This window comes from Siphateles boraxobius, unplaced genomic scaffold, assembly GCF_051911475.1.
Source record: "Siphateles boraxobius isolate OS27281-9 unplaced genomic scaffold, OSU_SipBor_1 70, whole genome shotgun sequence".
NCBI lineage: Eukaryota > Metazoa > Chordata > Actinopteri > Cypriniformes > Leuciscidae > Siphateles > Siphateles boraxobius.
Genome location: NW_027509198.1, coordinates 282534 through 354622, shown reverse-complemented (window position 1 = coordinate 354622; position 72089 = coordinate 282534). Strand labels below are relative to the sequence as shown.

At 42.2% G+C, this 72089-nt stretch overlaps 1 pseudogene across 1 annotated transcript; it reads right to left on the bottom strand.

Moving 5' to 3' along the window:
* Positions 1-26936: 26936 nt before the first annotated feature.
* Positions 26937-66064, bottom strand: LOC143724246 (NACHT, LRR and PYD domains-containing protein 3-like; annotated as a pseudogene). Its single transcript, XR_013197293.1, has 12 exons — positions 65842-66064; positions 64822-64960; positions 47346-47450; positions 46556-46640; positions 46184-46379; positions 45412-46089; positions 44573-45338; positions 39753-39872; positions 33244-33417; positions 29627-29800; positions 29287-29448; positions 26937-27081 (listed from the first exon to the last, which is right to left on the bottom strand). The product of XR_013197293.1 is annotated as an NACHT, LRR and PYD domains-containing protein 3-like (transcript).
* Between the last annotated feature and the right edge of the window lie 6025 nt (positions 66065-72089).

Genomic DNA, 72089 nt, shown 5'->3' with positions numbered 1-72089 from the left:
CAATTGAAATTCATAACTTGGAATATTCGTGGTGTTGGTTCACAAACAAAAAAAAATAAAGTTTTAAATTACCTAAAAAATACACAAGCGGATATATGTCTAATACAGGAAACACACCTCTCTCAATATACACAGAACAGCTTAAAAACTACACATTTTAACCACTGTTTTTCCTCCCACTATAATTCAAAACAAAGAGGAGTATGCATCTTAATAAACAAAAAAATACAGTTTAACCACCATACAACCATTTCAGATCATGAAGGCCGTTTTATCATTATTAACATTTCAATCAATAATAATCCAATTACAATTGGCAACATTTATGGGCCAAACTCTGATGATTCCTCCTTCTTTGTAAATTTCTTCTCTTCTCTTTCAAACATTTCTAACGGTCCAATAATTATAGGGGGAGACTATAACACTGTAATCAATCCATCACTTGACAGGTCAAAACACACAGGAAAATCTGGGCAATCTTCCAAAACAATAAAACAGTTCATGAGTGATTTTGGTCTTTGCGATGGTTGGAGGCTACAACACCCACTTGCCAGAGAATACACCTTTTATTCTAATGTCCACCAAACCTACTCCCGCATTGATTTCTTTCTAACCAGTAATTCAATCATACCAAATATTTTAGAAACCAAAATACATCCGATCATTATTAGCGACCACTCTGCGGTAACTCTAACATGGAACCTATCTGCAATACAAAAGCACCCCACCAGATGGCGTTTTAATACATCACTCTTGAAAGATCCAGAATTTGACAGCTACTTCAAGAGAGAGTGGACATCCTTCCTTGAAATAAATGACTCTCCAAAGTCATCAGCATCGCTACTCTGGGAAACATGGAAAGTAGTTTTACGGGGGAAAATTATTTCATATTCAGTACATAAAAAAAAAAAGGACAGAGAAAGAGAAACCCAACTGGAAGAAAGAATAAAAGAATTAGAAATTTTACATGCAAATAATCAATCAGAAAGCATCTATAAAGAAATTAGAGAAAAAAAAATATTGCTCAATGAAATAATAAACAAAAGAAACCAGTTTCTGATTCACAGGCTCCGTCAAGAAACTTTTCACCATAGCAATAAATCCGGAAAATATTTAGCCAGTCAAATTAAAAGAAATAAAGAAAGAACAGCCATAACCTCCATCAGAAACTCGGCAGGGAAGCTAACCAACTCACCAGTTGAAATAAACAAGATATTTCAAGATTACTATACAAAATTATACTCATCTGATCTTGATCCAAACCAAGAAGACATAACCCAATTCCTCGATAACACCATTCTACCAAAACTCAACATGGAACAAATAAACACACTAGAATCACCAATCACTGAAAAAGAACTTCATTCCGCATTGAAAAGCATGCAAAATAATAAAGCACCAGGTCCGGATGGCTTCCCTGCTGAGTTCTATGAACATTTTTGGTCAACTTTATACCCACTATTTAGCAGAACAATAACAGACATAAAACATAACGCAAAATTCCCTTCCCACATGAATACAGCACTTATATCACTCATCCCTAAACCTAACAAAGACCACACCTTCACATCCAACTATCGTCCTATCTCACTTATGAATGTCGACATAAAAATTATTAGCAAAGCACTAGCCCATAGAATTGAACAAATTATACCGTATATAATCCATCCTGATCAGACCGGCTTCATAAAAGGTAGACATGCATCTAATAATACCCGCAGATTATACAACTTAATGCACTACTCATCAGTACAACAGAAAGATACTCTCATTACCACATTAGACGCCGAAAAAGCTTTCGATAGGGTCAACTGGAAATTTTTATTCACCACGTTACAAAAATTCGGCTTTGGAGAGTCGTTTATTAACTGGATCAAGATTTTATACACATCACCATCGGCCACAGTAACAACGAACGGACTAACATCACAAAGCTTCACACTGCACAGGGGAACGAGGCAGGGATGTCCACTCTCTCCATCCCTATTCACCATTTTTATTGAACCTTTAGCAGCAGCTATCCGTCAAAACCCAGCAATCAAAGGTATTGAAACACCACAACAAACACATAAAATCTCACTCTATGCAGATGATATCCTACTATATATACAAGAACCCCTAACATCTACTCAAGAAATAATTAAAACAATTCAGTCCTTCTCAAAAATATCCGATTATGCAATAAACTGGAATAAATCTTCCACCCTCCCTTTACATAAAACCAAATGGGATGTGGCTCCCCAGCAATCACCAATACCTATTTGTCAAGATCACATCACTTACTTAGGCATTAAGATTTCCTCCAGACTGTCAGAGTTGGTAACACTCAAATTCACACCATTGCTAAAAAAAATTGAAGACGACTTGCTCAGATGGCTCAATCTCCCAATCTCCATAATCGGCAGGATAGCAGCAATAAAAATGACGATTTTACCGAAAATTAATTACCTATTCTCAATGATTCCAACCCACCCCACACTCACCTGGTTTAAATCACTAGACTCCATTATAACTCGCTTCTACTGGAAAAATAAAACGCCAAGGATAAAACTCACTACACTTCAAAAAAGTAAGGTTCAAGGAGGACTAGAAGCACCAAATTTCCAATATTACTCAATGGCTAACCAACTGCAATACATATACAAATGGATTCGCCCCACCCAATCTGATATTGTATGGCTAGATATAGAACAATCATTATGCAAAGAATTAAATATAGCTGACATACCATTCCTCACCAAATCAATTAAACAACACACATGTTTTAAGGCAGTAACTATAGCCACCACTCTGACAGCCTGGTGGAAATTTCACCAAATCACTAATTCTACATTAGCTCCATCTAACCTCACCCCACTGTGGAACAACCGTGACTTTATAAGCAATAAAAAAACATTGAACTTTCACACATGGGCGGAAAAGGGTATCACCCACATTAAGCATATTTTCAAATCTAACACATTTAGACCATTTCCGGAACTGGCCCAGGAGTATGGCATCGGGAACAACGAATTTTTAAAATACCTACAACTCAAATCTTCTGTTCTGACAAAAATAAACATCAGAGACACAAATTTAGAACTTCCACCGGCAATATCAGACTTGGTCAACATTTCCTCTCCAAAGAAACTTCTCTCTAAAATATACAAAATGATCTCAAATCAACTTCAGACCATATACTTACCAAGAATAAAATGGGAAAACGATCTATCAATAGCCCCTGATGCCAACTTCTGGACCCAAATCTGTAAAAACATCTATCACATGTCCAAAAATTCGAATCTTCAGTTAATACAATACAAAATACTTCACAGAACGCATTACACGGGCAATAGATTAGCTAAAATGGGATTCACATCAGAAATTTGCACACATTGCAATCAAAATTCTACAGATACATACATTCATGCAACCTGGCACTGCACTCCAATCAAACACTTTTGGGAAGAGGTCACACAGGCACTATCAACTATAGTTGGCTGCCACATCCCAATGTCGCCTTCCCTTTGCTTGCTGGGGGACCTCACAATAATAACTGATAAAACCATAAACTCTAAAATACTCCTCACAGCTCTAGCCATCGCCAAGAAAACTATCCTCATGAACTGGAAAACCAGAAATAAATTACACATTAACATCTGGAAAAATCTTATAACAGACTTCATGGCAATGGAACTCGCATCTCCCCTTCATAATAACACATCTGAAACTGATCCCTGCCGTCCAACACTTTCTGACCTCTTACAGCTATGAATCCTTTCTCTGTTTTCAACTCTGACTTCTCTCACCTTCTTACTCAACCCACGAATATTCATATTAGTTGTTTAAACTTGTTTCTGTCATCATTGTTATTGCTATCTTTACTGTTACTGTTATGATTACTAATTTCACTTTTTTTTTTTTTTTTTTTTTTTTTTTCATTGTTGTAACTACTGTTGTTGCTGTCTTTTGCTCTTACCGTTATGATCACCACTGCCATCATCATTGTCATTTATTATTATTATTAATATTATTATTATTATTATCATCATCAATATTGCCATTGTCAATGCTGTTTTAGAATTAGATATCATTGTCATCACTAGTGCAATAACTTCCCCCTTATCTCTTCATGGGTTTTTAATGCACCACAACATAGAATAAAAAAAAAAAAAAAAAAAAAAAAAAAAAAGAAGGATTAAGGATATATGGAAAAACCTCACAAACACCAAGGCAGGCTAGACAGGCGAGAAGTGGTTTCAACGGGACAGCATCTCTGTCCCAATTTGAGACACTCTCGCACTGTACTCCCTATTTTAATGCACCTTAGACATTGCACATAACACACATAACACAAAAAAAAAAAAAAAAATTAAAAAAAAAATAGGAAAAGATATGGACTGATGAGATGAGGGGGAAGGTTATATTATATTATCTTATATTATATTATCTTATTATGTCGTATTTTATGCAGGATTGACAATGGCAATTATTACATAGGAGGAAGGATGGAAGTAAAAAATCTACCAACACAATATTGGCAATATGGTGGTAGTGGGAAGTGGGATGGTGATGGTAATAACAATGGTAATACATAATAAACGGTTACTTTGTTTACGCATACACACACATACACATAACCACACTCACACCCGCACACATACACACTTAAACACTTAAATCACTCTTGTCACTGCTGGAAGTATGGATTTACAAGATTGCTCACTACTGCACTATGTTGGTTTGTTTGTATGTATGCCTGATTGTTAAATAAAAAAAAATAAAAAAAAAAAAAAGAAAAAAATAAAAAGAAATGGAACTTAAATACAAAATAAGTACTCTGGTTGAATTTACCACGTAGCTTACACCATTTATAGAGGCAGACAAGATAATTTTTTACAGGAGTATATATTTTCACTGTTAAATGAAAAATGCTGCCCGATTCACAGGCTCATAATTCCCGTACAACTGTTCCTTTAAGGAATACAGCCAAAAGCACCAAGGGGGAGGGGTTACCAACCATCCAAAATTTTAAGGTGGAAGGAATAGTTAGACGAATAAGGAGCTGGCGAAAAAGGAGCTGGAGTCAGCCTCGTTGGATACAGTGATTCCAATTCATATAGTTGGATATACTGTTTGTTTTGGGGAAAAAGTGAATTGTTGAAAGATTCTGAATATTAATCTGTGTTTAATCAAATTGAATATATATATATATATATATATATATATATATATATATATAGGTCCTTCTCAAAAAATTAGCATATTGTGATAAAGTTCATTATTTTCCATAATGTAATGATAAAAATTAAACTTTCATATATTTTATATTCATTGCAAACCAACTGAAATATTTCAGGTCTTTTATTGTTTTAATATTGATGATTTTGGCATACAGCTCATGAAAACCCAAAATTCCTATCTCAAAAAATTAAAAAATTAGCCACTTTTGAACCAGAAACAGCGGCAGAAGCGCCTGACCTGGGCTACAGAGAAGCAGCACTGGACTTCAGGCATTTTGGCATTTCCTTCTCCCCAGTCTTCCTCCAGACTCTGGCACCTTGATTTCCGAATGACATGCAAAATTTGCTTTCATCCGAAAAAAGTACTTTGGACCACTGAGCAACAGTCCAGTGCTGCTTCTCTGTAGGCCAGGTCAGGCGCTTCTGCCGCTGTTTCTGGTTCAAAAGTGGCTTGACCTGGGGAATGTGGCACCTGTAGCCCATTTCCTGCACACGCCTGTGCACGGTGGCTCTGGATGTTTCTACTCCAGACTCAGTCCACTGCTTCCGCAGGTCCCCCAAGGTCTGGAATCGGTCCTTCTCCACAATCTTCCTCAGGGTCCGGTCACCTCTTCTCGTTGTGCAGCGTTTTTTGCCACACTTTTTCCTTCCCACAGACTTCCCACTGAGGTGCCTTGATACAGCACTCTGGGAACAGCCTACTTTATCACAATATGCTAATTTTTTGAGAAGGACCTGTATATATATATATATATATATATATATATATATATATATTTGCATTTAATTGCTATACATTTGTTTTTTTTTTATGTTTTGTTATTGTAATTTGTTTAAGTCAAAGAGAAACAGACACAGTATTGGGTTTTGAATTTACTTCACACTAGGGATGCTCATATTTACCGTTTAACCGTTAACCAAAAGTAAAATTTTTAACCGATTAATACTACCAGTTAAACGGTTTAAAAGTTAAAAGTGTTTTTTTGTTTTTGTTTGTTTTCTGCCGCGGCTTTAACTGCGCTCCAGACTAACCCCACATCATGTACACATGTTACTAAAAAAACAAAAAAACAAAAACAAAAAAAAACTAGACACGGTGTGGATTGAGGTAGGCCTGCTATTTTTATTTGACAAAAGAACTTAGTCTGAAGGAAAACAAACTGATAGTTTTTCAAAGCTTCAAACGGATTCAGTATTTTCTTTAAGTCATCTTAATTTGTGAATTATTTAAGTTAAAAATATATATATTTAGTGTAGGCCTATTTTGTTTTTCTCTGTTGTCACTGTCAGAAATGCTGCAGGTGAGTATCCTGGGAAAATCCAGACGAACTTCCGGCAAATTTAGATTTGCTCTGCAAGTTAGTCTGGCGAAGAGCCCATTCAAGCTCATTTTCAATCTTCCCAAATCGAGGCACCAATCACAAACGTTGAGGAGGGCTTTACAAGATGACGATCGATCTGATTGGTTTTAAGCAGACATGCACCGATTGATCGGCTGGTGACCGGAATTGGCCGATTTTCACGTGATCGTCCATGACTGGCGACCGGCCAGTCAGTCTGACATATTCCGATTTTTTTGCCGGTGAAATGCACTCGGGCGCCGCATGATTAACATCGCGCAACATCAGCATCACACGTGCACACGGAACGCACATGTAGGAAACCTCGTGAATTACGGCCGTTTCACACCGCAACCGTGAGCAGCGCGGGTTTTTTTTTCCCGCCGTGCATGTTAATCAATGAGTGCATTCTCATCTTGAGCAGGAGCAGCACGTGAGCGTCGAGCAGGAGGGTCGCATGAGCAGCAGTGAAGCGGGGGTTTCTGCGCAGCCGCAGAGTCTATTTTTGCTGTGCTGCTCGCGCTCAATTAAAGTGATTGTTTAGCCTGGCTGGACATGTGGCAGACGAGAGAAGAACTGTTTGCTAAATAAAACTTGCCATTGATGTACAAGTGATTGCAATAGGCCTGTGTGTGTGTGTGTGTGTGTGTGTGTGTGTGTGTGTGTGTGTGTGTGTGTGTGTGTGTGTGTGTGTGTGTGTGTGTGTGTGTGTGTGTGTGTGTGTGTGTGTGTGTGTGTGTGTGTGTGTGTGTGTGTTTTGAGAAATATCTTCATACTGCAAGGCTATATTTATTTTATTTTTATTTGCTATTTATATATTATTTTATTGCCATTACCTGTTTTCATACATAAGTTTAGTTTCCTAAATAAGTAAATATATCTTTTTTTTTAGTTGAATATATGAAAATGGTTCTTCCATACCATAATACTGCACTTAGATATGTGTGAATTTCCCACACCAGGAGTAATAATTTATATAGTTCTATTTTATTTTATTTGTTCAAAAAATGTTCTATGTTCTATGTAAAATGTTCTAGTAAAGAAAAGATATAAAATAAATTTGTGTTTGCTGTAAAGTGGTTAGAAAAAATGAAATCGGAATCGGCTAAAATCGGTATCGGCAGGCCAAACTCATGAAAAATCGGAAATCGGAATCGGCCAAGAAAATTTTAATCGGTGCATCTCTAGTTTTAAGGTCTATCCAGTTGCGCCCAGAGGCATTTGAGCGACGTGCGTTGGTGACGCCCCTTTGGAAATGAGCTGTCAATGAACCTTCCCCAGACTCTAACTCAGTTACGACTGAGAAGGCTCTGGTTTTAACCAGGCTAGCAGGCGAGTGAAAATGTGATGTGAATCCAGGTTCTGTTGTTGATCTGTTCTGTATGCTGCTGTTTGCACGTTAATATAAACCCGTGGTTTTTTTTTTTTTGGGGGGGGGGGGGGGGGTGGGGGGTATTTTTAACGGGTCAGAGACACTCGTCAATTTTATTTTTATTTAAAGGGGCTACTTTTACTTAAAAAAAATCTTTAAGATAGAGTTTTCATTTGTACATTTATGAGCCAACCATAATGTAATAGAAAGAATGACACCTTAATGTCCACCACGGCCTCTATCAGTCTGTAGGCTCAATTGTGTAGGGAGGATTCGGGTCCGAATTTGCGCAAAAATTCACAAAATTTGACGTCATGCGCGTTCTCGTCTACTTGGTCTTATATCCGGCAAATCGCTAGCAGTAACGTTAAATGGACTCTGCGGACGGAAAGAAGCGACTAGCCTCCAGCACAATCTAGACACCCACGGAAACTCCTTGTAAGTAAAAAAAAAAAAAAAAAAAGCCTTATCTAGTACGGCCAAAATAGAGAGTGACCGGCGTCGGGCAAAGACAAGACAAGAGTCAACATCGGAGCGCCATTTGATTCTTGGAGGGGGCACCGGTCAGCGCTGGGTATAAAAACAGACCCCGAGCTGGCTTTCTTTTTACGGCAAAGGTAAGACATAGTTACAACTCTCTAGTTGCTGTGGTCATGCTCATACGAGTGTGCGCACCGAGAACGAGCATGAGACTGGCTGCAGTTTCTCTAACACTGGTGTCAGTAACGGTTAGAAATTTCAGAATCTACGCAATGCTCCTTTAAATGCCAATTCAATATTCATACCTGCAAACTCAGAAGGTCTGAAAAAGGTGACAAATTTTATATCTACCCCCCCCCCCCCCTTCTTTTTCATGTATCCCGGATAAAACATCTGTTAACCTGTTAATATAATTTTAGAGTTTGAACATGCAATACAGACACAGATATAACTACAGTGACTTAAAAAATATCTAAAAATTAAATAAAACCACTTTTCATAAAGTAGAACAGTCTTCTTTTCAATGAATGATATATACATTCTTTATAACTACTTGCATACAACATTCTTTATTCTTTTAAGCAGACATATTTATTTGAATTAAATATAATTAATGCTTATTAAGGCTATTAACGAGCAGTTAATGCCTTTCTCTTTTCCTTTTGTTGCTTGATCAATAGGACACTGTCACTTTAAGACATAGGATCATTTCCAATGACATGCGGATCCAGAATTGCACTGAATCTAATGCACATCCGATAACTGTTTAAGACAAAGCCGACATATTTTACGTGAATACTCTCCAAAACAGACATTTAAAGTTAGACATAATGTTGTGTGTGCATTTGTCGGAAACGAAACAGAGCTCTATTCAGTCCTTGCGCGCTGTATAAGTGTCTATGGCTGCACGCTTCGGGTCGGGTGTGTGCGCGCAGGAAGATGAGACCAACTCGTGTCCTGTTGGGTAGATCAGCATGTTACAGTACAAATGCAGGGCTGCCAACTCTCACGCATTGGCCGTGAGACACACGCATTTGATTGGTTTCACACGCTCACACGCCACACTCCCGATTTCTCACGCTGAAGTGTCAACCCTGTCGGTCAAATGCCTGAAAGATGAGTTTATCTATAGATCTACCTGTTGAGCCACTCGTGATCGACTAATTATACCGCAAAATAGTTAAAATCTCCCGTAATCTAGAGCGAGCGCGCACGCGAGACAGAGATTGTGCTTCAAACCGGGTAGCGCGCGCGCAACCTTGCGTGTGCAGAGACGCCCCCTGTTGGACAATGCCATCTCCATTCCTCCATCCCCCCCCCCCCCCCCCCGTTGGAGAAGTCTCACGCCAAGCTAAACTCAAAAGTTGGCAGCTCTGCAAATGTGCGCATCTACCACAAACGCAGGACATCAGTTCTGACAGGATCGCTACCAAAATCGTCACTATCTAACATTTTCGTCTAGTTTTTATTCGTTGACGAATGTCAATAGATTTTCGTCATAGTTTTTGTCATTCAAAACTAGTTTTTATAATTTAGTTATCGTCTCGTTTTCGTCTGTGCAAAATGTCTGATGAAAATAATGCAGTGGAGGAGATAGCCTTGCCAAAAAAAAATCCTTTACATTGAACTAACATTGTAACGTTAGGCTAACAACACAATTTGCTGATACCTTAGCTGACTACAAGCTTACTTTCCATTGTAACGTTAATGTTAAACATGTTAACTAACAACAAAGTTAGAGAAAACAATTATATTGTTGGCAGATAACAACACTTAACTCAAAACTAATGTCTGTCCAAAGTAGCACAAGTTAATTTCTCAATCCATGGGAAAGCTGCAGCCAGGGGCTTTTAAAAGACGACGCTCTGTTGCAGTTGGTTTTTGAAACTCACTTTTATGGGAAATTAATAAACGTGATTCCGCCACGCGAACCACGTAATTTTTCAGTAAACACATTTACTGCGTGTGTCCACATGGTAAATAGTTTAGGTGATCTATATGCATCGCACACGCCCCTGATCAATGCCATGAAACACGAAGTTTCTTCATCAGATTCACTGATAGTTCATGGCGTTTTGAGGATGGCGCGCTACTCCGGTAAAGAGGCCCTTCAGATGATTCTGGACAGCGAGGAAGAATTCACCTTTTCCTCAGAGGAACATTGCAACTCGGACAACGAACGGCTGCATTTTGAAGAGAGAATTGATCCCGCCAAGGATACAAGTTCGGAGTAAGTTGTTTAGTGTTATATAATTCAGTAAAACTTTTTCTGATAATACTGTATAGAACTCGTATGATTTTTCAGACTATATTTTGCTTAGTTTTGGCTAGTTTTTGACATCTTACAGGAAAGATTGCCTTATATCCCTAACATTTGTGTATGCTCAAGTGTAAACTTTTTCTATGTGATATTACTATCTAAACATATTTGTATTAAATATATTTCACTCAGTTTTGATTGGCTTATGACACTGATTATCATGCTAAAATACTGCCTTATGCATCTTGTTTGCAAATATCTACTTAGGTTATATAATGTGATTTAGTGCAAATATATTTCAGCCTCCAGTAAAATATGTGATACTGTCTTAATACAATATTTTTTATATATATAAATGTTCAGTTTTGGTTAGCCTATGACACAATTTATCGCGTAAATCCTGTCTTATGCGTAATGTATCTTGTTTACGAATATCTGCTTAGGTTATATAATGTGATTTAGTGCAAATATATTTCAGCCTCCGGTAAAATATGTGATGCTGTCTAATTACAATATATTTTTATATATAAATGTTCAGTTTTGCTTAGTCTATGACACCATTTATCATGCTTACTGCCTTATGCACAGATGTTTGTGTATACAGGTGTAAATGTTTGAAATGTAGTGATTTGTCGTTCGTGAACGCCCCATCAACAGATATATACATACATTGTGCATCCATACCCATTAATTGTCCATCAGTTTATTTGGATAATGTATGCTAACAGTTCTTCTTGTTTGTTTAGGAATGTGGCTGCATCGCGCTCTCCTTCTCCAGCACCTCGCAGAGGGACACGCAGGTGTCGTTCAGTTCTCAGTGCGATCGAGAATCATACTGAGTAAGTGCATTGTGTTTACATCGTCATAATATACAAGTACCCATTCTTGTGTAAAATTACAAAAACTGTTGTCTTTTTTTAATCCATGGCCATTAGTGATTGATAATGATAATAATACAGTTTCTTTGATTGTGTTATCAGCATGCTCACGCTTTTTCTTTTTTATAACAGATGTGACAATGAACATGTCCAAGCACTTGTTCTGCAAAGAGCCAAGGCAAACAAGCAGGCGATCAACAGGCAGTCACTCTGTCATGGAAAACAGAGACCGATGTTGACATGTTTCCACAGACACTGCGATTCCTGCCCGCACGGGAAGCTGGACCGCAACTGAGCTCTGTAGACTCGCATTCGCCCATGAGTCTATTCAAAGTATTTTTTTCAGAAAGTGGCGTGTCAACTCTGCCACAACACCAATGCTCAGAGTGCCAAGGCAACTGCAAAGGGCTGCAAATATAAATGGACAGATGTCAGCATCAGTGAGATGTACCGCTACATTGGGCTGCTGTTTTACATGGCCATGGTGAAGGTGAGCTCCATCAGGGACTACTGGCGGCAAAGCAGTGTTTTCTCCGTACCCTCTCCAGCTACAGTTACGTCTAGGGACAGATACCGCACCGTTTCATGGAATGAGCACATGAGTCGCCCAGATGCAGATCAGGAGAATGACAAAGAGGGGCACAGCTGAACATGACCGTCTTTTCAGGGTCAAACCTCTCATGGACACTTCGTCATGCTTGTAAAGCCATCTATCATCCTAAAATAAACAAAGCACACACAGGTATGACACAGTACATGAAGGCCAAGCCAACCAGTTTTGTTTGTTCTTGCAGACTCATCGAATGGATACACTGTGGACTTTTCTGTGTACACTACAGCATGAAGTTTAACAATAAAACAGATTAAAACCTTTGAATCTCCTGTCATTCTTTGTTCAGGCTGCCTCACAGCACCTTGATTGGGCATTAGACATTGGGGGAGTGTCTTTTGTCTCCCTTGGTGTGAATCACATTAATATTCATGGCCATCAACACTCCCACGCATACAGCAGTGCTGACACAAAAACTGACTTACAAAATTTAAATCGTTATATTGTTGTTTGTGAAAGAGTGGTCAGAATAATTTTCACATAATTTTGTAGTAAAAATGTTAGCCTACAAGAATGGTAACTCAAAAGTCTTGTGGACAATAATTCAGTAAGTGTTATATGGCCTTATTGCGGTGACAATTTTTCCCCCAAAACTTACTGGCCACACATATTTTTTTTTCTATAAAATGCAAACATGTACATCCATTTTGCTCTCATATTATTATAGCAGAGTTTGTGCTGAATACAGCAAAATTACATGTTGGCTAATGGTATGTTGCAAGTTGCTGAAATAAGCACAAATGTCAGTGCATGTCATCTCAAGGGCCCCAAAAACTCCTCAAATGATACCTATTGTGTTGTTCCATTCAGTGGTTGCTTAGTAATTTGATTATGATTTTTTTCCGCGGGGGGTGTACACTTCGGGGTTAAAGGGGTTAAATAAATATAGGCTATGCGCTGTGGGTCGAGTCCAACGCTTTAATCATTTACACGCGTGCAGGACACAGCGTCTCCGAGTGGCTCCATCCACATCAAATGAAGCTCTACACGAACTCAGTCTTTGCGCTGTTTGGGTTTCCAATAACGCGCATTTGGGAAAGCATTTAAAGTCTGACGGCTTTTTGTTGCGCTGTTATTTACACGTGTGAAACTTCATCTCTGAATGTCCAAATGTTCTTGTTCAAGAATTACAGTGGCTGTAGCATTTCTGTCGTAAAAGTGGCCTAATATTAAAGATTAAGTGGACATTAATTGTTTGGCCAACAAGGATTTGATCGTGCTGTAAGAGTGACTATAGTCAATATTAATGAAAACTGTTTTAAAATGTTTAACAACAATAATGTATACCAGAAAACCCTTTAAATTCCAACATAATGACATTAAACACTAACCAATCTATCCATATATTAATCCTCTTGATCGAAAACACAAATTATACTATTTTAACATTAACTCTCCTTTAACAGTAAGAAGAAAAGGATGATAGGAACTAGAAATCTGCTGTAAAATATATTGAAGGGGGTGGATTGGAATCCACTGCTGCTTCAATGTAAATGTATTGATTGATTATAATTAAGGTATTAATCAATATTTTTCCTTCTAAATATCAAATGAATTGAATGACTTCTCTGGAGATTTTACTTTATTTATATAATGTAACGGGGGGTAATCTTATTTTGGCGAGCGATCTACTTTTTGCGCGTGCTGTGAATGCAGCGGAGAGAGACGAAGAAGCGCGTGTGTGATGAGTGTCTGACTGACGCAGAAGAGAGTGCAGTGTCGCGATTGAGAAGCTCGTTCGATAAGTCGTTTCAATTGAAGATTATCGAGGCTTAAGTAGAGTAAAGAGCAACCGCAGACAGCACTAAGTGAAAGTGTGAGCAGTGACCTACGTTTGATTTTGTAGAAGACAGTTTTGTTCCAGTGTTATGCGTTTACTGTGAGAATGACGCGGTGACACATTGTGAAGACCACGGAAGCTGTGAGTACATTTTAAGTGCAAACTCTGTTTGATTTTTGTAATTCAGAGACTTGTTACACGTTTTTTTGCAGTTTTATGCACTTCTCGTGTTTTGATAGATAAGTATCGTCGAGTTAGTGGTTAAACGAGACGGTTCACGTGTAATTGAGTTTACCGCACGAGTCTGAGCACGTGAGAGTGAGCTCGCTGAAGCAGTTAGTACGCAGTACGCACTTAATGAAGAGATACAATTTTTTTCCGCTGATTCCAGAGTGAAGATTGTTGTTACCCTGCCATTCAAGTGACATCTCAGTCTAATTCACCTTCAAGTTGATTTTATTTTTGAGACAGTTCATTTGTGAAACGGTTTATACCAAGTTGATTGCATACTTGCACTTGCACACTTCAATACGGGATCTTCAGTTGTTGCAACGCACCCCACGTCCAGACAACGCACTCGAATTCATCGTTCCGTGAACTGGTATTTTCCTGATTTTCCAGTGACTGAACTGATAAACGGTGAACTGTGAGTGAACATTTAAATGTGCTTATTCAAGGGTGAGATTTGATGGTATGTTTATGTTTGTTGGTTTGAAATGTGATTGTTTGAAGGTGATCTTTTGAGAAAGGTGATAATTTGTTGGTATACAAATTGACACATTGAAAATTATTTCATTTTGAAGTTCCATAAGGGATTTGTTATATCACAAGAGAAGAGTTTTACAACTTCAGTGTTGAAAAGTTGGTGTGAATTCAGAAAGAAAGACAACTCAAAGACTGTGAATTTATTTTGTTTTATTTTGTTCATTCTTTAGACAAAAAGACATAACCAATCACAAGAAAAATAAATTGTTTTAATTGTTGGTGTGCTTATGTACATTTTCATTGAGAGCTGCTAGGGAGTGGGGGTAGTCTCACTTACTTTATCAGATCTGGGGAGGGAGGAGCATAACACACTGTGTTTTAATATATGCAATTTTTCTTCAGGAAGCCGCCGGGTGACATTATTATACCTGAAGCCTACCCTTGTCGGTCTTTAGATTTTCCAAACAATAAAGTAAGAAACCACATACACACATTAGCGTGTAACGAGGCTAAAAACGTTTGGGGAGCGGGGACCAAGATCCTTTCGTTGTCCAAACTTCCAGAGCAGTCATAATCCATATTCCCCTACATGACGGGCTAAAGGCCCCGTTACAAAAGTGGCGTCACGAACAGGATAGGATTAGGCACATTTAAGTAGTCACACGTCTCCAGGCCCATAAGTAGTCTTGTCAAGCAAGAAGATGTCTGAGCTGGAGGAACTAAAAAGAGAGATGGCGGAGATGCAGAGGAGGTTTGCTGAGCAGGCAGGGGCACTTGATCAAGCCAGGGCAGAGCAGCGAGAAGCCCTATCCTTAGCTAAGGTGGTAATTGAGAGCCAAACCTCTGCACAAACGACCCCAGCTGCCATTTATATCCCTCGAGACCGGAAGCTCCCTGATTTCACTGGTTGCATGGCAAAACCTGGAGAGCTGAGTGTTGAAGAATGGGTAGCATCGATGAAGTCTGCATTTCAAGTCATGAGAGTGCCCACTGAGGATCGGGTAGAGCTGGTGAAACAACACCTAAAAGATGAGGCCAAAGCCACAGTGAAGTTCATGATGGATGGGAAAGAGGAGTCTGTTGATAACATCTTCACTATTCTCCTTGACACTTATGGGGATAAAGTGCCCATTGGTACCAGGCTGAAAGACTTCTATGACCGTGCTCAGCATGAAGGAGAAACAATACGCTCCTATGCATATGACCTTCGGGAAAGACTGAGTCGTGTTCAGCGCCGAGAGCCAGCTAGAGTAGCAGATGCTGAAAGTGTCCTGAAGGAGCAACTGGTGTTAGGCCTAAAAGATGACTTCTTGCGTCGAGAGATGAAGCGCAGAATCAAGGCGGAGCAAGAATTGAGTTTCGTGGAGGTGATGCAAGCGGCAATTACCTGGTCAGAAGAGGAGGAAGCACAGCCTTCTAGTAATCCCAGGCCCAGTACTCGTGCCAGAGGAGTAGTGAATGCTGCTGCAGCACAGGATGTTCCCTCCACTCTGTCTTTAGAGAAATTGCATGAGGCGATTCAGAAAATCGCTGCTCGTCAAGAGGAACTATATCAAGCCGTCTACAGGACAGAGAGAAATAAACCACAGCAAAGTCGTCCAAAGAGTCAACCCTTAAGAGACAGTGAAGGACGTTATATTTGTTATTCATGTGGTGAACCCGGGCATACCAGTCGTTATTGTCCGCAAGGTGGCAAGTTAAGAAGCGGACCAGTTCCATCACAGCATACAGTGGAGTCAGTTGAGGCTCCTGAGACAGCCACTGGAGATGCAGTGCAGAGAAGCCCAGGACCATCATTGATTAGATGCCACACAGCGGAATGGTTGGCCGACGAGACTGCTGAAAAACTGAAAGACAGTGCTTTTGGGGATTGCTTGGCTATCGAGGTGAAGATAGCAGGTGTAAAAACCAAGTGCCTCTTGGATACAGGGTCAGAGGTATCCACTATATCCGAGTCACACTTTCGACAGCACTTTGGGGAGCAGAAGTTGAAGTTATCCTCTGCGTGCTGGGTTAAGCTTACAGCGGCCAATGGATTGGACATTCCTGTCTTGGGATGCTTGCAGGCGGATGTAGAATGCCTGGGGAAAGTATTTCCTGGAAGGTGCATATTCGTTCTGACTGACACAAGCCCTGATGTGAAAGAAATGAAAGGGGTGTCTGGAATCATCGGGATGAATGTACTCAGTGAAGTTCAGTCTTTGTTTATCTCAGCTGAGGGGATGGAGAAGATGGATAAGTATAACAAGCGAGATGAGGCTCAGGTCCGGAGAGTGCTTGCTAAAGTAGAGAAAGAAGCTGGACATTTAGGACCTGATGGAAGGATTGGATATGTCAAGATTGCTGGAAAACAGGCTGTCACTATTCCTCCCCGCTGTGAGAAGGTGCTGGAGGGCCGCTGTGGAGTGTCGCCTAGGGTGAACAGTCAGGTGCTGGTTGCGCCAGTCGCTGGAGTAAATTTGCCAAACGGACTTTTAGTGGCTCATGTTCTTGCTAAAACAGAGGATGGAAAGGTTCCTGTGCGTGTAGTGAACTTGAGTGGAAAAGCCGTTAGACTTGTTCCCAGATTCAGAGTTGCTTCTGTCTATAAGCCAAAGGAAGTAATCACAAAGGACGTGCTTGAATTTGAGGAAGATGATGGAGTGCTCCATGTCAAAGAGTTGGTGCAAGACAAAGTTCAAGTGGATACAAACTCACTCACGCCGCTACCAGTTCCTGTTGAAGTGAATTATGAAGGACTCACACCAGGACAATGTGAAAGGCTCATCGAGTTGCTATCAAAGCACAGAGATGTTTTCTCTAAGGATGACCAAGACTATGGCTACACCACGGCTGTGGTGCACAATATTCCGACAGGTGAAGCGCCACCAATAAAGCAGCGCCATCGTAGAGTACCGCCACAGATATTTCAAGAGGTCAAAAGGCATGTCCAGGGTCTGGTGTCCCAGGGAGTCCTTAAAGAAAGCAGTAGCCCCTGGGCATCACCCGCAGTTATTGTCATGAAGAAGGATGGCAGTGTGCGCTTCTGCTGTGATTATCGAAAACTCAACGAAGTAACGTATAAGGATGCATACCCGCTCCCACGAGTGGACGAGTCCTTGGATGCGTTGGGCAACGCCAAGCTGTTCTCTACACTGGATTTGACTGCTGGGTATTTCCAGGTGGCTGTGAGTAAAACGGATCAGGAGAAGACAGCCGTTACCACTCCCTTTGGGCTGTTTGAGTGGACCAGGATGCCGTTCGGGCTGTGCAATGCTCCGGCCACCTTTCAGCGCCTTATGGGTGTGGTGCTTGGTGACTTGGCCTTTGACGTTCTTCTTGTCTATCTAGACGATGTCATTATCTTCTCCAGAGATTTTGAAAGTCACTGTGAGAAGTTAGAACTTGTCTTCAACCGGCTAAAACAATATGGTCTGAAGTTAAAGCCAAGCAAGTGCTTTCTTCTGAAGCCCGAAGTAAAGTTTTTAGGACACCAGATCTCCGCAGAGGGCATAAAAGTGAATGATGAGAAAGTTAAAGCCCTGGATATGTGGCCAGTTCCTAAAAATGTGAGAGAAGTCAGGCAAGTGCTTGGGTTTATGAGCTATTACCGAAGATTTGTCCCAAGGTTTGCTCAAATTGCCAAACCACTGCATGCACTGGTAACTGGAGGAAAGACAAGCAAGAATCCAGTAACGTTTACTTGGAGCCGAGAATGTCAGTCCGCATTGGATGAGTTGAAAGGATGTTTGACGTCACCACCCGTTCTGGCTTATCCCGACTTCAGTGAACCCTTTATACTTACCACAGATGGAAGTCTTCATGGACTGGGAGCAGTCCTCAGCCAGAAACGGGAAGGGATTGAGCGTGTTGTGGCATACGCCAGCAGAGGATTGAGAGGTTCGGAGAAAAATGACAAAAACTATAGTGCATTCAAGTTGGAACTGCTCGCATTAAAGTGGGCGATCACTGAAAAGTTTAAGGAGTACCTTATGTATTCAAAGTTTACGGTGATTACTGACCACAACCCACTGAGGTACCTCTGTTCAGCTAATCTTGGCGCAGTAGAGCAGCGCTGGGTAGCGCAATTGGCCGAGTACGACTTTGAAGTGTGCTACAAACCTGGTCGACACAACACGAATGCCGATGCCCTGTCAAGGATTCCCTCTCAGGAGGAACCAGAGAAGGATGATGATGGGAAGGACTTTATTCGGCTAGGAGCTGATGAAGTGAGAGCATGCTTATGGCCAGGAAAAAGAATCGACCAAGAGCAATCGGATGGTAAAGCTGTGGTGCAGGCATCAATAAGAGGAGAAATCAATGGGTATAGTTGGAGTGAGATAAGAAAGCAACAGAGGAATGATCCTGTGATCAGCCCCGTTTATAAAGCCGTATCTGGGAACAAGAGACCAAGTAGAATGGATCACAGTGATATGGAGCCGAAATTGAAGAAGCTTGCCAAAGAATTTGACCGTCTGAAGCTGCGTCAAGGAGTACTGTTCAGACGCATCTTGGATCCGAGGGATGGAGAGGAAATATGGCAGATGGTTGTTCCTGAGCCTCTACAGCGTGAAGTGTATGAGGGACAACATGAACACGGAGGTCATTTTGGAGAGAGAAGTACAGTAACTCGAATGAGGAGAAATTATTACTGGCCTACAATGTCGGCAGATGTTTCATGCTGGATCAAGCAGTGCAAGAGATGTACACTAGCCAAAGATGTTTTTCCCCGACTTCGAGCTCCTATGACCTGCAGTAATGTTTCAGCTCCATTAGAGGTCCTAGCCATGGATTATACGCAGCTTGAACAATCTTCTGGAGGGTACGAAAACGTGCTTGTGCTCACGGATATGTTCACCAGATTCACAGTTGCTGTTCCTACGAAGAATCAGACCGCAAACACAACAGCGAAAGCGTTGCTTAAGCACTGGTTTGGTTATTACGGCTGTCCAGCTCGTCTGCACTCGGACCAGGGGAGGTGTTTTGAAGCTAACGTGATCAAGGAGCTTTGCAAAGTCTATGGCATAGGAAAAAGCCGTACCACCCCATACCATCCGCAGGGGAACTCTCAATGTGAGAGATTCAACCGTACTATGCATGACTTGTTAAGAACCTTGCCACCAGAGAAAAAGAGAGATTGGAAGACTCACCTTCCAGAGCTGGTAATGGCTTACAACAGCAATGTGCATTCATCCACTGGTTATTCCCCATTCTACCTAATGTTCGGAAGAGATGCACGTTTACCAATGGATGTCCTTGGAGAAAAGGATCTAGAAGAAGATGAGGTTGATAACCTGGATGATTGGGTGAAAGGTCATCATGCGAGGCTGAAAACAGCAGTGGAGATTGCAAACGCAGCATCTCAAGAGGCTTCCAGAAAGAGAAAGAGGATCTATGACCGCAAGTCATTTGGAGCTCTTGTGAGGCCTGGAGATCGGGTGCTTCTGCGTAATCACAGACACAGGGGCAGAAACAAAATTCAGGATAAATGGGAAGACACACCATACATAGTGTTGAAACAAAACTATGCAGACATACCTGTGTTTTCAATCAAGCCAGAAAAGGGGGGTCCTACAAAGGTTGTACATCGAGATCAGCTTAGGCACTGCTCGTTCCCCTCGTCCACAACACCGCGTACACGCCAACGTAGTGTGAGAGACAAAACAGAGACAGATACAGACATGTCAGATCTTGTATGCTTTCCTGAAATTCAACAACACTCTACTTACCATGCACACACAAGAGTGGGTCAAGGGGAGTCACAGGAAATAGAGCAGAATGACAGTGATGAGAATCAGAATGTGATAGCTGAATCAGGGTTGAGGGTACAAGATGACTCAGATGATGCTGATATCTCAGAAGCTGAAAGAGAAAGTATTCCTGAGCTTAGACGTTCTCAGAGGCAGAACAAGGGTGTTTTACCTGTGAAGTATAGAAGTGACTATATTGTAACATAAGCGTTCAGAGTCTTCTATAACTTTGAGAAGCCTATGAAGGTATATGTCATGTTTTCTAACATGTTGTTTTGTGTTTCAGAGATGAATCTGCCAGAGATGTCAATGAAGTGGCAGGGTTTAGAAGGGGGGAATGTAACGGGGGGTACTCTTATTTTGGCGAGCGATCTACTTTTTGCGCGTGCTGTGAATGCAGCGGAGAGAGACGAAGAAGCGCGTGTGTGATGAGTGTCTGACTGACGCAGAAGAGAGTGCAGTGTCGCGATTGAGAAGCTCGTTCGATAAGTCGTTTCAATTGAAGATTATCGAGGCTTAAGTAGAGTAAAGAGCAACCGCAGACAGCACTAAGTGAAAGTGTGAGCAGTGACCTACGTTTGATTTTGTAGAAGACAGTTTTGTTCCAGTGTTATGCGTTTACTGTGAGAATGACGCGGTGACACATTGTGAAGACCACGGAAGCTGTGAGTACATTTTAAGTGCAAACTCTGTTTGATTTTTGTAATTCAGAGACTTGTTACACGTTTTTTTGCAGTTTTATGCACTTCTCGTGTTTTGATAGATAAGTATCGTCGAGTTAGTGGTTAAACGAGACGGTTCACGTGTAATTGAGTTTCCCGCACGAGTCAGAGCACGTGAGAGTGAGCTCGCTGAAGCAGTTAGTACGCAGTACGCACTTAATGAAGAGATACAATTTTTTTCCGCTGATTCCAGAGTGAAGATTGTTGTTACCCTGCCATTCAAGTGACATCTCAGTCTAATTCACCTTCAAGTTGATTTTATTTTTGAGACAGTTCATTTGTGAAACGGTTTATACCAAGTTGATTGCATACTTGCACTTGCACACTTCAATACGGGATCTTCAGTTGTTGCAACGCACCCCACGTCCAGACAACGCACTCGAATTCATCGTTCGTGAACTGGTATTTTCCTGATTTTCCAGTGACTGAACTGATAAACGGTGAACTGTGAGTGAACATTTAAATGTGCTTATTCAAGGGTGAGATTTGATGGTATGTTTATGTTTGTTGGTTAGAAATGTGATTGTTTGAAGGTGATCTTTTGAGAAAGGTGATAATTTGTTGGTATACAAATTGACACATTGAAAATTATTTCATTTTGAAGTTCCATAAGGGATTTGTTATATCACAAGAGAAGAGTTTTACAACTTCAGTGTTGAAAAGTTGGTGTGAATTCAGAAAGAAAGACAACTCAAAGACTGTGAATTTATTTTGTTTTATTTTGTTCATTCTTTAGACAAAAAGACATAACCAATCACAAGAAAAATAAATTGTTTTAATTGTTGTTGTGCTTATGTACATTTTCATTGAGAGCTGCTAGGGAGTGGGGGTAGTCTCACTTACTTTATCAGATCTGGGGAGGGAGGAGCATAACACACTGTGTTTTAATATATGCAATTTTTCTTCAGGAAGCCGCCGGGTGACATTATTATACCTGAAGCCTACCCTTGTCGGTCTTTAGATTTTCCAAACAATAAAGTAAGAAACCACATACACACATTAGCGTGTAACGAGGCTAAAAACGTTTGGGGAGCGGGGACCAAGATCCTTTCGTTGTCCAAACTTCCAGAGCAGTCATAATCCATATTCCCCTACATGACGGGCTAAAGGCCCCGTTACAATAAGTTACCAGTGTGATTACTGAAATGTTCTTTTCATGTATTCTTTAATGTCTGTATTTGATATCTGAATGCAGTGCTTGCTTATTTAACCCAGCTTCCAGAAATGAAATAGGGACTTGTTTTGTGTTTGAGAAAGGTCTTCAATGTGTTAAAACATATAGGGGTCATTGAAGCCAATAGTTTAAGGGGCCATTTCTTTGTTAAAGCCTTTCTTTCCAGTTAGACTAAAGTTTAGCTATCCTTGAGAGAAAGAACGCATTATCTTGATGTTTTGAGAGGACTCTCCTGTTTATAGTGAGAGCCTGGCCAAATCCAACCTTGGAAAAGCTGTGTGTCGGTGTGTGTGTTAGTCTTCTTGGTTACAGGTTAAGGAACCACTGGCATTATTGGAGATTGACTGAGTTGTTGTTCTGGACATGCTGGCGCCCAGCAACCCAAATCTGCGACCTGGAAGGTCATGACGTGCCTAACTTCAGCTGCATAATCGATGGAGATATGCTTCAGTCTATCTGTATATGTGTGGAAAATTACTGTTTTTATCTATTTCATAGCCAATGAGAATCATTCATCCGGTAAGCAATGACGTAGCTTAGACCTTGGAAATCGTATAACTGCTGTGATCTTTGTAACTGTAAGCGGGGCGGCCTACGAACTCCTGTGCGAGTATTGAAGCTGACTTCTGCTGATGAAACTGCAAACTATCTTCAGTAAATATTTTCTTTAATTTTTTATAATTCTGACTCTGGGTCTTTAACTGTATACCCCTTACAATATGATCTAAATTCTGCAAAATAATCAGTTATATTTAGTTAATATTACCTTTCCTATTTAAGTAATGTTTGAGTCAAGTGAACTCGTTTCGTTGACTGTTAGGTGTTACAGTGTAGCAGTATGAATTAAATTATTGTAAAAACAATATCAATTAGTAATTGTAGTCATATAGATTCAAATACTTGTATGTATTTTTATTCATATGTTTTATGTACTGTTGGTTACCATTTATTAAGTATAGATGTCTATGTTAACATCACTTAAACCTGCGTATGCTGGCGGGTGACGCTAGGGGGCAGTGGTGAGCAGCAGGGCGTTTCACTCTTTGACATGAAGAAGTCACACTGCCAGCTATTTCAACACTGTGAAACAAAAACTCATTTACTGTTGTCTTTGTTGAATTTGCAGGTAAGAATAGTGATGTGACATCACAACTGGTGTATGTGTAAATTCAATGTGTTAGTTTTAAGTTTTTGTTTTATGTAATCTTTAAAAATGACCACATCGACGCACCCGCGTCTTGACAATGTTTAAAAGAGATTCATTCAGTGTCAGTGCACTCAATGTTTTTCTAAAGAGAGTTTACAGTTATAGTAAGTTAAATAGTAAGTTATAAGTTAAATAGCTACTTAACCCTACTTAAAACACTTTTGATGCTATTAAAGTTCTTGTATAGAGTTGATGAATGTTAATTGAGCTTTATAATATTATTACTGAAATGTTAATGTCAGTAATGTTTTATTTGGTGGAATACACTGTTTTCGTTTTCTGTGACCATACTGTATCAGATAAATGTGTAATGTGAGTTTATTGAAAGTAGTGGTGGGCAGATCGAGGCTTCGTGAAACACTGAAACTGTTGAAGCAAATGTGCCGTATTGTGTCGAGGCTTCGAACAACCCGACACAGTCTTCACGGTGACCCCTAGTGGCCAGAACAGTGTAAATGCAACATACACCCGGCCCAAATATGCATAAAACAACTTTTACAAATCTATTGCTAATTCTTTTTAAGTAAAATCTTTTAAATGTAATGATATAATCCTCAAATAAGATTATCAAGTGTCTGTATGTTATTTTCTCAATTGTCAGGGTATGTTTTGTTTGTTCTATGAATGGCTAAACAGGTCAATAAAAGACTATTAACTACCATTATTAATTTTAATTATTCTAATGTCTAATTAAAACGTCTACAAATGTATAAAAATGATCAGAGATCAGGTAAAACCCTGAGACACTTGTTCATTGGTTCTCAGTGACTCCTCATGATCATGGGTTGACAGAGATCATCGCCCCCGGCGGTGAACCATTGAAATTTCGAAGTGTTTCGAAACAGTTATGACGTAATGAAGCTTCGTTTACAGAAATCACGTGACTCTGGCAGTTTGATACACGGTCCGAACCATTGATCCGGAACAAAAGATTCGTAAAGGTTTCATAGCGTCATGAAGAGTGTTTTGAAATGGCCATCACTAATTGAAAGGGCGTTTCACTTTTTGACATGAAGTCACACTGACAGCTACTTCAACACTTTGAAACAAAAACTAATTTATTGTTGTCTTTGTTGAATTTGCAGATTACAGCATGTGACAAAAATAAAACGTATATGTGCCACCAGAAAACGCAGCCTCTTCTGTGTGTGCAACATAACGACACACACTACAATTGACCCCTCGCTAAGCCCTGCCCTCCCTAGTTACTGTTGCTACGCAAAATAATATAATAATTATAAATCAAACAGCTTATCCATAAATCCGGGAGCTTATCCGGGAGAGCTGCGATCGGATTGGGTTGAAGTTACACAGTCAGGGGTAACCTTAGTAGGCAGTCGATTAACAAAATGCAAACAAAATTAACAAAATATATTTTAAAGTATGTCAGTGAGCCTCCATCTTGTCTTTAATCGTCTTATTTTACGTTAAAATATATGCATTATGAACAAAGGACCGTCATTATTTCCAAGGAATAGGTGTTTATGTTAATCCTGTCGACATTTAGTTGTGAATGGGGTCTCCACACTGCTGGAGCCACGCACATCATTTCTCCCCTTGGCTTTTAGATTTTCGTGAAGGAAAAAAATTCCACTCCCCGTCCAAACTTTTAGGATACCGGGTATCAGATTTACACAATCCATACGCACAACGCTTCGGCATGTTTCCCTCGCTCGAAAGCTTGCCAGACCTCCCGCGCCTAGTTACGGTTGCTAAGACACGATTGGCCAGTAGCGGATTTGGGGCGTGGCTTAGCGAAGGGTCAATTGATCAAGGTATTGCTTAATGCAGTCTTACCATTCAGTGTGCGAGTCAGACGATAATATGATAGCCTATTGGTGGATTAAGTTCATTGGGATTCTTTGTACTGATTTGAACCGATGTTTGGAGCCCGCGCGGACGCTTCAGTAGAAGTACCTCGCTGAAATTCGCTGAACGATTGGACTCATGTACAGTGTATACGACAATGACAAGGTGACTTCTCAGGCGCAAGTACGGGCAGTGCGGCTCCGCTGAAGTGTTGCAGAAACCCTGATGATGTAATCAGCGTCCCCTGCGTGGAAGCAGAGATGCAGAGGTGAAGCTCGTGGCGTTCGGCCCGTGAGAGAGCCTTGATGAGGAGAAGTAGAGCGTGTCGATGACGACTGCAGATTTTTCTTTTAGGATTGAATTCTTCCCATTTAAAGATTTTATCAACATGAATTTGTTCAGTTTCTACATGGCAGAATTAATATCTTCTGGCGGTAAGTTTGAGATCTGGATATAGCTAAATGAGAGCTGTAGCGCAATTATATCTCTGTAAAAAGCCATGAGGAAAAGGGGGAATCGGCCCCCATTACAGTGAATTTAAAAATAGTGTTTTGCTGCTGGGTTTCTGTAGACGTGTGGAGGAGAACGGTGGAACCAGCACGTCGAGCTGAAGATGCTGTGGGTGAAGTGTGGCGGCGCAGTGCCAGAACAGCTGATGCCAGAGCAAGCTGAGCGCTGCTTATATGCTCCCGCTGCTCATTTAAACATTAGATGGGCTCACTCCTCCCCAAATTACACTGTGAACTTCACTTAATAATACTTACAACAGGCAAGTGAACTTTTCAAACAAAAACAATTGCTCTCAACTATATATTATTTTATTTACATGCAAATATAAATGCGGTGAAAGAGAAGATTATAATTTTTAAATAAAATGCATTGAGACAACTGAAATGTAATAAATAATGCTGCTAACAAGTAAAAAAATTTAGTTGGTCTGTAGAGAACAGACAGTAAATTAATATAAAATAAAACACTAACAAACCAACAAATATATTATATGCATAAAATGAAAGAGAAAATTTATATATAAATGTCCTTAACTTTGCAAATTTCACATTGTAGTCTTTATAACATATGATACATTTATGTGCTATACTTGACAATCTTATTTATGATAAGAAACATTTTAATCATTATGTATAAATTCAATCCAGACATGATTATATTTGTAGGCCTTAAACTGAAGATTTCTGCAGACAGACTCATCTGAGCCGCTTCCTCTGTTCCTCCTTTAAATAAAACTAAACCATCATTTGGCTGAATACTAAACCAACATTAATCATTCAATATCACATGTTTCTAATACGCATGCTAACACAAATGCTGCATTATTTAATTGAGTCTCTTCCACCTGTATGAAACACATTTACACACTAATCACACATTTATTTCTCCTCATAGACAGTAATGAGGCTCTTCTGTGGATCTCCTGATGGTTCCTGATCCTCTCATCTCCGTTTCACAGATTTAAACTGATGTAATGATTTATTAGGGACGTTTGGTGAATCGATCTTAATATACTCTCTAAGGAGAAACCAGAAGAGAGAACAATCAGTGTTCAGTGGAACAAAGTGAACATCACTTATATTTTAATTACAGGGGTTTTTTTTGTAAAAAAAAAAAAAAGAATTTACATTACATTTTTGTAATCAGTTCACATTATCTTGCAGAGATATTTCTCAAACAATATTTGAGTTAAGTATAATAGATGTAAAGCATGAATGAGGTTGATATGTTTGTGTGTTTGTGTTGGTGGGAGTGCAGAAGGACCTGCGACTCCTATTGAGTCTCTGTAAAGGAGAAACACACACTGATGAGTGTACGGCGTGTGGAAGAAACCACAGGGAGAAAATACAAATGTTATTTTCAGTTAAAACCTTTCAGTTAAATGTCCACACGTTAAATCCTTTAGTTTAAACATGTTTGTAGGCTCTTACAGGGATGCAAACAGCGCGCTTTTCGGCGCCTCCCGCTTTTTTCACGTCAGTTTTGGTGACTTGTGTGAATCGTGCAGATCCGAAGAGATTTTTTTAAGGGGGGGGGGGGGGGGGGGGGGTCTGATTATAATTTCACCAACAATAATTCTGGATTGCCTCCATCAAACAAGTAAATAGGAAATAAGCAAATCAGAACACTGCGCGCCAAAACAGCAGTATGCGCGCAAGCGTGAACCACTAGTGTTTCTTCCACTAGCTCTGGGCCTGAGGTAGCTCGTCAAGGGGCCGCACAAGGATGGCATTCTGCGCGCGTATACTGTTTTTTGCCCTCGTATTCTGTTCGCGAGTTTTGAGACTAAATAAACACCATAGGGCTGTTCACATATCGTGTCTTTTGCGCTCTCAAGTTCGTTATTTCAAATGGTGGCGCGCGCTCATAATTGAAACGATCTTTCCAGACACAGCGAGATGAAAACTTTTCAGAATGCCGCAAGCTCACCGCAGGTCATGTGACAAGAACCAACCAATCAGCTTCACCTTTTCCGTAAGAACATTGAAAGCTCAGTCAACATGAAGGATGGGGTTGTTTTTCTCTTCTCCGTAAATAAATCTTTTAGCAGAGCTACAGCAAGCATTTTTCGGTGGTGAAAATCTATTAGCTACTAAAACTTCTTTGTCGTTGTGGAGAGCGCAGTGCATGGTTGCATAGCAACGACAGACGCCATGGGAAAATCTGACCGAATTTTACTATTAATAATACAAGATAAGCTAATGTGCATTAATGTATATGTCAAGGAATTTTTTTTTTTACTCATTCTTTTTATAAAAATGATTTAAAGGCTGAAATATGTGAGGTTTATCTTTTTATACAACCTTTTTTGTCAAAACTTTATTTGAATTTCATTTTACTACATGTGCCTATAGGGGTGGGCCGGGGATGGCAGGGGTTGGTGGCAATGTAAGTATCTGGATATTTACCGCGGGGCGAGGGCTTCGATTACCTCTCTCTTTTTTGACCAAACATGTGTTTGCATCCCTGCTCTTAGTAAATAACTGAGAGTAAAGTAAGTGTAGAGTAGTGTGACGTGTTGCTTGTCACAGTACAAACTAGAGACAGAGACAGTTCTCATGTGCGCTGGACGCTGTGAGCTGAAACTGGAACTGCACTGATTTTAGCAGGAGTGCAGCGTTTTCCTACAATCTGACCAAGTCTGTTTTCACACTGAAATATTCACTATTACTGACACAGTGAGTAAAGCAGGTGTTGTATAAAATTGTGACAGTGTGCTTTTGTTCTCTTTCCTCATTTTAACATTTTTATCAACTTTACATTTTGTTCTCACACAATCCCTGTGTTGCAATAAAGCTTAATGATAATGTCCTTTAACGAATGTTTAAATGGTAACCAAACCTTGAAACAGTTTATTAGGTAATGGTCTGTAAGACTGGGGCTTTATTAATGCTGTTTATTGATTTCAGTAAATGTTTTGACGTTTGGGTATAAAGTGTTTTAATTCTAAAATATATGGTGTAAAGACATCTGAGTGCTGCCCTCTTCAGTTTGAACAGTGGCTACTGCAATTAAATTTCCTATTTACTGTGGTACTGCGTGACGTAAGCTGGCACCAGCTCACCATGCCCTTTCCGACAGACAGACGGGTCTCAGGTGCAGGACAGGATAGCGCTACAACCAACCAGAGCAACGAAGAAGGTGACGTAGTCAGAGTGATGGACTTCAGTGTTGTTCTTTGTTCTTTTCTCGAAGAAAAGCTTAACCTCAAATCTTCCAGAGTCACGGCCAAAGCTGATTTGAAAGACCGCTTTTCGCCAGCAGCAGCAGCCGTCGACTTTTCACGCGGAACCGTCGCAACTCTGTTAAGCCAGCCTACCGACTCTATACACGATATGAATGGCATGACAAGAGTTTGGTTTTGCCAGCTCGCAAGCCAACGGAGAGTTGCTAGACGACACTGGCTGCAAAATAAAATTTGCTGCCGCTTGGGTGAGTCTAGATTTCTAGACTAGATCTCTTTAATATCATAAAGTGATTTTCCTCACCTCAGGTCACAGTTTGAGTCTCGTATCACGTCTCTGAGCCGCTGCTTTGAGTCTCCTATCTTATTGTGTCTCAGATCAAGCTCTTTTAAAAACTGCAGTGCTTTTGAGTTAGTCAAAGACTGAGTTAAAGAAGAAACATCTGTAATGCCACAGTTCTGTAGACTAGAAATACAAACAGAGGAAGAGAGATTATTTTACAAACAAATCATTAATGGGAAGAATTTTACACAAATATAATGTGAACACAGACTCTTCATGAGATATTGAGTATAAAAAGTGTTTTGGTTTAAACTTGAAGTGATTTTAAGCATTTTGATTCTTGTATGTGATTGTGACTGACCTCAATCTCTCCAGTTCACAGTGCGAATCCTTCAGTACATCACATAAGTGCTTCACTCCTGTGTTTTCTAGTTTATTCCCGCTCAGGTTCAGCTCTCTCAGGTGTGATGGGTTTGATTTCAGAGCTGAAGTCAGGATGAGACACTGATTCTCTGTAATACTGGATCCACTCAGACTGAAGACAGAAAGGGAAAATGACTCAAATCCATGTTCAGTTCATGTGGGAGTTAAAAGCATCATTAATAATATTAATAAAAGTGCCATACAGTCACTAATACACCAGCAAAATCATGTAAACTTAATGGTATGAACAAACCAAGACAGGAGCAATTGAGTAAACTAGTCCATCCTCACTCCACAAATAAGTGAATTTATCACTGTAGATTAATATATAGGATAGATATAGAAACAACAGAAAAGTTGACATTTAAATGGACTGATTTCATATTTTCAACATAAAATAAACTGTGATTCATGCACAAGATTTTTTAAAGTAATTTTAAAATGTAGTTTACAACCTCTAAATTACATTAGAGTAAAATTAAAGAAACGCTTAAAGAAGATTAAAGAAAATAGTCCAACACCGTGGTACAACGAGCACACCCGGGCCCTTAAGAGCAGCCAGAAAAATGGAGCGCAACTGGAAGAAAACAAAACTAGAGGTATTTCGGATTTCATGGAAGGAGAGCTCGATTTCTTACAGAGAGGCTTTAAAAGCTGCTAGATCTGCTTATTTTTCAACCCTATTAAAAGAAAATAAACATAATCCAAGGTATTTATTTGAAAAAGTGGCTACACTAACGAAAAAAGAAAGCTTCAAGCCCAGAAGTTTTCAAGAAACACAGCAGTAATGACTTTATGAACTTCTTCACTTATAAGATTGATAATATTAGGGACAAAATTATAACTATGCAACTGTCTACTACAGCATCACATCAGGGAGTGCATTATAGTCTCCCTGAGGTAAAATTTGATTCATTTGTTGCCATAGGAGAGGAAGAATTTTTGCAAACTCGTTAATTCATCTAAATCGACAACATGTATGTTAGACCCTATACCGACTAAACTACTGAAAGAGATGCTTCCAGAAGTCATAGATCCTCTTCTTAACATCATTAATTCATCTCTGTCTCTAGGATACGTACCAAAAACCTTTAAGCTGGCTATGATTAAACCGCTTGTTAAAAAAACACAACTTGATCCTACAGAATTAGTCAATTACAGGCCGATCTCAAATCTACCTTTTCTGTCAAAGATACTAGAAAAGGCAGTATCCTCACAACTGTGTTCCTTTCTTAAAAGAAATGGTATCTGCAAGGATTTCCAGTCAGGATTTAGACCGCACCATAGCACTGAGACAGCTCTCATTAGAGTCACAAATGATTTGCTCTTATCATCCAATGGTGGTTGTATCTCTCTATTAGTGTTACTTGATCTTAGTGCTGCATTTGACACCATTGACCACAACATTCTCTTAAATAGACTAGAAAACTATGTTGGCATTAGTGGAATTGCATTAGCATGGTTTAAATCATATTTATCTGACCGCTATCAGTTTGTAGCAGTAAATGAAGAGATGTCTTATCGATCACAAGTTCAGTATGGCGTACCACAAGGCTCAGTACTAGGACCGCTGCTGTTCACTCTGTACATGCTACCTTTAGGAGATATCATTAGGAAACATGGAATTAGCTTTCACTGTTATGCTGATGATACTCAGCTCTATATTTCTTCCAAACCTAACGAAACTCACCAATTCACAAAATTATCGGAATGCATAGTTGATATCAAAAATTGGATGACTAGTAATTTCCTACTACTAAATTCTGAAAAAACAGAGATTCTAATTATTGGACAAAAAACTTCCACACGTAATAACTTAGAATAGTTTAACACTTGATGGCTGCTCTGTTAAGTCTTCGTCGTCAGTTAGGAACCTGGGTGTGCTCTTTGATACCAATCTTTCATTTGAAAGTCACGTGTCTAGTGTCTGTAAAACCGCATTTTTCCATCTTAAAAATATATCTAAATTACGTCATATGCTCTCATTGACAAATGTGGAACAACTAGTTCATGCGTTCATGACATCAAGGCTAGATTATTGTAATGCTCTACTGGGTGGTTGCCCTGCACGCTTAATAAACAAACTACAGCTAGTTCAAAACGCAGCCGCTAGAGTTCTTACCAGAACCAGGAAGTATGACCATGTTAGCCCGGTTCTGTCAACACTGCATTGGCTCCCTATTAAAGATCGTATACATTTTAAAATATTGCTGATTACTTACAAAGCACTAAATGGTTTAGCTCCCCAGTACTTGAGCGAGCTCTTAACGCATTATAGTCCTTCACGTCTATTGCGATCTCAAAACTCCGGCCAGTTGATAATACCTCGAATATATAAATCGACTGCTGGCGGTAGATCCTTTTCCTATTTAGCTCAAAACTTTGGAACAATCTTCCTAACATTGTCCGGGAAGCAGACACAGTCTGTCAGTTCAAAGCTAGACTAAAAACACATCTCTTTGACCTAGCATTCACATAACACTCTATAGCCTTCTATAATTCAATATTAGGCTGCTTAGATTAGGTCAGCCGGAACTGGGAACACTTCCCTCATATCCTGATGTACTCGTTACATCATAAGAAGAATGGCATCTACGCTAATTTTAGCGTTTCCAGATCTGACGAAGGACTTTCGCCTGGACCTGATGACAATGCAGTGCTGAAGTGCCAACTAGCCTCTCCCTATGGAGGATCCCTATACCACTCTACAGATAAAGCGTTGTGGAATTTTTCGGTTCGCGTACCTTCCCAAAGTGATAAGATAAAATAAAAATTCTGCATCAAAATTTATAGACAAGTAGTTTGTTTAGGCATGGTTTGTAAGGAATTACAAACCTGCACACATATATTCAAACGCACATAACTATAGAATCAATTCTTAATGCGCATGTGAACGCCATCAGCGTCTATCACAGGTCCACGTTTAAAGTCTGTTTAGAGAGAACGGTGTCGTCTTAGCGGCCCCTAATTTAATAACAAATGATCATTTAGACGGAAGTGAATCAATCAAAACTAACTTTAGCTGGAAAAAACATTTTTCAAGAGCCACTATACAACCAAACCAATCTCTGTTACCTTAAATTATATGTTTATCTCTGTAAAGCTGCTTTGAAACAATCTACATCGTTAAAAGCGCTATATAAATGAGGATGACTTGACTTGACTCTAAATACACATTTTGCTTAATAAATTAAGATTTAGTGAAAAGTACCATTAGTCCAGTATAACTGTAACTCTGTCAGAATAATTTACTGTAATTTGTTGTTTTAGTCTGTTCTCCCTTCTGTATTGTTTCAAAGCAAATATTTGTCAGATTTCAGCATATAAAACAATTTTAAAGCCACAAAGTTTCAAATGCTTCAAAGTTTAATACTCTTTATACTGAAAAACATAGAAATCTCTTAACTACTAGTATTTCTGAATATGTCTTCAGATCGAGAAACAGCAGAAAGTGCAGTGCTAAAAATAATGAGACTTGAGTCCAGTTGCCTTAAAATAAAATAAACAGCTAACTTTAATCACAATGTAACTGCTGTACAGTATAATGATACTAACTCTAGTTTCTCCAGCTTGAATTGTGGGTTCATCAGTAGATCACTGAGGTTTTTCACTCCAGAGTCTCCTAGTTTATTCCAGCTCAGATTCAGCTCTCTCAGGTGTGATGGGTTTGATTTCAGAGCTGAAGTCAGAGCAGAACAACCTTCATCTGTCATATCACAGCAGCTTAACCTACAGCAGAGAGAGAGAGATAGAGAGAGACATTTAACACACCTTAATTTATAATTACACTGTATAGACATACCAATATTTAACCGTATCACATCATTTATATTTACAGAAAAAGAAAAACCCAAACCTTTTTACAATTTCATTATTCAGATTTTTTTTTAAAAATTGAAAAAATAATAATGAATAAATAAAAAATCTCATACACATCTATTTTCTCAAATGTACATACATACACATATCACACGTACATACCACACAAAAACATTCATAAATTCACAGAAATTTAGCAAATTATTAAATAATATTTTACAATTCTCATTTAAACTTTTTTTAACTGTCACAAAAACTCATCATAAACTTTTTAATAAACTCATCATTTTCATAATCCACTGTGCACAAAACATCATTCAAAACCCAAATTTAAATGAATCTGTTCATATTATTCAACTACTAATTAATTTTTGAAACAGTCTCACAACTTTCCAGCACAAGAGTACTGTGCCGGTTGCATAAAGCACCTTTAGTTTTTCCCTTAAGTAAGAGACTAAAGTGGTGATTTCCCCTTACTAAGGGAATGACTGGTGTTTCATATAATCCCATAAACTGTTCTCTTAGGTAAGGGAAACGTCAAGTGTTTCATGACAGCGATCCAGGTTTTGCCGTTATAAAATTATATTGTTGCCATGGACACGCTACTATATATATTAACCCAGTAGCAGATTTACAGAAAACATGGATAAAATGGATAAAGAAATGGATAAGGAAAACAAACAAAAAAGACCAGAATCTAGGTGTACAGAGGTAATTCAAAAATACAAAAACGTATCTGTGGTGGCAAAAAAGAAATAAGCCTTCATAAGAGGGAGTCCAGCAAAACTGGTGAGAAAATGCACTTTTTTCCATAGTTTTCACCGCACCGAGTGTGTTTTGTTGGCGTATCACTGAGAGCTAACGATAACAACACTGCAGGAGGAGGACCACCGCGACTGAATTGTCAGACTCTACTGAATTGTGGCGGACTCTCCTGTTCTGGTTGGCATCCCTGCGGTTTACAGAGTGAAGCTGAACCAGAGGAACAGTATAACACCGAGTGAGAGGATATTGTCTTAATGAGCATAAACGATTATCGAGATCATGACAGGCGGAATATATGACAACAATATAATATGATGATTGGTATTTGTTTCACGCGTTAGACCTTTCCAGCAGTCAAAGCAGCTTCAACACGACAAAGCGCCAGCAGAACGCCAAACCAGAAGCAACCAAGTGAGCTTTTATTGTTTCTTAGTTAACTAGTATTTTAGTCTATTGTTAATTTGACTTCGAACTGCCTCAATATTATTTTCAGACAATTTCATAATTTCTCAAAAACACTTATGAATCGCAGAAAAACGCAAATACTCTCTCCAGTCGCTACAAGAAGTGCTGGATCTGCAGAGAGAGTTTCTACAGCTACAAAGAACAAAACTGTACCTTTACAACTTTCTTAACAACAAACTTCTGTAGCTACAAAGTGAAGGGAAAATAACAGTCACGTCAATTGACGAATACATTTTATGACAGATCTGAAAAGTTTTGTATTTATTTGTGCTAATAATAAGAACAAATATATTAACAAAATAATAATAACAACAAATAATATATAGTTAATAAATTCATATATAATATTAACAATAATAAATAGCACTACTAATAAATAACATGACTTTAAATTGCAACTGCTATTCTAAATTTTATCATTAATATTACTACTGCTACTAATACATTTTATTTTTAATATTACAACTGCTAAAACTATTGGCTAATACTAATTAAAGAATGGATTCACGATGGCATCTCTCACAGCAATTCCAGCCTGTTGGAAATTTTGTTGCAGAAGATTTGCTTCATGACCCTCTTCTTCGAGCTCATCCTCCTCTTCGAAGACAGAATACATGTGGGATATGTTAAAAAGAACAACAGAATTTTGCAAGCCCTTTGAGGCTTAACACGCAGTTCATTGTTGAGAGTGTGTGTCAATGCATTGTTGTATATTTCCTACAAGAGTAAAAAAATGATCATAATACATTTTAATACACTGAAAAAATATGATCAATAAGTTACATAAGGTACAACATAGCTATGTTTTTTTACTTTAAAATTAGTCAAGTTAGTCAAGATTCAAATATTTTTAATTTTTAATGTCATAATAAGTTATACATCTAAGTTGACTGGAGGGCGTCATGAGCCATGGCTTGCAGGAGTAACCAAGGTCTCGTAGCAGTAGGCCATCATATATATTACAGCATCAAAATCTCTCCCGATCTTGCTCTCTGCCAAAGTCGGGTGTACTCCCTGGCACGATGCAACAACATTTCTTAATCTGCACAGATGGTCACACTTACAGCACATTAACAGAATGAAAGGTTTTTCTGTTCACGTACTGATCTTCGTGCGTGTGGGGCGCCTGGATTCTGACATGTGTGCTGTCAATTACATCACTTATTCGATGTCATAAGTTTGAATGACATCCAGTTCAACATGAGATTCAACACGAATGACATCCAGTTCAACACGAGTAGCAATCCGGATTCCGGTGTGTGAACTCGCAAGTACGATGTCAGGCACTGTAATTTGCTCTGGCCCCCTTCCTGTTCGAAGGAGTGATGAGATAGTTAGTAGACTGTCCTCACTCAATGGCTGGCTGTCTAAGTGGTACCCGCAAAATAATATAGAATTCATAGACAATTGGAAAAGTTTTTGGGGCAGATCTATGAAGGTATTTTTGGTGCAAAACAACTGAACGCCTGTGACAGTGAAATTTGTAGTTGTAGAGAATAGCCACACAGTAAATTTGAAGTTACAGAGAGAAATTAGGTTGCTGCAGTGAATATGGTGCAAAACGCATTTAAACACCCGCATCAAAAAATGTGAAGTCACGGACAAATTTTGCTCATCCGCAAATCAGTATGTGAATTCATCCAATGAGAGTTGCACACTTGTAGAATATTTAATGAGCAGTTCCACGCGCATGCCCGGGAAACTCATGAATATTTATGTAGGCTCCGCCCACTGCCTCTACAGATGCACAAGTCACTTTTGCTCCACATTTAACAAAATATATGGTGCAAAAGGGAGAGTGTGCAAAACTTGTCACTTGAAAGCGAAAAACAGTGTTTCAGATTCGTCGCAGCAGTTTCAAGCAGCTGTAGTTATGTACTTGTTTTTGTGCTAGTAAAATATACAAGATATTTGTGAGAAAATATTCTTCAGAGACATGGTCGACCGGTTTGTATTTGTATATCTCGTCGACATCCTGAACTTCTCCCAGAACGAGCGAGACCATGTCCAGCACGTCAGGCGAGTGTTACAGCGGCTGCTCGAGAATCGAGTTTCACGCATGGTCGGTTCCGTTCCTGGGTCTCGCTAGGCATTATTTTTCGGCTGATTTGATTTTAACATCTCATATCGCCCCAGTAGTAAGAATGGTAAGCCCGATGCGCTCTCATGGGTTTTTGAAGTAGAAGCTGATTCCACCTCTTCAGTAACCATCGTGCCTCCCAACCGGGTGGTCGGGGCGGTTACTTGGGAGGTGGAGTCCAGGGTCCGTGAGGCATTACGCGATGTCACGATTCCCACGGGCTGTCCAGCGAGTCTGTTGTTTGTGCCGGAGCCGGTCCGAACTAGCGTTCTTCAGTGGAGTCACTCATCCAGTCTGGCTTTCCACCCGGGAGCTACTCGAACATGTTCGTTAATCAAGCAACGTTTCTGGTGTCGGGCTCGAATCGACCCTCAGCAGTGCTATTCCAGCCACTGTCTATCCCTTCGAGACCCTGGTCACACATAGTCATGGACTTTGTCACAGGTCTAGCCATATCTAGTGGCAATACCGTGGTCCTTACTGTGGTTGACAGGTTCTCGAAGGCGGTTCATTTCATTCCCCTCCCCAAATTACCTTCAGCGAGGGAGACAGCGGCCATTGTCTTAGACCCCGTTTTCTGCATCCATGGCCTCCCGGTGGACGTCGTCTCTAGAGTTCTAGAATAACTCACTCCGGGTCGCGTCTACGGGATTGTCACCCTTCCAGTGCTGTTTAGGCTACCAGCCCCCGTTATTTCAATCACAAGAAACTGACGCCATTGTTCCATCCGCGCAGACATTCATTCAGAGATGCCTTCATACGTGGAGGCTCGCCAGAGAAGCCCTTTCCTGGACTGGCGAAAGGAACAGGGCGTCGGCGGAACGTCACCGGTCTAGGCCCCCACTTTACATGTGTGGTCAAAAAGTTAGGTTGTCTACCAAGGACATTCCCCTCAGACTTCCCGCACATAAACTGGGACCGAAATTTATTGGACCGTACATTATAACCAAGGTGCTTAACCCGGTGACAGTTCGGCTCAAATTACCCCCCAATTTAAGAGAATTCACCCGGTGTTTCACGTTTCCAAGGTCAAGCCCGTTATTCGCTCCCCACTTCATTTAAAAGTAGACACTTAAATGATCATAAAGATATATTGCTCTTACCTGTGTGACTAATATTTGCTAAGTTTTGTTTAAGTTTAGAAACGTGCTCCAGAAAAAAATTCACTGAGACGGAGAGGCAGAAAGCATACCCTGTTTATTTTCTTTATTTTCCAAAACCACAATGTTTTGTTGCGATTGTAAGTGGACACATAAAAAAGTAGACATTTAACAGTTTATTTTTTTTCATATTTCTTATGACCATAAATGACGGAGTATTTTAAGTCTATTTTGCTGCTATGTGAAAAAAATCCAGCGCGTTTGTCGACCCGAGAGGTTTAAAAAAAACTATTCTGAGTTGTCATAATCGAAATATATTTAAAAGTAAAGAATATCTAAAAATATCTTCTGTTGTAACTAGGGATGGGTATCGTTAAGGTTTTAACGGTATTACTACTCTTACCGATACTCCTTATGAATCCGGTACTTTAACGGTATTATCGGTTCTTTTTGGTGTTTTTTTTTTTTTTTTTTTTTTTTACATTCGGGTAATAATTAACATTTGCTTTATATTTTGAAATGTAAAATATCTATAGCAAAAGAAAAAGCAATGCTTTAACAAAAACAATAAAATATCTATTTGTTATGCAGCAGTGTGTAGGCTTTTTGTTTTATATACTTGAGATAGGACACGATAATCAAAAACAAGTACAAACACATGGTCAAAAAAGAATACAATTAAACAAAGATACAAATTATATACACAGTGTATATTCAATATATATATCTTCAATTCAGGAAGGTCTACTAACATTACGTTTCAGGTAAGTGTTCCTGTCTGAAAAGAAATCTAATTTAGTAATCAAATGTAAAATAACACTGCATAGTTTATCATAGATAGATTAATGCTTATTAAAGTTTAAGTTTTTCATTCTAGAGCTGTGAGTGATTTTCTCTGCCTTTTGTTGTTTGATTTGCATTAATGGCTCAATCATCACAGGTTTACTAGACGCTGCCCCTTTAAGACCGAGTGCAGATCTAATAGATGACTGATGCACCATAATTTTCTCCCAACTAGTTACGTCCATTTAAGACATAAACTGTGTTTAAGTGAATAAACTGTGTTTCAGTGAATCTCAGAGCAGGTCATTTTTATATTTGATGTATATTTGATAGTTTAGATGCGCACATGAAGCCCAAAGTTAAGTATACTTTTCTTGTCTCGTTGCAGTCCATTTCGGAGCGCGTCGCCTTGTGAACAGCGTCTCTTGCGCAGATTTTTGTGCTTTTAATAGCTCTTTTTATGATTAAACGAGTCCGCAATTTAGCAACAGTAGAGACTGCATTTTACAACAATCACCGATCGTGCTGATTCTGACGGTACGTTTGGGTAGAAATGACAGCGCACCGCTGTGAGGGAAGGAAGTTGCGCAAGACAGAATGCGTCTAGTTTGTAATGGTTTCATCTCAAATATTTTCTTTTTATAATCTTTGAAATCCGAAATCTAAAATAAAAGTAGAATAATATCCCAGATCTAAAGGATAACCATGTTTGAATGTTTAGTTGTCCTCATTGTCACTCATTATGCAGGGCTGTCGTGTTGTGCACGGTTTGGCTCCGCTCTCTCTCTCTTCTGGACTGCGAATCGCAAAATTGCATCACAGACAAATGGTTTAATATTAATATATATAGAAATGACCGGCAAAATAAACATGTTCAAGATTACGTCTTTATAGCAATAATAAACAGTACGTGTATTTTCTTAATTTCTCCAGTACCGACAGCAGAACCGATAACGTCCAACCTTATCGATACAGCAGTCTTTCAAAATTCAGCCCCGGGGCCCTTTTAATACCAGGTTTCGGTACTCATCCCTAGTTGTAACACAACTTACCTCAGTATCTCCAATTTACACTTTATATTCTTCAGTCCAGTGCAGAGCAGCTTCACTCCTGAATCCTGCAGATTATTTTTGTTGATGTTCAGCTCTTTCAGATTGGTATCTGATCCAAGAATTGTCATTTATCATTCTTGCGTAGAAACTGACCTATATGTTGGCGTAAGATTATGCTTACACTCCTCTCACCGCCTGATTTATGAAGCTGTGCGTACCTTTGAAATCCAGGTGTACGCAATACCTTCCCATGATAAATGCCGCGGCTGAAAATGATCGTCATTAGAATAACACGCCCCTATATATTCAAGTCTCCGCTTCCCCCACGCCCTCATTTTACGCCATGAACACACGGAAGACGGCAAAGAAGATAAACTTCTCAGACGTGGAGATCGAGGCCGTTTCTCAATACCAAGTACGCAAACTTCGGACTTGCGTCCTTGGTAGTTCAGACTTGCGAAGTTCGACTCAGGAGAACGAACTCCCGAGGACGAGATGACGCAAGTCCGGTTATTCTGCAAATGCAACAGCGGCGTTCTTGATCGCTTCACTAAGCACGCTCTGGCTACTCCGGTTATCTCTTTATGTATATTTTAGGCAACAATAAAACAAAATATGGTACAATACAACTCTGCCTCTTTTCATCAACAATAAAACAAAATATGTAATAAAACACCACTCTGCCTCTTTTCATTTAAAAAAAATCTTAAACATATTAATGGCCACACAAATGTGGTTCAGGCAACGTATATATTTATAACAACACGAAATATAAAACACAACCCTGCTTTTTGTTTTCATTTTAAAAATATGAAACATTTATCATTAAAACTGACATCTAACTAACAGAGACAGGGTTGTGTCATTTTATTTGATTATACATGTAGGCTACATTGAAGAGAATGTATAGTAAAATATATATAAAAATATTCTTTATATTTTAGAATATATAAATTTACACAACCCTGTCTCTTTTTGTTAAATGTCAGAGGAGCCAGAGTCAGACTGGGGGAGGCCCACCGGATCCAAGCCTCCAGCTGACACCGAACAAGGAGAATATTATTATGATTTTTATTATTATTGTTATTTAGAAGAAGAATGTCGTTATTATTATTATTTGTATTATTATTATTATTTAAAAGAAGAATGTCATTTTGAAACGTCAGGTAAAGCGCACAGGCTCGCAACTGAAGGAATACATAGCCTACAAATCAAATGCTTTGGTAAAGTCACACAAATTAAACATTGAAGTCCATGTTGCACAAAAATAAACACTGAAGTTTATAATTAGTATGTTGTTGTTTTTTTCACAGTGGGTCATAATATGTCATATCTTTTAGTTTGTCAGTGCGTTTTGTGGTGTTAGGAATTGTTTTTCTGCGCATTTCCGCACTAACTCAAAACGTGCGTACATGTACACCACCTCCTGAGCTGGCGTAGGATTTGAGCGTGCCGTACGCCAACGTCCATATTGATAAATCTCAAAGTCACCGTGGTTTTGGGTGTACGCCAGGTGTACGCTGGAAATTTGGTGTACGCACTTTTGATAAATGAGGGCCATTGTCTTTAACTTCGGAGCCGGTCTATCGTTGACTGAGTTCTGCAGACTGCTGCTACTTTGAAGACTCCAAAGAAGAAAAAACTCTGTGTCCAGTGCGAGGATTTACAGCTCACAACAGCATTGCTTGTGTTTGTGTGTGTGTGTGTGTGTGTGTGTGTGTGTGTGTGTGTGTGTGTGTGTGTGTGTGTGTGTGTGTGTGTGTGTGTGTGTGTGTGTGTGTGTGTCGGTCTCGGCGGGCGTTCCTCTTTGAGTGTGTACCCCGATTACACTGCAGCTATTCCTGGGTGCTTCAGCACTGAGAGAATTCTTTTTTTCTTTTTTCTATTTTTTCTTTTTCAAACTAGACCGGCATGCCCCAACTCCTGGGGCTAGTACATTGTACCCAAGAAAGGCGATGGGATACGACCAACTTGGACCTGCGCGTCCTGAACCGGTCCCTTCACAGGCTGCCGTTAAAGATGCTTACGCAGAAACGCATTTTCAAATGCATCCGTCCCCAAGATTGGTTTGCAGCAATCGACCTGAAGGACGTGTACTTTCATGTCTCGATTCGATTCTTTCTCGACATTCTTGCATTTCTTTGCTTTGCGTTCGAGGGACAGGCATATTAGTACAAATTCTTACCCTTGGTCTGGCTCCTCTCCTGCTCTCTATACCCTCTTGGGATTTGTCTCTGGTTCTTTTGGCTCTTCAGAGACCACCCTTTGAGCCTTTGCAGTCAGCTGAGTTAAAAATTATGTCCAGTAAAACAGTACTCCTGGTTGCATTGGCCTCCATCAAGAGGGTAGGAGATCTGCATGCATTTTTGGTCGACAAATCGTGCATAGAATTCAGCCGGTCGAACTCTCACGTGATCCTGAGACCCCGGCCCGGATAAGTGCCCAAGGTTCCTATCACTCCCTTCCGGGACCAGGTGGTGAACCTGCAAGTGCTGCCTTCGGAGGAGGCAGACCCAGCCTTGGTTTTTCTCTGTCCCGTCCGCGCTTTGCGCCTGTACGTGGACAGAACGCAAAGCCTCAGGACCTCAGATCAGCTCTTTGTCTGTTACAGAGGCCAGCAGAAGGGAAAGGCTGTCTCCAAGCAGAGGATGGCCCACTGGATAGTGGATGCCATCGCCTTGGCTTACGAAGCCCAAGGCGTTCCTTGCCCGACCGGATTGAGAGCCCACTCCACTAGGAGTGTCGTTTCTTCCTGGGCGCTGGCACACTGCGCTTCGCTGACAGATATCTGTAGAGCTGCGGGTTGGGCGACACTTAACACGTTTGCTAGGTTTTATAGCCTTCGTGTAGAACCGGTTTCTTCCTGTGTGCTCGCTTCAACCAGCCGGTAACACAGAAGTTCCCGCTCTAGTGCCGGCTTGCTGTGCCACTCCCCTCCACATGGAGCGGATACGTGCGCTTTTTGTTCCAGTCGAGTTCCCCACCAGGCGAACCCTTTAGAGTTCCTCCGCACCCCTTTGGCAGTAGGACGTTGCGGACTGTCCGATGCCAGTCCTAGTTTTTGTATGCTTGTGTAACTTGTGCTAGGCTGGGTTCGATATGTGGTGATCCCTGCCGTGATTTCATATGAGTATTCTTCCACGACCAGCTCCCTGTGGTGAGCCCATGTCTTTCCCTTGGCAGAGTCCACTCTGCCGTCACTGTCTGGTTTAGCCTCCCCCTTCTCAGGCTGGAGCCACCCCAGTGACATTACATATGTTGCACTGCCCTGTCCGGCCAGTACATATGTGTATTCCACATGTTACCTCCCTTCGGGCAGGATGTGGCTTCCGCAGCGTCCCTCTCCCCTGGAAAGGCACGCTTTCCCAGTGTTTTCCAAGAGTTCCACTGTGTGGGGTATAACGGAACAGCAGTTCGAACTCCCTCTATGCAGGCCTTCCGCCCCAGCCAGTTTGGGGTCTGAGAGTCTTGCGTAAGCCGCTGGATGTGGCAGCAACCGTGGCGTTTTCCATGGGATCCCAATTACGTTGTCACGCCGACGTTACGTCGAACGTGAGTGACTGAAAGGGAACGTCTCTGTTACTAATGTAACCTTGTTCCCTGAAGGAGGGAAAGGGAGACCTTACGTCCCGTCACCTCCTTTGCTGACCATCGCTGCACGGCCATCACGATCTCGGCTCCTCAGCGAAAAACAATGAGTGCGTGCTCCCGCTTCCTGTTTATACCCGCGCTGCGGGGCACATGACACGATTCACGCACGCTAACGTTCATTGGCTCGTTCTGTAGACAATCAAAGATAATAGGGCTCCCTGAAGTGATCCCAATTACGCCGTCACGTCGACGTTACGTCGAACCTGAGCGACTGAAAGGGAACGAGGGTTACATTAGTAACCGATACATTTTCTATATATATTAATTTACATTAAGTGAATAATTTGCTCAATTAAATGAGACATGCTTGAATAAAAATATTTTTGTTAAGATTTATAGATTTAACTAAAATATATATATATATATATATATATATATACACACATATATATTTTGTCCTTGCATTCTTTCTTGTGTGACTGAATGAAAGGCTCATTATGCAGCTCATTATGCGGGTCATTGTCTTCTCAGGTGTGAAACACATAATTATTAATGATCGGGTTGGACCATTCACGCCCCCACGCATATTGCCTTTCCAAACAAAAAGTGTTTTACAAAATTTAAATCAATCTATTTTTTATGTGATTGATTAGGCAGGATGATTTGCAGATCATTTTGAAGCAAAAACTAGGCGACAACATCCATTAGTCAAAAGTATTGTGGACACATATTTCGTATGTGTTTTGTGGCCTTATTTCAGAAACTTGGAAAACCTACTTCATGGCTTCTGTCATCTGATTGACAGTTCATACATTTTAACAAGTAAAAGTCCTATCAGTTTAATTCTAAATTCTTCTTTTTTTCTTCTTTTTTTTTTGCCGTGAAATCTTTACTGATTAAAGTAAACCCAATAATTTCTTTATAGTTATTAATGTTTCAAGATTACAATTATTAGATTAAAACAACTTTTTTTTTTAGAAAAAACATGTTAACATGTATATATCAAATATGATTCAACAGGCTTTTGATAAACGTTTATTTGTATCTCTCAAGCATCTATGTATCGCATTGCAATATTTTGCCCACCACAATTAAAACTACAGAAGTAAAACTAATGAAATTTAACATGTAAAATATAATTTTATTGGGAGATATAAAGTAACAACTGATACTATATATTACACCCTGGATTAGACCAAAAACATGACATAATGTATTAAGTGACTTACAGAGCTCTTCTGGAGGCTTTGATGACTGCCAATAATCTAATGACACACTCGTCTGATTTCTTGAATTTCTGAAGCTCAAACTCCTCCAGCTCTTCCTCTGATGTCAACAACACAAAGACTAAAGCAGACCACTGGGCAGGTGAAAGGTCACCAGATGAGAGACTTCCTTTGCTAAGGTGGGTCTGAATCTCATCCACCAGAGTTTGGTCGTTCAGTTCATTCAGACAGTAGAACAGATTGATGGATCTCTCTGCAGGAAGATTATCTTCTAATTTCTGCTTGATGTACTGAACTATTTCCTTGTTGCTCTGATCATTGTCATCTTGCTGTGTTAACAGACCTCGTAAGAGTCGTCGATTGGACTGGAGCGACAGACCGAGGAGGAAGCGAAGGAAAAGGTCCAGGTGTCCATTGACACTCTCGAGCGCCTTGTCCACTGCAGTCTTGAGAAAATCAATCATGGTTTAATTTCTGTTTTCCTGTTCTGTAGACTCATGAACACACAAACTTGATTTGTTGATGTCTAGAAACAGATGTGCATAAAGGGCTGCAATAAACTCTTGAATGCTCAAGTGAACAAAGCAGTACATGGGACCAAGAATGATCCCTGTTTCCTCCTTAAAGATCTGGGTACACATGCCTGAGTACACTGATGCCTTATAGACGTCAATACCACAGGCTTCCAGGTCTGTGTCATAGAAGATCACGTTGTTTCTTTCCAGTTGATGAAATGCCAGTTTCCCCAGTGAAAGGATGGCATCGTTACCTTACCTTCTAGACACGTGAATCGTGTCATGTGCCCCGCAGCGCGGGTATAAACAGGAAGCGGGAGCACGCACTCATTGTTTTTCGCTGAGGAGCCGAGATCGTGATGGCCGTGCAGCGATGGTCAGCAAAGGAGGTGACGGGACGTAAGGTCTCCCTTTCCAGAGAGGCTGGTGACGATACATCACGCCACGTCTCATTACAATCAAAGTTCAGAGGAAGGTGATATTCGTCCAATCCATCCAGGATGAACAGGACTTTGAACGGATTCCTTCTTGTAAGGTTCAGTCCTTTTGTCTCTGGGAAAAATTGAGTTAAAAGGTCCATTAAACTCAGTTTTTCTTTCTCCTTTAAGTTCATCTCTCTGAATGGAAGAGGAAAAATTAAGCTGATATCTTGATTTTCTTTTCCTTCAGCCCAGTCCAGAACAAACTTTTGCACAGAGACTGATTTTCCGATACCAGCGACTCCTTTTGTCAGTACAGTTCGGATCTCCTCGTCTTGTTCAGGTGCTTCAAACAAATGTGTGCATTCAACCTGTATCTCTTGTGCTTCATGACGCCTGGAAGCAACTTCAATCTGTCTCACCTCATGTGCAGTGTTGACCTGTTCACTGCCACCCTGAGTGATATAGAGATCTGTGTAGATGGTATTCAGAAGTGTGGAGTCACCTTGCTTTTCTAATCCTTCAAACACACATTGATACTTCTTTTTTAGGCTACATTTCAGCCGATGAATGAGGAACAGTTCATCTAAACACAGGAACAGAAAACAAATAGTTTTAGTCTTAACTTTCTCTCCTACATTTATAAGAGACAATCAGACAGATGATCACGAGTCTCTTACCTTCTAGATCATCAGCAGCTTCATCTTGCTTCATCTCTCTCAGGTAATGTAGTGTGAGATCAAGAGCTGCTGCTTTGATACTGCATCCATTCTCATTAAAGTCCTTCACAAAGTGTTGTGTGTTCTCATTTTGTAATATTTTCTTAAACTTTTCAAGTTCATTCTTCAGAAATGTGATTATTTTTCTCTCAAGAACCTACAAACAAAGCAAATAAAATAAGTGACAGAACAACACAATTTAACCACATCCAAATCCATTGTTGGTCAAAACTATTCATTCAGTAATTTCAAATATTTGTAAAAGAAACCAGTTAAAACATTAACATATTTGTTCTTATGAACTCAAACATTTAAGAAAATGTGTTTTCCTACCTGGAAGATCCCTAGGAGATTGTATTTGAAATTCTCGTTATTCCTGTGAGTCTGAACGTCTGAGTCTAATGTCTCACATTGAAGCCTGTTAGCCAATAAAATAAAACACTGCATTTTCAGGCAAAATATTATTACTTTTGACAGAGTAAAATAAAACATTAGCTATTTAAGTGTACACTGTTAAAGTATAGGATCTATTTAAGCATAAATATATAGTAAATACTGCATTGACAATAGGTATTTTAATTTGTTGTGCAGACGTTATGTCAGCAGCACACTAAAATAAATGGGTATTACTGTATCAATGCGGCTGAAGCAGATGCAGAATCAGGATTACGTGTAGCAGTATTTTATTAAATAAACTCGAAACTAAACAAATTGAGACACAGACTCGGACTAAAAAATTCAGACCCCGTAACAGGACTAGGGAACAGGACTCAGGAACGGGACAGCCAACATACAACATTAAGAACTCAAAAAGACTGAACAAGACACATGGCTTAAATACACAGGAAAACAAGCTAAACAAGATAACAAGGGGGCGTGGCTAATATAAAACACCCAGGGAGACTAGTTAAACATGAAACATGACAAAACATGGAAAAAGACAGGGGAACACAGACAAAAATCATCAATCAATAATTTCAATCTTTTTGCTGATGCTCCCATTAGGTTTTTATAGAACTGCTGTTTGTAAATTGGAACAATATATAAACTTTAATGATAAATATTTGCTGAAATATTCTCTAACAGTCAATGTGTGACCAACAATAAGAAAAACATGAAATACCTTTTATTAGTTGATGGTTTTCTCTCACTGAATTTTGGTCCATCTTCTTTTGAGTGGTCACTCTTCACAGACACAGAGCTGGACACATGTGAGCCTGATCTTACACTAATGACACAAAGAGCAGGATGATAAAACACTTTACTACAGGAGATACTTCAGGATTCATGTTTAATTAAGCCCAGTTTAACAAAAACAATTTTTTTTATTAAATCTGTTGAGTAAACAATCACTGTTGACTGCAGTAACCTCTGGAGTCCCTAAAGGGATGTGGTAGTGGAAAAAAATTGGGATGGAAGAAAAAATTATTTTTCAAAACTTTTGCTTTCCCAGGAGAAACTTTGCGTTCCCTCACAAAGATATTTGTGTTGCCAAGCAAAACTTTTGAACAGACACTTCCTGTTTAAAGTCCCACTGGCAGTGCTTCAGACCTCCATACGTTAACAATGGAGCATTTCATAGCGTTTGAACTTGGACTTAAATATAAGGAGATGCGGTCAGTGCGTGCTTCAAGGACTTCCCGGATCAATATTTGTGAGCTAAATGTTGTTAAAACACAAATTAAATCTATTCCAAATCATAGTAACGTATACAACGAGTTAAAATTTTCTTCAAAACTAGCTTTATGATATAAATTTGTCTCCAAGCAGAGGGTTGAGCGACAAGTCCGAATAAGGGACCATGTGCAATGTGCAAAACCACAAATCCTTTTGCACATCTTAGCTTATGAAAAATATTCAATAACTTCACTGTGACAAACTGTACTGTCACCAAATTCAGGTCACACATCACTGCCCTCCTACTGGTTATACTAGAACACAGTTTGATAAAAAATTCATAATTTTTATGATTGTTTATTATTTACAAAATCAATAACTTCACCACCGTTATTAGAAAAATAATATTCATAAACTTCAGACTGTTACACAGTGTAATGCCATCAAATTCAGTAAGCAATTATCATGCAAAAGGTATGGTTGTAACTAGTATGTTAGCTGCATACCAAGATCATTTGAGTAAAAAATAGGCCTATTTTTAATGTGCTATTACTTGCCGAACTAAGCGTTGTATAACCAGCAGGAGAGCAGTGATGTGTGAACTGAATTCGGTCAGTGGCGGCTGGTGTGTTTAAAATTAGAGGAGGCACACAATTTTAGCAGTCAAATTTTTACTTTAAAATGGCTTTTTTGGTCACGTATAAATATTTATAGAAAACGAAATAGGCTAGGACTAGGTGAGTGAACTTATGTTTATATTTTCTTAATATCTATCACTTGAAGCAAGGCTGGACTGGCCATCGGGCATTTTCCCGGTGGGCCGACGTGCTTTTTGGGCCGATACAGATCATTCTTTACAAAAAAAAATGTTTTTGTCTAAACGGCCCATGATACTCGTAGATCGGCGGCCCATTCATTTAGTTTTGCTTAATTGGGATCTTTGTGCCAGTGTAATGCATTGGACAAAAAAAGTCAGCGTAGGTTGTTTTTTTTTTTCAACAGACCGGCCCATGAAACGCGTAGATCTGCGGCCCATTGGTTCTTTTCTTGATAGACACTGGGCTGGTCCAATCACATCTTTAAACTCCTCTAAATAGTCAGAGATGGAGAAGAAACGCAAGGAATGTGCAGAGAAATAGTGTGAAAAAAAGAAACGGGCCCTTCAAGTGTCTGATGAGGATAGTGAGGAGGATCAGTAGAGAATGAGTGAGTGTAGAGAACTGTGGTAAGCAGAACTAGGCAACTTTCAGGCGATGAGTGTAGGAACCCATTACCCAGTTACGCATTACACATCTGCATAGTTGAAGATTACGCATTTTACTAGAATTGTAATGAGATGCGTTTGTAAACCATGTTTTCTGCCAAAATAAAAGATCATGTGTTTATCTCTTTCAAGCATAGAATTTAGTACAAAACTAATTATGAAAGTTGCTTTTATTTTTCAGTGCATTTGTTTTACAATATATGGCTATTACTGTCATGGAATTAATATTATAACTATTATTATGTAGAAGTGTAATGTAGACAGACACTATTTCACAGCTAAAAGAGTTTTGAGTTTTTCTTTGTTCAATTTGCACACTGATTATGGGTTGGAGCTCTTAATTTTTAACTCTCAAAGTGCACCAGATTGATGAATTTAACATTAAAAAGCACAAATTTTTCTCCCCCGAACCCCCCTAAAGGGACTGAGGTCCACCCACCACAGATTTACCAAAAATCCTGTGTCAAACACTGGTATTGCTATGCCAATGCAGCTTATAGCTTGTTTTAGTATTCATTCTTGTGGAGTAGTTCGATTGTATTTTACAATTAGTAGTTATTTTATCACTCATTAGGCTACATGGCATTAGTGGTTTTAATAGGAGTTAGTATACATATTCAGGGGCGTGAAAAGATTGGTTGTGTTTATGATTATATGTAGTGGGCCAGCCTGGGCCAAAATGCCGATTTTTAGTCCCAGTCCAGCCCTGACTGGAAGCAAAAAATCCATCCTTCTGTCCTTTTAAATGCCAGTTTTAAAAGTGCTCGTTTGGCTGTTTAGTGAAGCTGATTGCTGTCCCCTATATCCAACTTTGGCATGGGGTCTTGTTTTTTTTTAATTCGTAGCTGTTGTTTGAATGGTAGTTTAATAAATGTGTTTGCGATGAAATATTAAATATCTCTACTCTCCTCATCAGCGGAAGCAGTTCAAACAAATATCACTTAATTTACGTCTTGTCAATGATTGGTTGATATACCAATGGAAGTAAGCCTCCTCTGCCATGTTACTTTTCTCAACACTCCCAATCGATGAAAGTGAAATACTCGATGGTGATTGGCAAAACTTTTTTTTGTTGTTGCAAATTTACAAAACAGTGACACGTACAAGGTAAGAAGTTGGTGACACACATAGACAATAGAGAGAAGAGAGAAAAAGCACACAAAAAAAACAACAACGAAATACACAGCAGCCCAACACAGTCTTCGACAAAATGGTGTATGTAGCCACACGAGATCCTTGTATGTGATCTTTGTGTGACGCAAGTATAGATACATTCCTGTAGTATCAGTATAGATCTATTGAAGGTAAACATAATAAACATCCCAACAATTACAACAACAACAACAACAATATATTAATATTAGTGGTGATAGTGATGATAACATTCACAATGATAATATTCATGACAATAATAGTAGTATTAGCTCTAGCAATCTGCAACAATAGTAACGTCCTGGTTGCGTATACAACCCACCGTTCCCTGAAGGAGGGAACGGAGGACGTAGTCGACGTCGACTGAATGGGGATCACATCAGGGAGCCTATCATCTTCGAGTACTATTGAACGAGCCAATGTAATTGGCGTGCGTGATTCGCATCATACACTACGCCCCCACGGCGCAGGTATAAATACGGAAGTGGATGCACGCACTAGTTGCTTTTTCGCTGAGGAGCCGAGCGTAACCCGGAGTCAGCGGTGGTCCAGCGGTAGTGGCAAGGGGACAACGTCCTCCGTTTCCTCCTTCAGGGAACAGTGGGTTGCATACGCAACCAGGACGTTCCCTTTCAGTCAATAACGTTGGACGTAGTCGACATCGACTGAATGGGGATAACCTTTGAAAACGCCACTAAAGCTGCCACCTTCCAGTGCCTAGACAAAAGCCTCCTGATGCCCCCGCAATTTTAAGGCGGGGAAGGACAGGGCTTAGGCCAGGGAAGTCACTGCTGTTCGCACAGGACCACTGGGAAAGCGTTCCCGTACATTTGGAAGGAAGGGACGCTGCAGAAGCCACATCCTACCTGAGGGGAGGTAAGTGGAGAATACACATATGAACTGAGCGGATGACCGGGCAGTACGACATATGGAATGTCACTGGGGTGGCTCCAGCCTAAGATGGGGGGAGACTCACCGGACAATGACGGCAGAGAGCCTCTGCCGAGGGAAGACACAAGCTCAACCGTAGGGAGCCGTATCGTGGAAGAGTACACATATGGGGTCGCCGTGGGGTCCGCAACATAATGACCCAGCCTAACACAGGTTCCACACTGCTTACAAGTGGTAGGCCTAACACCAGACATTCCGCACGTCAGACGTCGGAGGGGTGTGGAGGAACTCAACAGGGTTCAGATTTAAGAGAACTCAACTGGAGTAGAAAGGCGCACGTATCCAGTCCATAGGAGGGGAATGGCGCAGCAAGCCGACACTTGTACCGGGCTCACAGTAAAAATGGCTTCATGAGAAGGGAGCCCACGGAAAGTAGTGGTTCAACTAGGTGTCGTCCAGCCCCCAAATCTAGAATCTGTTTAGCAAAGCATATCGTCAACGCTCAGGCACAGCAGTTTACACTCATCATAGAGGGGCTCAACACCTAAGTGAACATGTTGCATCTCGGAATTTTTTACCGAAATGAAAGTAAGCACTAAGTGGCCAACTTTGCTTGGAAACAGCCTTCCCTCTCTGCTGAATTCCTAACAGATAAGAGCTGGTCTGAGGTCTATGGCTTGCGTTCTGTACACGTCTAACCGCTATAAGCGGACGGACAGAGAAAGCCAGGGCTGGATCTGCCTCCTCTGGGGCAGTGCTTGCAGGCTCACCACCTGCTCCTATTACGGGAGAGGTAGCAACCTTGGGCACAATCCAAGCCGGGGTCTCAGCTTGTGAGAGTTAGCCGGCCCGAACTCCAGGCACAATACGTTGACCGAAAGCGAGCAAGTCCCTACCCTCTAGTAGAGACCATGCAAGCAGGAGAACTGATATAACAGAATTTTTAACTCACTGCCTGCAGTGGCTCAGGGGCGGTCTCTGCAGTGCAGTTGCACAAGAGATAAGGCCCAAGAGGATAAAGAGGGATGCAAGGATCTACATTACCTTGCTCCTCAGGAACCTAACGATCAGGACGTGCTTCTCCATACTTCTGCATCACGATGAGCGTCGTTTAAACACCTAGGCAACATTTTTTTGAGGGTGGAAGAAAACAGCCTACTCCTAACCCATCTTGCAGGAAAGAGAGCACTGAAATGATTGAAAGCTTTCAGGATCTCCTCTGGAGATAAGATACACTCAGCGACTAGGTTCCACTTCTAAAGGCGTAAGCACGCTCCCATTTCTAGGGGGTGCTCGCAGAAGTGATGGTAGCTATCACATGTTCCTGTGATAGCCACCTGAATCTCCGCGTTCAGATGTAAGACCGCCCGGAATCTCCAGGGGTAGAACGCGGGTGCCATCGTGCCCCGTACCTGAAAAATTGTTCAGGGGAAGTCAGGAAGTCTGTCGATGGGAACCAGGTCTTGGTTGGGCCAATAAGGGGCAACTCCAAAAACTGAAAAAGAGATACTCAACCCGTGGGCGAGATTACTCTCTCCCAGTTGACCTGAAGACCCAACGGGCTCTGGAGCACTCGAAGGGAAGGACTCTGTACTGATACTTCAACCCTCACATGCAACACACAGGATGGCCTGCGGTGCAGAAGGTAGAGATCTGAAGCACATGTCTTTCAGGTCGGAGCTGCAGACCAATCTTGGGCCAAGATGGTCACGACCCACCACCTAGTAGCATGAAGAACGAGTTTACAACTAGCCTTCATACCGGCTGGAGGAGCGGCTATATCAAATCCTTCGCCAGCAGGAAAAGATTAGCACGCACAAGTCAGGAGCCCTGCTCAACACTAGGTATGATGAATATCACTGGATTTTCAGGAGCACATCTGCTCAACACCTAATGTGATGATTTTTACTGACTTGAGCGGGATAGCCTAGCCTGAGGTGGGGCAGCAAAGTGGAGAGTGTGGTGTTAGTGTGCTGTGCAACACTTACCTGTCTCCACTAGCAGCAGGGGGTGCGTGAGAAGGCGGATGACTGGGTCCTCGAATGCACCAAGCTGCCTGCTGGCAAACAAGGGGGGGCTGAAGGGTGTAAGGCTATACAGGGTCACAGCCGCCAGACTGGCCCTCTTGGGACCCAGGGACAGATGAAATTGCTCTTTCTTTGAAGTGTGGGTACCACTTGCTCTGCTTTTTTTTTTTTAAGGAGCCAGCGGCGAAACAGACACACACACACACACACACACAACAAAGACTCCACCCGGCACTCACCCGGGGGGAGGGAGTGATCGTTTTGCCAACTCTAAAAGCATCCTCATCCATCCCTGGGCAGCCCGCTCCGGAATGCTTTCGCTGTCGCTTGCCCCTGGCTGGGCAGCGCCTGGAGCAGGCTGGGCGTTTCTCCTGAGGCCGGCTCCCTGCTGAGGCCTGGGTGGAGGCTGCTGCGGAGGCCCAGCGGGAGCAGCGGCCGGGGAACACCCTCGGCGACGAGCAGGAGGCAGCAGCGGGCCGCCGGGGCAGGATGTGTCGGATTACCTCTGTCTGCGCTTGGGCGGCAGAGAACTGTTGGAAGCAGTTCTCCGCCGCGTTGCCGACCAGCCCAACCTAGGAAATTGGGGAGACCAGGAACCGAAACTTGTCCGCATCCGCCATATCAACCAGGCTGAGCCAACAATGGCGCTACCGGACCACTAAGGTGGACATCGCCAGACCGATCGCACATGCCACGACACTCGTGCCCCGGAAAGCGAGGTCGGGAGCGGTGCGGTGCTCACCTATGAGCGCACGATCTGGGCTACCCTTGTGCATGCAATGAGTACCCTGCCCTGACAGACCAGTAGCAGCACCATGGCACGCAAAAGGAAGCGGCTTGCCCAGAGGCTTTGTAAACTCTGCCCATCGGAACGGACGATAATTCACAGGCCTTAGGGGGGGACGAGGATCCCCCCAAAAGGTAGCGGCTGCCAGACACAGGTGCACCTGTGTCATGACACACCGCTCCAATGGAGGGACACCTCGCAACCCCTCACCATTCCTCCATCAAGGGTAGTGAGGGGGAAAAGCTATTCAGGCAGAGACTGGCAGAGAAAGATGCCGTTCACCACCTGATGAGCTCTCCATGCATTTCGGAAAAGAAAAGCACTGGGGCGGCGAGCTGAGAACCAGTGCGGCCCGCCCTAAGATACTAATCCACCAACCGAGACTGAACGGGACACGGTGGAGTTTCCACTCGAGCCCGTCAGCCTCGGCGGCCCGTTTCAGCATAGCTGACATTTCTGGATCTGGCTCGGGCAATGTTACACTCCCAAAGGGAGATAACACAGCCGAGTCGTCATCTCCAGAGGCCAGCTCACCCTCCGATGCTGCTATCCACATCTTATCCCCCATTGAAACAGCTGTAACTCCATTACAGAGGGACCAGCATGCTCAACAGGAATCCGATCGGCTGAGGTGTGATGGAGGAGTGAGGAGCCCACAGGGAATGGTTACCGGGCGAGACATCCATCACTATCTTCTGATCACCCATCCCACACGGCACCCGGGGGTGGGGCATGGTAATGGGGACTCGCGCTTCGCGGACGAAGGCGAGTCTCAATCTCAACACCCCGACAGTCATATTCCCGCAATGAGAATATGAGCCGTCCACAAAAGCTGCCTCAGCATGCTGAACATATAAGCACATATGCATACATATTTATATACATATAAACATACAGCTCAAACACGTGATGCAACAATTGTGACCGTCAGAGAGGAAAAGGAAACGATCGCATCCAGAAACGTGCTCAGGTGGAATGACATCTTGAAAAAGATGCAAACGCACCCGTGTTGCTCTTTGAGAAAATAGGACCGTCACTAGTGCTGGAGCACACAGAGGAATGACCGCGGCAACACTGAACAGAGAACTGAAATAGTGAAGCACTCACTTTTCCGCCCTCTCAACAGCCGTCAAAACACACAATCATTCAGAATTTGTTGCTGTGAAAACAGCAGTTGAGAGCTCAAAGCTCGCGATCACCGCTGCACTCGCGCTGTAGAACACCAGCACTGGGAGAGTCTTCCTGAAGAACACCAACACACTCGCTCGTTGTAAACAACAACACTCTCAGAGACATCAAACGATCGTCTCCGAAGCGAAAGGCAACTAGTGCGTGCATCCACTTCCGTATTTATACCCGCGCCGCGGGGGCGGAGTGTGTGATGCGAATTACATTGGCTCGTTCCATAGTACTCGAAGATGATAGGCTCTCTGATGCGATCCCCATTCAGTCGACGTCGACTACATCCGACGTTATCGACTGAAAGGGAACAATAGTACTAATAACCATATATAAAAAAATAAAAAAAGGGTCAGTCGATAATATCACCCTACATTTGCTCTAAACTCTAGGTCAGGGGGCTGATCCATAACTGCCAGTGAGAACAACCAACAGACCACCCCCCCTCCGTAACTCCGTAACTAACCCTAACCCTCACATATATAAACAAATACATATACATAGACATATCCATACATACAAATAAAGGACAACCATACTGAATAATTGTAGTACTGTACAGTAATACTCAGAGATTATTCATTTTTAGTTTGTAGACATGTGGTTGGGAGAGTACGTTGGTCCGGTTCCAGGTCACTGATTTATATGAAAATGAGTTAGGAATGGTTTCCAGATATCAAAAAATGTAGATATAATATTCTGATTAGTGTATGTTATTTTTTCTAATGAGATGTATTCTATTAGAAGATTAGTCCAGTGATTGATATGTATACCGTTTTTGGACTTCCAGGGCAAAACATTTTTTACCAACGGAGGCACAAGTCTCCGGCTATGGATTTGCCTCCCCCTCCCTTCCTCTATCCCCACTGACTCATGTTTCACAGATTGGTTAGGCTGTGCCTCCCTTGCCTCCCCTGACGAGACGCCACTGAATTTGGTGACGCTACAGTGTGTAATATTAAAGTTATTGAATATTTTTGTAGTATAGTTTTTTTTTTTCCGGGGGGCAAAAAAAATGAGCAGGCGGTCTTTCAGCCGCCTGCTCATAGAGATCAATTTATATTCTAAAGCTGGTTTTGAGGAAAATTGGGTTGTAGCTTGTTGTCTATGTTGCTATGATTATTAGTTGTCATTTGTGTTATAACAACGTTTAGCTCATGAGTTATAGATCCGGGAAGTTCGAATCTGTGAATATATTGCCAACTTCACTGGACTCCTTGAAGCACTCACTGACCACATTTCTTTATATTTGAGTCAAAGTTCAAACACTATGAAACGCTCCATTGTTAACGTATGGATCTCTGAAGCACTGACAGCGGGACATTAAACATGGAGTGTCTGTCCGATTTCACAACAGTTTTTGCGTGGGAACGCAAATATCTTTGCAAGGGTATGCAAAAGATTTGAAAAATAGTTTTTTTTCTCCCATCTCAAATTATTTCCTCCACCACATTCCTTTAGGGGCTCCATAGTAATTAGATGAGTGACGTACGTAAAATATTAGAACTAAAGTCTTGTCTAGTATCTGTAATTCTGCATATAATTAAATAGTATCCAGTAAATGAGAGGCTGAGAAATAGAAAAAAACCTTTTACATTTCTTTTAAAAATATCCACTCATTTAGATTGTTGTAGCGTGATGCGGGGAAGGCAGATATGAGGCTGGATCCAAACGCAGTGTACACGCTTTATTTAAACAAACTATAAACTCAAACAGAGACTCAGAACCTGGAACAAGAAAACTTTACACAGGGAACGACCCACACTCACGTTAATCCTGAAACATATAACAACTCACAAAGACAGGGCAGAAACACAGGGCTTAAATAATCAGGGACAAACGAGCTAACAGGATAACAAGGGGGCGTGGGAAAATCAGAAACACCTGGGAAAACTAATGAACAAGACAGGGAACCAAAGAACATGACAGGACACAAACCCACATCGTGACATAACCCCCCCCCCTTAAGGGCGGCTCCTGAAGCCCAATAAAACAAACAAAAGTCCAGGAGGGCAGTCTTGGGGGAGGGATGGGGGGGCCAGGCCCATGCAGGGGAACGGGACCTGGACCTAGGCAAGGCGGGCCTGGGCCGCAGAGCGTGGGCGGACCAGACTGGGCCGAAGGCCAGGGCGGAGCAGGACGAGGCGAAGGCCAGGGCGGAGCAGGACGAGGCGAAGGCCAGGGCGGAGCAGGACGAGGCGAAGGCCAGGGCGGAGCAGGACGAGGCGAAGGCCAGGGCGGAGCAGGACGTGATGGCGGACATGGAGGTGAAGCCCCTGCAGACGACCATGGCGGCGCAGCCCTCATGGTCTCCTCACCGGACCCTTGGCCCCCCCCCCCGAAAAATACTTGGGGAAATCCACGGGTTCAGGAAGGCCCTCCCGGAGCTTGAAGGGCGCAGGCAGGGCGAGGCGCAGAGGCGGGGCCGGCAGGGCGAGGCGCAGAGGCGGGGCCGGCAGGGCGAGGTGCAGAGGCGGGGCCGGCAGGGCGAGGCGCAGAGGCGGGGCCGGCAGGGCGAGGCGCAGAGGCGGGGCCGGCAGGGCGAGGCATCTGGGAACGCCCTCCGGAGCCTGGCGAGCAAAACGAGTCCTCCTCCTCCTGCGACGGCGCTTCACTGGGCTTGAAACTTGCACTTGGCTGGATTCACTTGACTCACTTGACTCACTTGACTTGGACCTTGACTCACTTGACTTGGAACTCGACTCACTTGACTTGGAACTCGACTCACTTGACTTGGAACTCGACTCACTTGACTTGGAACTCGACTCACTTGACTCACTTGACTCGGCGGCACTTGACTCACTTGACTCGGCGGCACTTGACTCACTTGACTCACTTGACTCGGCGGCACTTGACTCACTTGAATCGGCGGCACTTGACTCACTTGATTCGGCGGTACTTGACTCGGCAGTTGACTCACTTGACACGGCACTTGATTCACTTGACTCGGGACTTGACTCACTTGACTCGGGACTTGACTCACTTGACTCGGGCCTTGACTCACTTGACTCGGGACTTGACTCACTTGACTCGCTGGACGATGCACTTGACTCACTGGACGATGCACTTGACTCACTGGACGATGCACTTGAGTCACTGGACGATGCACTTGACTCGGCGCTTGACTCACTGGATTCGGCAGGGCTCACATGAGGCGCAGGCTCGGCGGGGCAGACGAGAAGTGCGGGCTCGTCGGGGCTCACGTGAAATGCATGCTCGTCGGGGCTCACGTGAAATGCATGCTCGTCGAGGCTCACGTGAAATGCATGCTCGTCGAGGCTCACGTGAAGCGCGGCCTCGGTTGGGCTTACGAGAGGCGACGAGAGCCCGGGAGGTGTCGAGTAGAACAAGCCCGTAATCGAGAAGAGATCATCCAAGGAGCAAGCCTGAGCAATATACCGGTCAAGAGTCCATTAAGTAAGATCCCTCGGCATCCATCGAGCGATCTTATAATCCAGCCCGTTCCAAAACAGGTCCATGAGCTGGATCTCATCTAGCGCTCCCAGATGGCAAATGGACAGAAAATCCTTTGCGTACCTTTGGACGGACTGGCCCTCTTGCAATAACGTCGACAGGTATTCTCCCAGAGCCCGGTTGCTGACAACTGCTGGATCCATGTCTTGGTGAGTTGTTCTGTAGCGTGATGCAGTGAAGGCAGATATGAGGCTGGATCCAAACGCAGTGTACACGCTTTATTTATACAAACTATAAACTCAAACAGAGACTCAGAACGTGGAACAAGAAAACTTTACACAGGGAACGACCCACACTCACGTTAATCCTGAAACATATAACAACTCACAAAGACAGGGCAGAAACACAGGGCTTAAATAATCAGGGACAAACGAGCTAACAGGATAACAAGGGGGCGTGGGAAAATCAGAAACACCTGGGAAAACTAATGAACAAGACAGGGAACCAAAGAACATGACAGGACACAAACCCACAGCTATTCGTTTTTCAATGTTCATTTTAACTAATTCCTAGTAGCCATCAAGTGTGATGTTAAAATGATTTGTTCACAGTCCTAAAACATCCACAGTCATGGTAGAAGTTCTGTACGTAAGTTAGTTATTAACTGTGACATTGTCTAAAAAGCCCTGTTTGACATGTATATTTGACTTGTTCTAACTAAAGTTCCCTTTCAGTCGATAACGTCAGACGTAGTCGTCGTCGACTGAATTGGGATCACGCTAGGGAGCCTATCATCTTCGATTACTATTGAACGAGCCAATGGAATTTGGCGTGCGTGATTTGCATCACACACTCCGCCCCCGCGGCGCGGGTATAAATACGGAAGTGGATGCACGCACTAGTTGCCTTTCGCTTCGGAGCCGTTCGTCTTTGATGTCTCTGAAGAGTGCTGTTGTATTCAACGAGCGAGTGTGTCGGTGTTCTTACGGGAAGACCTCTCCAGTGTTGGTGTTCTACAGTGTGGTGCAGCGGTGATCGCGAGCTTCTCAGCTCTCAACTGCTGTTTTAACAGCATCAAATTTCTATTGTTTGTTTGTGTGTTGACGGTTGGTTAGAGGGCGAGAAGTGAGTGCTTCACTGTTGGTTGAAAGACAATTCATTGTTTGCCGCGGTCATTCCCTGTGTGCTCCGGCACTGGTGCCGGTCCCATTTCCTAAAAGAGCAACACGGGTGTGAGTGCGTCTTTTTTAAGATGCTATTCCATCCGTGCGTTTCTGGGTGCGGTCTGGCACTATCCCCCTCTGACGGTCACGAAAGTTGTGTCGCATGTTTGGGCTTACAGCATGCCGAGGCAGCTTTCGTGGATGAGTCATGTTCTCACTGCGGGAACATGACCATCTCGGTGTTGAGATCTAGACTCGCCTTCGTCAAAAGCGTTGGCGCAGTCCCCACCTCTGGGCCCCGCCCTTGTTCTTCCTCTGGGTTACCTTCCCAGAGAAAGACTGGGGTGCCGTCCAAGCTGGGTGATATGAGGATCACAGTGAGGGGTAATCCGCCCGGCCAGGCCCCGTGGGTCCCTCACTCCTCTTTCACACCGCAACCGGTGGAGCTCCCCATTGATCCCGCTGGTCCCTCTGTAATGGACAGGCCAGCCGTGTCATTTGGGGCGCCTCCAGGGGATACGATGTCAATCGCAGCATCGGAGGGGGAGCTGAACTCTGGAGATGACGACTCGGCTGCACTGCCTCCCTCCAGGAGACCAGTGTTGCCCGAGCCAGATCCATAAATGTACGCTATGCTGAAAAAGGCCGCCGAGGCGGTAGGGCTCGTGTGGAACCCTCCACCGTGTCCGGAGCCGTCTCGGTTGGATGATTGGTATATCGGGGCGGGCCGTACTGGTTCTCAGTCCGCCGCCCCGGTTCCTTTCTTTCCTGAAGTGCATGAGGAGCTTACGAGGTCATGGATGGCACCTTTCTCTGCCAGAAACCGCCTGAGTAGCTCCTCCCCCCTCACTACCCTTGATGGGGGAGCGGTGAAGGGTTACGAGGCTATCCCTCCGGTGGAGCGGGCCGTTGCGATGCAGTTATGCCCAACGGCGGCCGCTTCCTGGAGAGGTGATCCTCGTCACCCCTCTAAAGCCTGTAAGTTCTCGTCCGCTCTTACGGGCAAGGCTTACAAAGCTTGTGGGCAAGCCGCTTCCTCCTTGCATGCCATGGCGTTGCTCCAGGTCCACCAGGCCCAGGCACTCATGAACATGCACGAGGGTAGTTCGGACCGTGAGCTCATGGGTGAGCTCCGCACTGCAACTGACCTCGCCCTCCGGGCGGCGAAGGTTGCAGCACGCGCGGTCGGTTCGGCCATGTCCACACTTGTGGTCCAGGAGCGCCATCTCTGGCTCAACCTGGCCGATATGAGAGAAGCGGACAAGGTTCGGTTCCTGGACTCTCCCATTTCCCAGGTTGGGTTATTCGGCGACGCTGTGGAGAACTTTGCCCAACAGTTCTCTACAGCTCAGAAACAGACGGAGGCCATCCGGCACATCCTGCCTCGGAGGGACGCTGCTGCCTTCACCCGCCCGCCGAGGTTAGATCCTCCGCCTGTTCGTCGCCGAGGGCGTCCGCCTGCAGCCGCCTCAGCGCCCGCCGGACCATCGCAGCAGCCTTCACCCAGTTTCCGGCGTGGAGCCGGCCGCGGAAGGGGCGCCCAGCCTGCTCCAGGCGCTGCCAAGCCAGGTGGTAAGCATCAGCGCAAAAGAAAACGCTGAACCTGGACGGGCTCTCAGGGATGGAGGAGTTGCTCGTGGACTGGTCGCCGATCCACTCCCTCTGGCTAGTTGGAGGGCCGGCTGGAGTTTTTTGTTATGTGTGTGTCTGTCCCGCCGCTGGCCCCTATAAATACGGGGTCAGCGGTACCCACATATTCAGAAAAAGAGCAAATTTTCTATTCCTGAGTCCCAAGTGGACCAGTCTGGCGGGTGTGACCCTGTAATAGCCTTACATCCCCCAGCTTCCCTTGGTCGCCAGCAGGCAGCTTGGGGCGTTCGAGGACCCGGTCATCCGCCTTCTCACGTCCCCCTGCCGCTAGTGGAGACAGGTAAGTGTTGCACTGCACACTAACACCACTATCTCTACTTTGGTGCCCCACCTCAGGCTCGGCTACCCCGCTCAAGTCAGTGATAATCATCACATTAGGTGTTGAGCAGACGTGCTCCTGAAAATTCAGTGATATTCAGCACACCGAGTGTGGAGCAGTGCTCCTGACATGTGCGTGCTTATCTTATCCTGCTGGCGAAGGATTTGATAAAGCCGCTCCTCCAGCCGGTACGAAGGCCAGTTGCAAACTCGTTCTTCGTGCTACTAGGTGGTGAGTCGTGACCATCTTGGCCCAAGATTGGTCTGCAGCTCCGACCTGAAAGACATGTGCTTCAGATCTCTACCTTCCGCACCGCAGGCCATCCTGTGTGTTGCGTCTAAGGGTGGAGTATCAGTACAGTGTCCTTCCCTCGAGTGCTCCAGAGCCCGTTGGGTCTTCAGGTCAACTGGAAGAGAGTAATCTCGCCCACGGGCTGAGTATCTCTTTTCAGTTTTGGAGAGGGACTCGGTCTAACACATCTCTCCAATGAGAATGTGTTCAGCTGGTGTTGAAGTGAGAAAGGGTCCCACTGAAAGAACTTTCAGAGGCTCCTGGGGTATATGGTAGTCGCAGCCTTTGGCTTCCTCCATATGTGACCGCTTCAGCGCTAGCTTCATGATCGAGTCCCGAGGTGACCGCGGCAGAGCAGCTCACCCTGTGTGACTATAGTTCATCCCGGTCTGCTGCCAAACCCTCTTCAACAGAGGGGCCATGTACAAAGGGCGTGTTTTAACGGGGGCCTGGGCGACCCCCGACTACACGGGCATTCGTGCCTCGAGTTGTTAGACATTGCGACCGTTGCGCAAGCTTCCCCTGTATGTCACAACTCACCCGTCACCTCCTCCTTGGAGTCAGAAGCTTCTGAGGACGCTTTGTTCCACTCCTCCCGATTTACTCAATCGTGCCGCCATCGAGCCTCACGACAGTTATAGCCAGGGCAAGTGGAGACTCCATCCCCTGGGTCCAGCTGGGTCATGCCCATTCCGGGGCCGCTCAGTTGCCCCCCCCCCCCCGGTTTCATCTTTCCGCCAGTGTTTGTGTAAATCGAGCGGACTACCCTTGGACAAACACTGGGTCTCAGCTGCCCCAGGGGCCCGCAGGAATGCGTTTAAGCCCAGTGAGCCTTCTAAAAGTGACTGCGACTCGTGGTCGACTTGCACTTGCTCAAGTCAGTGAAATCATCACTTCATGTTGAGCAGAACTGCTCCTGAAACTCAGTGAAGTTCATCGCACTGAGGTGTTGAGCAGCAATGTTCCTGTAGCTCAGTGAGTTCATCACACTCAGGTGTTGAGCAGAAATGCTCCTGTAGCTCAGTGAATTCGTCACACGCAGTGCTGAGCAGAAATTCTCCTGGTGCTCAGTGAAGTTCTTCGCACTCAAGTGTTGAGCAGAAATGCTCCTGAAGCTCAGTGAGTTTATCACACTCAGGTGTTGAGCAGGAATGCTCCTGAAGCTCAGTGAACTTGTCACACTCAAGTGCTGAGCAGAAATGCTCCTGGTGCTCAGTGAAGTTCTTCGCACTCAAGTGTTGAGCAGAAATGCTCCTGAAGCTCAGTGAGTTTATCACACTCAGGTGTTGAGCAGGAATGCTCCTGAAGCTCAGTGAACTTGTCACACTCAAGTGCTGAGCAGAAGATGCTCCTGAAGCCCAGTGATCTTCACATGTTGTGTTGAGCAACGCTCCTGTCTTTTTGTGCCCGTCGCTTGCACCTACGTGCTAAGTCAGGAGAGGAACAGGTCTTCATAGTTGCCCCTTATTGGCCCAACTAGACCTGGTTCCCATCGACAGCCTTCCTGACTTCCCCTGAAAACTCTTTCAGGGACGGGGCACGAGGGCACCCGCGTTCTTCCCCCGGAGATTCGGGGCAGTCTTACATCTGAACGCGGAGGTTCAAGGGGCTATCACAGGGCATGTGATAGTTACCATCACTTCTGCGAGCACCCCCTAGAAATGGGTAGCGTGCTTACGCCTTTAGAAGTGGAACCTAGTTCTTGGTTGAGTGCGTCTTCTCTCCAGAGGAGATCCTGAAAGCTTTCGATCACTTCAGTGCTCTCTTTCCTGCAAAATGGGTTGCAGTAGGCTGTTTTCCTTCACCCTCAAAATGATGTTGCCTCGGTGTTTAAACGACACTCATCGTGTTGCAGAAGTGTGCAGAAGCACGTTCTGATCGTCAGGTTCCTGAGGAGCAAGGTCTTGTAATCCTTGTGTCCCTCTTTATCCTCTTTGGTCTTGTCCCTGGTGCGACTGCACTGCAGAGACCGCCCCTGAGCCACTGCAGGCAGTGAGTTAAAAATTCTGTTATATCAGTTCTCCTGCTCGCGTGGTCTCTACTAGAGGGTAGGGACTTGCTCGCTTTCGGTCAACGTATTGTGCCTGGAGTCTGGGCCGGCTAACTCTCACAAGCTGAGACCCCGGCTTGGATTGTGCCCAAGGTTCCTACCTCTCCCGTAATATCGACTGAAAGGGAATGTCCTGGTTGCGTATGCAACCCACCGTTCCCTGAAGGAGGGAACGGAGGACGTAGTCCCCTTGCCACTACCGCTGGACCACCGCTGACCCCGGGTTACTCTCGGCTCCTCAGCAAAAAGCAACTAGTGCGTGCATCCACTTCCGTATTTATACCTGCGCCGCGGGGGCGGAGTGTGTGATGCAAATCACGCACGCCAAATTCCATTGGATCGTTCAATAGTAGTCGAAGATAATAGGCTCCCTAGCGTGATCCCAATTCAGTCGACGTCGACTACGTCCTCCGTTCCCTCCTTCAGGGAAGGGTGGGTTGCATAAGCAACCAGGACGTTTCCACATTATTTACATTTACTATCCACTAAATGTGCACCTTCAAACCGTAATTCAATGTACTTTAATCTTGTACAGAACTTTACATGTCTGGCACATTAAACATATTTAACTGTGCTAAATGTTCCTGTAAATTAAATATGAAACCAGGTTCAAGTCATTTTAACCTCCAACAATCTAAAAACATTTACAGGAAGTTCTCAGTTGTTTTGCACAGCATTTGACATGGCAATGGTGAGAGAAAACACTCCTTGTTGATCTGACTTTGCTCTGTACAGGACAAACCTGAAACTCCAGTAGTGTTTAAAATGATTCTGTGAAAACAGTCGCAGTCTTACCTCTGTATCTCTGAGAGACTCATCTTAGAGAGAGAGTCCTTTCCTCGTTCCTCTGACATTACTGCAGATAAACTGCCACTGAAAACACTGAAAACTGGTATCTTTGTGTTGGTGAAGACAATCAGATGCTCAGCATGACCTGGACATGACAATGAGGCACTGAGATTAATATCATGATAATTCAGAGGGATACATGAAGATGAAAATTAAGAACTAATAATGAATGTTAAGCCAACAAACAATAAAAAAATAACATTTATTTACATGCAATAGCATGAATGAAATATTTTCTATAGGTTAGTTAGTAGGTTTAGGAATAGAAAATTGATTCTTCTTGATAGCATATGCGCAAGACGCAAGAGAACACTTCTGCGTTTTCTGTTTTCTGTGCTGTGCACACATCCACAGCGCACAAAGAGCCGCCTCTCATATAGTGCACGGACACACACAATTATATCTCACAATTATCCTTCTAGATCATTTATAGCATCAAATAAACATGAATAAACATCAGACAAATTGTTGTTTCAACCCCAGAAGGACGTCAGTACACACCCTTTTTCAAGTTCAAAATCTCCGTAAACACAATTGGTTTTGTCTTAAACATTTGAGAAAAACAGTTGGCCTATGTCTATTAAATCAATCCATTGACAGCCTATTCTTGCTGCCACAATTAATGTTGATCAAAGAACAAAAGAAAAATAAAACCACTCACTGAACTTTTGTCATTTTAATTAGCTTAATTTTTTATTTGCCTGTTGTTGCTCTAAGAGCAACATGAGTCTGTGTGTGCGACTTTGAGATGCGCTCCCTATAAAATATGATTTATCCTTACTTTCGTAATTTTGTCAAACATTTTTTCTGGATTTCTTGATCTTTATATGATTTTTTTAATTCATATGCTTTTCGTTTTTATGGAAGTTCATTAAAAGCCTCTGTGGATTTGTTTTGAAGCAACCATGGTGCATGAATGGTCTATATGGTTGTAACCTGGACCAAAAAAGGTTAATGGGCTTGTACGATAATCCATAAATATTTTATGGATGATCTCCTTGATCATGACCTGGTTCTTAGAAGGCTCAGCATGGTCTGTAACAGCTGCTGCAGACCTTGGATGGGTTTTAACCAATGCCTCTGCCTCAGGAAGAGATGTAGAAGATTCTGTCCCTTCTGAAAAGGTGTATATGACCCAAACACACAGCATGGCAGTGGCCACTACTGGAAGTACTGTGGACAGTGGCATGGTCTCTGGAACACCCAAAACTCAGATATGAAACATGCAGACTTTGAACAGCTGGACTTCAACTTCATGCCAATGGGCCTGAGAACAGAGACATGTTTGATGAATGTAATGTTGGGCAAAGCTCTGTAACCACTAGAGCTTGGACATTATAGCCCCTCCCCAAAACATCTTCAGGGGAAACTTGGCTTGACTCCAAATGAGGGGACTCATTAGGGATAGAGGATATATAATGACAAAGTCCTGGCGTCAGGGCCATGACAGGTGGAGGCTCTGGCATGGCGGCGGCCATCTTGAGTGAGGGCTCACGGGCTGGAGCCAATGTTTGTGCTGCCCACACACACACACAAAAATGCCATGGTAACTACGATCCGTGCCGTCCGAGATGAGTGCCGTCTCATCTCGGAGCTGACTCAGGTGCGGCGGCCATCATGGCGTGAACAGTCTCTGGCTCGGCAGGCAATACGTGAAGCTAAGGTTCAACAGGATTTACGTGAAGAGGCTCAGGATAGATGCTCATGACATAACATGATTCTGACGTGACAGCCATTTCATGAATCTCTGATTTGACAGCAATGACGTGACTTGACTCTGAAGTGGTAGCCATATCATGAGACTCTGGTTGGGTGGTTATTGTTACGTGGTTTATAGGTACACCATAACCTTTATAGGAGGCTCTACATAAGGACCACAGCAGCGTCTCGGTTGAACCCCGGCTTTATTGTTCCCCCCTCCAATCAACCACCTGCACAAGGTTTCTACCTCAGTAGTTAACCTGATACTACAGTTATGATACAAAATGACTCTGGCATAGAAGACCCATGACCTGACTTTGGTGGGATGGACACTTTGGTACTCTGGGACATTTCATCAACAATCTCCACAGTATACGAGGATCCACTCAGTAACAAAGCTTGATCGATTTATTGAATCAGAGAAAAATGAATCTTCCCACTGGTAAATTGGACAGGACAGGTTCATTCAACCCCACGTGGAAAATGTCTTTAAGCGCCACCTCGTTAAAATCCACCAGATGACAGAGCTTGCAAAAATCCTCCACACTAAGACTGCCCTGGTGGAGACATAAGAGGGAAACTGCTGGGTTCATCTTTGAATCTAGCTTTCTGTAACGATTCCACTGAAGCAGAGTCAGTTGTCTGAACCCAAATGCAGTTTATTCCATAATAGTGTATCAACAAAGCAACAACTTGGAAATCAACATAACTTAAATATAAACTTGAGTAGGTAAAGCATGGCATGATTATGAAACTCACAGCAGTGGATGACAGCATCAAAAACTGACAATGCTAGATTAACACACATGGCAAAATCAGGGCTATAAATACACCAACTACTAATGAGCAACACCTGAATGTAATGAGACCAATTAACCATTGAGAAAGTAACAAAAATGAAGACAAAAGCACATGACATGAACACAAGGGAAATGTGGGAATCACATGACACATGAAAACAAAGAGCCCAACAAGAACACCATCCTTACACTGAGAGAGAGAAGTAGCAAGCAGCACCTTTCCTATTAAGCTTGGGTGTGTGCATTTTATTACAAATATTACAAATATGATCACTTGGAATTGTCTCTTGCCAGCTAACATAACTGTCACCGCATGCGTGCAAGGCTGTGAACCCAGGCTGAAAAACGCAGGATCATAGGATCATGATTTTTCTTAGGATCATGATTTTTTCAAACCGCAGAAACGAGATTGTTCATAGCCTAATTTGAAGTGCCATACCCAACTTGTGGGAGCATGCCTACTGTATTTAAGCTTTTTAACGTCTTCAATTTGGTTAAAGAGTAACGTTAGCATTGTTGAACTAAATTAATTCGAAATTTTGTATGTGATGTATGTGTTGCGTGGTAGCCGTTGCATAATCTCACTCATTTTCATGGTCATGTGACCACACACATTTATTTCCACTCACTTAACGGAAGGATGACATCAAAGCTCAGAAAGGACCAGTAAGAATAGTTCTTTTTTGAATAGCTCATAATTTTTTTGTTTGCACAAATCATCATGAAAGAGTTATCTCCTATATATACACATTGAAATTAAATGAATACATGCTTTATTCTGTTGTCAAAATGCAGATAAATGAAGACTGTTACAATTGTGACCGGTGGTATAACACAGGGAGTCTATGTTCCCCATATGTAATTCTGTGTTATTTTTATGAACTCTCTTTCAGACTGACTTTAAGTCAAGTTTTGGATTTACTTGACACTGATGATCCAGAGCCTGCAATTTGTAATATAGCAGTGGTTGGATTTCATAGAGTAGTTGAAATCCCAAAGTCTCCTGAAAAAATTTGGTACTGCACCAAAAGGACAAGGGAGGCCATCCTCAATGTCAGCTGCTGTGACTGATATACCCAGGTTTGATGGTGTTGCTCACTGGCCGATAAACACAGGTAGGCAGATTATATGAAGATTTGTTTTTATCATAACATTTTAACACCTGCAAATGGATTCCAAAAGCTATACAAAAGAGAAATCATTGTGTAATTATTAATTTTGTTTTGAAGGAAATAGGTTTCTGAGATGTCGTGTCTGTGATGGTTGCACATCATTTGGTTGTGAAAAGTGTGCCAGGCCAATGCATATTGAGTGCTTCAACACGTTTCATAACGTCTGAGGGAGTTATCTAATCAGTGAGTTCCACAACAGGGGACAGTTGAGGTTTTTTTTATAAATCCACTGTTATGTCTTTAGGAAGGTGATATCTAATTTATGAGTTACATGAGTTCCACACCAGCACACAGTTGTGACTGTTTGATAATTTTTGTGATTATTTCTTGTTATTAATGAATTGTTACATGTTCCTTGGCATTGTTACATTTCCTACCATAGGCTCATATTTAACAATTTATTTTAATTTAATAATTTATTTCTGTAAGGTTTTTTCATTTAGTAATTTTAAGTATTTTGTACATGAAAGTACAAGTAGCAGGTAAGTATAGCAGGAGAGTCTGTGGGTCATGTGTAGACGAGACCAGACGATGAGTGTGTGAAAGGGAGCTGAATATAAAGGGAGGTGTAATGATGAAGTGCAGGTGATGGTGATCAGTACTCAGGGGATAGTGAACGAGAGGGAGGAGTGAGTGAATGAGTGGGAGGAGTGAATGGAGCTGGTGGAATCCTGACATAACCAAACAATGAATCGCTCAACAATTGAATAGTCAAGCAGTGAGTTTAACACATTTTTTACCCATATAAATATTTACAATACATCTTCACTCCCATTGAACAGCAATCTACAATTTTCCTTTTCAGATAAATGTTCTAGGAAAACTAGAACCATACATACTTTTAGACCATATCTTTACAAGCAACAAATTCAATACAACAGTATCCCACATACAAGAACACATATTAAATTACTAAATTAAGCAAACTGCAATGAAATTGACCAACCAATATTTGCACAATGCATTTCGCCAACTACCACGTGAATATTTCCAACACACAGATACTACAGTGCACAAACGCAAGTGTCTTCTACCGCCCGCACCTCAATGCCTAATCAGCGTGCAATAGTCAACAAATGACACTCGCATCAAAGTATGATTTCCGTGGCGATCTTACCGGCTGTCCGTTCAGTCTTTTGAATTGGTGCCAGATTCCGCACAGCTTCAGGAAAGTTTGATGAGAATGCTGCTTCCCTATCTTACGCTGTACTGGCGTTATTCAACATGTTGAATCGGAAGTGCGCGCATCCTTTTCTGCTAGAGTGCTCACAGGTGAGTGAAATTTTGTTCCGCCTGACCGCTGACGAGAGGGGCGTTCGCCGCAACAAATATCATAGATGGACTGTGACTTATTAAAGATGTATAATGAGGGCATGTTCAGATAAGATACAACCCGGAAGACATATTTTTTAAGAACAATTTCCGTTATGTTGAGCCCATTCATGTTCATCTTGGTTTTGATGCTTCTGGTAAAGTGCACTTTTGCCAGTATTTCCCAGTGAAAGACACTCTAAAAGCCCTGTTGAACCTGCCATCAGTGAGAGAGCAATATAAAGTGTCAAAAATGCATTTACCAGAAGATTAAAATGTGCTTGACAATGTAAAAGACTTTCAAAGAAAATAGCCTTTTACAAGAGTTTCCTTTTTCAGTTTGTGTTATCTTGTATCAAGATGCATTTGAAGTAGTGAAAGCAAAAGGAAACACAAGCTCCTAGCTGTGTATATGACACCCCACATAGCAACATTGTGACATCCCAGATCCGGCCCACATCTGGCACACATGGAAAGATGATCTGGCCCACCACATGCAGTGTGGAATGTTGGGTGGCTCACTCCTGTTTGCCAGATCTGGGCCACAAGCTGGCCATAGCAATGGCACATGTCAGCCAAGAGCAAAGAAATAAACCAGAACTGGACGTTATCTGAGCCACAAAATCTGTGTATATTAAATATGGAGTCACCTCAGCCTTAATAAGCCTGTTAACAAGCCGAATCACTGAAGCAAAGAAGAGAACAGAAAAAGAGACGAGCAGAAACACAAGAACTACAACTGACTTCAGACACAGCCTTAGATTAAATCAACTGAAGAGAAAAGAAGACATTAAATATCTCAAGATCTCAGCAGAGGAGGATTAAACAACTCCACAAACAGCATTACCAGCTTCGCTTATTACTAACCATATTTACTTGATTTCTGTCAGACATCTACAAAAGTTTTTTATTGAGAATTAACAGGGGTTTAACTCTAATGCATTTCATTAGAAGTCACCATAACAGTGATTAGTGTTTCCATTAGTTGGGCTCTTAACTCTTATTATATCTTTTGTCTTATTTGGCTGTCATGACAGTGTGTTTGTTAAACACATTTGTAGCTGCAAAGAAAGCTAAAGTGAAACGAGATCAGGTGATGGTGGTTACCTATTGATGGCTTGATAATCATTATGAAATAGCCTGATTCAATAATGTTTTTTGAATCTAACCAATATAATTTATAATTATAACAATTTACCGTGGCTCACCCATAAGTTTAATGAGTGACAAGAATACTTTTTGTGCGGAAAAACTCTTTATTCATTTTCTTCTGTGTGTGCCTCTGAGTGTGCCTCTGAGCTGCGATGTCTCACTCACTGAGTGAGTGAGACATCGCAGCGCTTCTGGGTTGTACATCTCAGAACATGGGCTCACTATTGGCCAGCATCACACACATGACCAGCGTCAGCCAATAGTGAGCCTACGTTCTGAGGCACAACCCAGAAGCGCTGTGCTGTTACACTACGTGAAGAGGCCCAGGCAGAAGAAAATGAATAGTTGAATAATGTCGTTATTTTTTTTGTTTTGTTTTTTACTTATGGTTGAGCCACTGTAGAAACTTGGACTATTTTAAACATTGTCTTTACTAACTTTCTGTGCCGGCAAGTTTCAATAACATAGAAGCCCATGGAGGAGTGAGACAGCTCTCAGATTTAATCAAGAATATCTTAATTTGTGTTCTGAAGATGAACGTGCAAAGTGGTTAAACAATGTTCCCCTTCAGGGACTACCGCTGCGTGAAATCGCAGTGGGAACGCCCTCAGCGTGACGCGTCTGAAGCATGAATGAAATCAGTCAATGGAGAGAATGAGCGTACGGCGAGTGACGTCATCGACCAGGAAGCTATAAATATCCCCTGAGTACACAACACGCCAGCTTTTAGTTACTTCAGCAGCTCTGTGTGTGCCTGAATCTGTCGATTGTGTTTGTCTGTTTTGTCAGGAGTTTTCACTATATATATATTTTATATAAAAAAACCAATATGAGCGAGCAGTATAAGAAGTGTGTTCCCCCCTGTACTCGGCACATCACGGGTGGGGATTCACACGAGCTAAGTGTGGCTTGTTTGGGAGTGCAGCAATGCCCAGTCGGCTCTCGAGGGAGTCGATTGTCAGCATTGCGAGCGTTTTCCCTTGAGAACTCTGCGCTCGCGGCGATCGCTCTTCGAGGAGAGTGATTTGCTGCGAGCTCCCCGAGGCTCGGGTCCCGCTTCTGTTGAGGAAGAGCGGCG